Raw genomic sequence first — 55,456 nt, forward strand, 5'->3', positions numbered from 1 at the left:
ATTATTTGATATCAGAAGGACATTCTTCGTATTCAGAATGCGATTCGATATGTCTGATGTGCACTAATGTCCCACAATAAATACTGTCCAAACGTTCATACCCCAGCCCTTAAAGTGTATGTAGCTAGGCGGAAAAGCCCTCCATCATTTGAAAATTTTGAACTTTCGTATTGAAGATATACATTTCCCTCCAAACACCTAAAATATTTAGGACATTCCTCATATTCAGAATGCAATTTGATGTGTCTCATGTGCTCTCATGTCCCACAAAAATAAAGCAAGACATTTGCCACAAAGTCAAAATAGTGATAAGAAATATTTTCAATTCATATCAATATGACATTTTGGAAGTTGTTCTGTGAATGAAATAATACTCTTTGAATCCTAGGGCAAGATATCCTAAACACAACATATGTGACATGATCAAGAGGAATGAGTCGGATGTCGCTAATATTGTTTTTGAGATATTGGCAAAAACAGTGTTCAAATCCTTTTATTTTATATTGTTTTCAGCCATTGATAAATTGCTCATAACTCATTAACCAGATGTCCGATTTTGATCGGGGTTGCAAGGTTTGCATCAAAATGTAGCATTCATAAACTGCCAGAAAATGATGTAAAAAACTTTAAATTGAAAATTGCCGACATGCGACTCATTCCCCTTGATCATGTCACATATGAACCACATACATTATTTAGTTCTGATTGTCCTTTAGTCATATTTGGCACCCATATTTTGTTAGTAATGTATGTTATCCTTAATATCAGAATACCCTTTACACCTGAAATATACAATGACCACTCGGAATACTATATCAGCACATGTGCTAACAAGACAATAACTCATCCCTGATTTAAAGAAACATTGGCCAAATCATTAACAATTAACATTAATTGGGGTCACTGAAGAGGCTGTTTGGTGGTTTCCCAGAAAGTACATTATAAATTCATTTTATGGTGCGTCATGTAAAATCAGCTTGAAACCAGGAACATCAAACACTTATCACTCACTTGATACAAACTTCAGCTCTGTAAAAGTGATCGAGCTTTTAGCTTAAGTTGCATCTGTGTCATTCTATCAGATACCACAGCCAAAAGTTTAATCAGAGGATTGTCAGGAAAAGTATCAGTCTCAAGTTCTAGTTGACACGGCTGGATCTGAAATGTCCAAAGTCACTTCCCAAAGTTTGAAAACAATAATGCGCTTACCATACCTATTTTTTGGTGACTTTTATACATGGCATCATTGGTATCCAAGGAAGATTGGGCTATTCTATTTAAAATCCACACTACCCCTGTGGAAGATTTAGCTCAAGTCTTCTACAGAGGGAGTGCAAGTTTTGAATCAAATAGACAACTGGGTAACTTCCATTTGCAATACTCGCTCCAGTTGCGGAAGATACAGGTAAAGCCATAATACAGGGGGAGTATGGTTTTCAAAATGAATAACTCTGACCAATTGCATTTGAACAACATACTCCCCTGTGGCAGATATTTCCAATATCTTCCACAGGGGTAGTGTGGGTTTTAAATGGAATAGCCCATTGATAGGGATATAAATGTTTTCACCCACAGTAATTTTTACACAACATGTCCTGGTGGGAAACATTGATTGATTTAAGACACTTACAATGAATTATACAGGCATGAAAAAATTTCAGCATTTTAGCCGATTTCAGCGTTTTTTGTTATTGTATTCAGTGTTTTTCAGCCAATTTCTGAATCAAATTCACAGAAAATGGTAAAAAAACCCATGGTTTCCAGAATTAACAAACAGTACCCTTGTCTTGAGTCTTTCATAACATTCTTGCTGACATTATGCATATAGGTAATGTATAAGAAATAAATAATGTGCTAGTGTTAGGCAATGCTTTCCGTGTGTTACCTATCCCAGATATCATCCATACTGTTGACTAAGTCTCCTAGACTGTTCAGTGATTGAAGGCACTCTGTGTAGAACATTACATCTGATGTCACCAAGCTGCAAGAAAATAAGAAGTAAACATTGTATTGGTTAGTAGACGAAACATATGGAGTGGCGGCCATTCACTCCTTGCATTAGCACAAGTGATGAATCAAGTACACTGCAAGATTCCTATTGCAGCCACCTGCACAGGTACTTGGCACTGTGCAGTACCAGGGGAATACCAGTGCAGTACCACTGCTGGTGGGTCCTGTGCAGTAGCAGCATTGGTACTGTGTAGGTACTCAGTGTGTACCAGTCAGATATCTTGGCAACAATGTACCTGTGCAGGCAGCACCAATAGGAATCGTGTAAGTACATGTATCTAAGTATTTACACTGGGTTTCACTTTCAAAGAAGAACGGCAGTCTCTTGCTTAAATTGACGCAAGTGCCCTGTTAATGAGCGACATATGTGGAGCTTTGTGTTCACTTCAAGGGAGCCGATCTGCGCCGACCAACAATTTGATGTACAAACTGCCAATCAGATGTTGCTATAATCGTCAGACAATTGATTCAGCCAATCAGAACCCCACTTTCGTGTTTATGCTCTGTACGCTCTCAAAATGTAAACAAGTGCCGTTCTTCTCCGACAAAAACTGTATCACTTATTTCCAAACAGTTACTGTATAAGCCTCTAAAAACAGGTGTTGGTGTTAAAGTTAACCCCTTACCCATGTTTTGGTCCTCCATCCTTCCGCACATTGAGTTTGACTAGTTGTTCTTTGACATGAGCCTTGAATGATACGTTGAGCTTAAGGAATAGCACTTTGACTTGTTCTGGTGGAAGTGTGTCGGCGATAGCTTCATGGATTTTACGCATACGCTTGCAGATTTCACGGAAGCACAGAGAAGGTACTGGAGCTTTGACCTCCCACTGCAAATGAATAACATTACATTGTGATACATTTTGTTATAATTCAATCAACTGAGATATTGGATACATTCAATACATTGTTTTTTCTTGTTCTTAAAAAAGCCACAGATTACATAGTGCCGCATAGGGCATACAATTCACTTGAGAACAAATATGTGACGTGATCAAAGGGAATGAGTCGGATGTCGCTAATATTGTTTTTGAGATATTGAAGCAGTGTTCAAATTATTTAGTTTTATTTTGTTTTCAACCACTGATAAATAATTTGCTCATAATTTGGTAACCAGATGTCTGTCGATTTTGAAGGGGTTTGCATCAAAATGTAGCATTTGTAAACTGCCATAAAATGGATGTAACAAGCTTCTAATTGAAAATTGTCGACATGCAACTCATTCCCCTTGATCATGTCACGTATGCTTAATACCATTGACAGCAACCTACTTCTAAAGGAAAAACCGCCAATGTACTTGTGGCCCCTGAACATGTTTAAAACAAAACTGCCAACAGGATACATAGGTTTTGCTTTAAACATGTTCAGGGGCCAATGACACATAGAATGTACACTCCCACAGTAAAAGACATACATCTATGTATATACACCCCTCCATACACCCCCCACCCCCACCCACACACACTGCTAAGAGGCAACTTACTGTTGAAAGGCACTGTCTAAATGAGTCGTCCATGATGGCAACCAGCTTATTAGATATTTCTTGTACATGATCATTGTAGTCCTGTAAATATAACAAAATAGCATGTCAATCTCAATGTCAATTGAGTTTTGTTGGTAGTGGTATTGCTCAACATACACACCCTGACCAACACTCAGCACATACATGCACCTTCAAAATAGGTTTTCACTTGAGTAATAAACAGTACAAAGGGAGAGGAATCGAAGTGTGAGGGAATCTAGATAATTGGACGATTTATTTCAATTTTGCATACTATTTTTGGAAGTTGCATCATGAGGATGAATTTTGGTGTGCAAAATGCAATGCAATACTGCTTCATTCCAGATTGACTTCAATTTATTTCTTAATTCTACCATTCTTTAGTTGAAGGGTTTTCAATTTTAAGTTAAGTTCTCAAATTTAAGTTCCACCTGTATCTTTCTAATTTTATTCTTGATTAAAGGGGACATTGGTTAGACAGTCTGAAGAATAAAGTCCACTAGGGTCATGCATGTTAATGTGGCATATCACTTACCACCAATAACAAAATATAAACAATGCCAACACGAATTGACAACTGAAGGATAAAAGTATGAGTTTTGTTGGTAGTGGTATTGCTCAACATACACACCCTGACCAACACTCAGCACATACATGCACCTTCAAAATAGGTTTTCACTTGAGTAATAAACAGTACAAAGGGAGAGGAATCGAAGTGTGAGGGAATCTAGATAATTGGACGATTTATTTCAATTTTGCATACTATTTTGGAAGTTGCATCGCAGAGGATGAATTTTGGTGTGCAAAATGCAATGCAATACTGCTTCATTCCAGATTGACTTCAATTTATTTCTTAATTCTACCATTCTTTAGTTGAAGGGTTTTCAATTTTAAGTTAAGTTCTCAAATTTAAGTTCCACCTGTATCTTTCTAATTTTATTCTTGATTAAAGGGGAAATTGGTTAGACAGTCTGAAGAATAAAGTCCACTAGGGTCATGCATGTTAATGTGGCATATCACTTACCACCAATAACAAAATATAAACAATGCCAACACGAATTGACAACTGAAGGATAAAAGTATAGGGCCTCCATATACACTGGTCTAGTAGTCTTGGTCTTGGGACAAATATGACATACCATAATTACGTACATCTATTAACAGGCAGTAAAATGTTACTCCTGTTGACAGATGTGTCAATTCCCCTTTAAGGCAAGTCTGGCGTCCAAATTCTTGATTAAGGTAAGACTGCAATGAAAGTCCTTTTAAAGCCTCATATTGCCAAGTCCAAAGTTACTGTTCCCAATATTATCTTGATTGATTGTTTGGCGAACATATGACAAAGAAATGTGCTGGGTTGACAGCAAACTAACCTTGAGAATTTTATCAAAGTTCTTGAGCATGACCTGCTGCTTTGGTGGTAGTCTTTGGGCAAAGAATTCCTTCACAATGGGAATGTAGAGCGCTACTAACTGTAGACATCTGGACGTTAGGGCTGAGGAGAAAGAAAGAAATTAAATGCACAATAGTAAAGAGATACCGGTATTTATTTTACTTCAACAATATATTTGTTATCTTGGATTTGATTTTTAATAAAATATATGACCCCAAACTTAAATCTTAAAATCTGCAATAACATTCGACAAAATTTGTTATTTCTTCAAATTAAGGCAAGTTTAGCTGATAAGCTTATTGACAACTTGAGACTTACCTAAGTTTTTGGTAGTTATAGTCTTAAGGCCAACAAGTTGAAGAGCACCAGCTCCTAGAATGAGTTGACATGATCTAGAATTGAAGAGCTGTGAAAGACAAATACGAGAAAAATCTTACTTGATGTAAGTTGGTTAGTTTAGGACATAAATTATGACACAGTTTCAAACCAATAGTGATGTTATGGGGCCATCCTCGTTGAGTTGGGCTTAAGTACACCTATGTTATCACCCCAGGTAAACCCCCATTTGAATCTGTCACTGAAGTGCTTAAATTGCCAATATACCAATACTGATTGAATGAATTAATATCTTCCTCAAGTGAACACTGTTATGATCAGATGAGTCCGCCATTGAGTGGGAAAAGCAAAATCTCTCTGTGTAAGGTCTTCTCTAAATTGTTTATTTGACTATTTACACAATATCTATTCTTATGTTAGGTGCAGCATCACATCTACCTGATCATGAATAATTGACACACATTTTGATGCTAAGCAGAGAATGGTAGAACCAAACACAGGTGTAAGGGATGAAATCAAACTCAACCGGCAGTCGACCGCCAGTTCGAGCCTGTTTCTATTGTTCTAAACAATGGAACGCGGTTAATCCACCGGTCCAACAGCAGTCGAGTTTTGATTTCATCCCCAACACTGCATTTTAGATGCTGGTACTGATGAGATGACTGATCACCAAATCTCAAGCAAGTTTTCAGTGCTTTTATTTGCTACAGCTAATTTGTCTTTTCTTACCTGTAGTATTTCAATCAATCTAGTCAAGATGTCCATGGACACTGTAGGAATGTCTTCTACACATTGGCAATATTCTGCTACCATTTTCAACAGAAGCAATACAGTCCTGTACACAAAATCCACACAAAAAAAAATCATTGATTTAATTGTGTCTTCTATTTTTACATTTTTTTCACCATTATAACACTCATTGTTAAATACTTGAGAAAGTTACTGCAATCTTATTGTTCTTTAGACGTGCGATATGACATGATATAACACGACGCGATACTCTTATGCTGGTTTCATACTTTCCTGCCGCTTGCACGATGATTTTACTTCATTGCGCAGTCGCACCAGAAACACTAGCGGTGACCAGCGGCAAGCCGATATATCGATCACTCCACCGCTTTGCTGCGGCGGCAGCACCGCTGGGAGTTGAATTCAAATCAACTCAGAGCGGTGCCGCTCTGACGTATCAGAACAAAATATGATTTTGGGGCGGTGCTGAGCGGCAAGAGTGGCTTTCAGAGTCATGCCGCTGCCGCTCAGCTTGCAGAAAAGTACAAGCGGCATGATGAAGCGGCAGAAAGTATGAAACCAGCATTATGTGCTATTTGAACCAATCGCAGGTGCATAGTAACAACAGGACTGATCGATTCTAAGCCCTAGGTAATTCCTTGTAAAATGTAGGATTTAATTTGATTAAAATTTGGTATACTTATGATGAATTTTTTTTATTTGAATTGAAGTGTTACAGAATGAGAATAAAGGTAATGTTTTTAGCCACTGTCGTGCATCTATCGTCTCATATAACATGCGGCACCATTTTCTTTTACTTTTACGAGGCTGTCATGTCAATATATTTAAGTTGGTCAAATCAAGATTTATACATGTACACTCTAAATCTAGTATCATGTTTTTTTCTTTCTGCCCTGTTGCAACCATGGTTTGAAGCAATACTGTGCATATTTGTATGTGTATTCATGGATATTTTTTAATGTCCAAGTATAGTGTATGCTTTCTGTTCCTAACTGTTTGCTTTTAAATTGATCAATTAAATTGTATGTGTTTATTCATTTATACATGGTACTGTAGTTGTACTGCATTTTTAACTGAAAGTTTTGTAAAGTGTATTGAGGCATACTAAATGTACCACATAAATCTCTGTGTTATTATTAAGTATCATAACACTTATTATTACTTACCCTACTACTGTGTACTTCTGACCGTTGATTTGTAAACAATCTACTGGCTTGCGTTGGGCATCACCTGAAGACAAAAAGCAACAATGTTTTCCATAAGTGCACAATAAACATATTTGATACAAGTTTTTCTGGTTTATGCCATCATAGTTGCGGTAAAAAAATATTACATTTAGGACCTGCTCCCACCAACCAGAGCAAGTCATCAGTTTTTGAGTTATTCGAAACAAAAAATGAAATTCTTATGGAAAGTTTTAAAAGGGGTTTTCAAAAAAAATCATTGACTCTCCAAAACAGCAGGAAATTTACAATGATTACATTTTCTCTAGAATGTGTATATATATGCTATACTGCTTAAGCCAATAACAAGTAGAAGAAAGACTTCTAGCAGTTCATAACGGAAAAGCAGTGACCGAATCTCTTTTAATAAGAGAAGGCATACATATGTGATATCAAGAGAATTAATATGACAAGACTACTCACCCTTATCCGTCTTTGCCAGCAATGCCAATGATATAACACCTAGATTAAACAAATTGAAAAGACATTTTGTGTCAGGTTTGTCTCAATTATCAATTATTATAGAGTACAATTATTTGATGAGGTATGTTTCTATTCATTATGAACTACACCTGCACCACTATGTGCTTGGGTTTTGTTTTGGCAAGTGGTAGACTGAGGTAGTTTTGGAAAAGCAGTCAACAATTTGACTTGTGCATTGTTAAATTGATGACCAAGTTGGAAGAGAATAAATCACACATCATTTGGTCACTCACAATGGTTCATCATGTAAAAAGAGGCCGTTTTAAAAGTTGCACCAAGTCCAAATGTAAAAAAAAAGTGTTTTCACACAATGAACCATTGTGACCAAACACAATGATGTGTGATACTATAAATTGGTCCAGGTGTGTACAATACATAAGGCTACACATACCATTTTATATTTGCACATTTAGTAAAATATTTGCTCCTCTTATTTCAAAAAGCTTAGGGGACTTATGGAGAAGTTGTGGATGTCCCGAATTCTTTTCACCAGATGGGCATATTTTCGACATTAGCGGGTGAAAAGTAATCTACCCAATTAGTGGCAAGCATGGACAGTGCTTGTGTGTGGCAAGTACATGAGAACCTGTACATGATATATACCCCTTCTTTTCTTTCTTATATAAATAACATAACATAACATGGCTATGTATGATATTCAAGCTGGGACCATCAAAATTTGCTACATAACCATTGGATCAAATTATTAATTGACTGTTTGCTTCAAAGCATATACTTCCTATTGATTGATTGATTCAATCAATCAATCAATTAATCAATCAATTGAATCATCCATACACATACCATCAGCCATTTCTTTGAGTAGATCTTGTAGCTCAGCAGGAACCTCTGATTGCTTCCATCTCTCACTATCAAGAATTAGACTGAAATTATCAAATGAAATATTTTGATTATTTGTATCATTAATACTATTATCTGAAAGATTATTATTAGTAGAGAGAATTTACAAGCTGGTAAAACCATGATTCTAAATATAAGGGTTATCTGATTTTTAAAAAGTTGATGAAGAATGTTCAGAAATTGGTTCACTTTTGCTTAATCAATAGGGAATCAAGGACTTAAACTATGCACACAACAACAGGTGGCAACAATGGGTCAATTTATGCATACTTGAAGATTTTATGGGGGCTCAGACAGGGGCGTAGCTGGAGGGAGCCAGGTGAAAACTGGACAGAAAATTTTCAGGGATAAAATGGGGATGGCAAAGAGTAAAGTGTCCTGAAAATGACTAAAAATGGGACAAACAATTGGTAAATGAGACAGAAATTTGGTTGCCCACTAACATTTAACTCCTGGCTACGCTATTGAGCTCAGCCCAGTGAGGTCCTTCTTTGGTCTATTAGCAACAACTCCTAGGCAATGAATATAATCTTTGAAGACAGAATTACAAAGGTAGAGAGAGATATTTGAAATATTTACCTTAGCTTTGTCTTCCTTTCATCATGGAACCTACTGATAAATTTGTTGGCCTATTAAAGAGAACAAAATAAGAATAAATTAGTCAAGACATCCTTAAATAAAAACAAATTTAAAACCCTGATATGAAAATAATTGCCGCAATATACCACTCTTGCCATCTTGTCTATATTGTTTCTAACAACATCCGCCATCTTACTTCCTTCCTTTCTTCCTGCTTTATCCGTTTCATACTTAATCATACTACACTATTTCGCATCAACATCACTGCGCATAAAGGGCAGCATATCTGGGAGATTACCACACTAAACATACACAAATCATCCATTCAATATTATACAAATATTAACTGTCTATGAGTGTGATGGTTTAAATATAATCACGAGGTGAAAGATGGATTGTTCCATTCCACGAGCCGAACGGCGAGTGGAATGGAACAATACATCTTTCCCAGTGATTATATTTCACCATTACACAAATTTAAGACAGTTAATATTTGTTTTATATCACTCATGCTTAAATTCTATTACTAAAATACTATTTAAGGTAGGAAATACATTTTTTCATCAACATAACACCATGTTTTGCCGTGATATATTTCACATTTTGGGGACCACCCCATAACTAAATCGGCGAGTCCAAGAGTCAGCGCACGGCTTGGCGCAGGCGCACTACGCCAGAGCACATGATGGTAAAGACTATCACACAGAGAGGGTGATAGTAAAAATGGCAAATGGTAATCAACCAATGAACTGTCTAGAATTTATGTATGAGTGATATAATAGTATTTGTTTAATCACATAAATTATGCTTTGTTAGAATGTCTCCAATAATAGTTTTATCCTGCAGGATGAACGTCTTTGAAATAAGGTTAAATAGTTGCGCATCATATACTAGACCACATAAACACATCAGCAATCAATTTGTGACATGATCAAGGGGAATGAGTCATATGTCAGCAATCTTCAATTAGGAGTTTATTTACATCATTTTCTGGCAGTTTACGAATGCTACATTTTCATGCAAACCCCATCAAAATCAGACATCTGGTTACCGAGTTATGAGCAATATATCAATGGCTGAAAACAATATAAAACAAAAGAATTTGAACAAATTTGCCAGTATCTCAAAAACAATATTTGCGACATCTGACTCATTCCCATTGATCATTTTATGATACAAAAGAATTAACTCACCCAATGGGCTATTCCAGTTGAAATCCATACACCATATGAACAAGACTTTAATCCCCCTACACAGGGAGTGTAGATTTCAAATGGATTCACCCATTCAGGTAACCCCATTTGAAATTCTCACTCCCTGTGTGGAACATTAAAAATCATGTCTTCCATAGGGGTATATGAATTTCAAATGTAATAGCCAAATACTTGCCTGATTTTGTAGGCCACCCCTGAGTGATGTACTTCTTCTACCACAGGCTTTCTCGCATTCCCCAATGAATACTCCTATTGCACGTGATAAGTTGACAAACTCACTGGAGCTGAGTCTTTCTAGGAAACCATCCTGGTAGGAAAGTAAATATCATGTACAATTATTAATAATGACGCTTGTGTAGGCATTTCTATAGCGTCCTAGACCCGTAATTAAACATATACCCACCCCACAGCCAACAATAACGACGCCAGTATGAGTAAGCCCTAACAGCTCCCAGTTATACACTTGGGTGGTGTGGGTCAAGCAAGCACACTGACCCTGACAGGGTTCAAACACACAACCTTGTGGCCATGAGTCGAAATGCCCTATTGGACCACTGTGCTGTTGATGATACAGAAAATTTAAATTATAATTTCTCAGACTTGCATCGTTTATTTCCGATCCTCGCATATATTAATTTGTGTCTCGCATTGCCTTACACGCTGCTAGGGTGAAGCATATAGGCTGCCTCCTTCTTCATTATTGATGATACAGAAAGTAGATTAAAAAACAACAAGAAAGTTGATGAATGGACGTTGAGAGAAAGGCGGAGGAAGCTGATGTAATACAATATTGAATAGTTTACTTACTGATACTATTAGTTAGGCATTTTGCTGAATGGAATATTGCACCAGACCTTAGATATTTTCCCGTATTTCGTGAGAACAAACAGGGGGTAACGATTTTATCCTTAGGAGAAAAAGAATTCTATCATCATCCGACTTGTTCGTAAACTTTGCTGAAGGAATTAAGTTTGAAAATCTTACTGAAAAGTAGGCCAGTTTATTCCTTGTCACTGGATTATTATTAAATAGTTTTTAAATGTGATTTGGGGTCACAGTATTCAAAGACAATCTATAAAGCGTGCTGAGGCCTTGCGGTTTTGGTATAGCCCAATATGAACCACTAAGGGTTTTTTTTTTGGTTTCTTACCTTTCCTCTTGCTATGAGTAATTTGAGACATCTATCATGGGCATAGTCACACACAAACACAAGCATTTCTCTGAGACCATTGTGTAGTCTATAATGCTCATTAGGAGCTATGAGAACATCGACATAACATGGAATTCTGTAGGGAAAAAAAGAAAAACAACATATAAATTATATAAAATTTCAAATTTAATTTTGGAAACTATATGTTGGTTCACCTCAAGTTTGGTAGTGACATATGTGCGTATTTCGCTGGCCGAAGCATTGAATCGCACAGGTAAAGTTAATCACGCAAAGTGTGCCCTCACTGGCACAAGAGCGGTTTGTTGGCATTATTGCAGCGCAACCACGAAAAAGCACTGATGTCACTACCGAAAAAGGGACTGCCTTTTGAAAATGAGAAAAGAGCTGTAGAATGCTCTTCTGGTCTCTTCAAGAAGAGCTTTTAGAAGAGTTGTTTGCACCTGTGGCCATTTAAAGCATAAGAATGTAACTAGTCATCTAGAGGAGCTATAAATCGCTCTTGCAACTGCAACTTAAGAAGAGCTGTAGAGGAGTGATTGCTCTCACTCTTCTTAAAAAACAGTCCCTGCCGAACTTGAAGTGAACCAAATTATACAAATGCTAACACTGCAAACAATTGAAATCTGTTGTGCAAATTGGGCTATTCCAGTTGAAATCTATACACCCCTTAAAGAAGACATGATCTTAATCTACCACACAGGTGATGCAGATTTCAAATGGAGTTACCCATTCAGGTAATAACCCTGTCACTTCCCTGTGTGAATGTCTTCCACAGGGGGTGTATGGTTTTCATCTGGAATAACCCATTTTGGAGCAGACGACACTGAATAGGCAATTCCATTTGAAATTCACACTCCCTGTGGGGAAGATTAAGGTAATGTCTTCCATAGGGGGTGTATGGATTTCAACTGGAATAACCCATTTTGGAGCAGACGACACTGAATAGGCAATTCCATTTGAAATTCACACTCCCTGTGGGGAAGATTAAGGTAATGTCTTCCATAGGGGGTGTATGGTTTTCATCTGGAATAACCCATTTTGGAGCAGACGACACTGAATAGGCAATTCCATTTGAAATTCACACTCCCTGTGGGGAAGATTAAGGTAATGTCTTCCATAGGGGGTGTATGGATTTCAACTGGAATAACCCATTTTGGAGCAGACGACACTGAATAGGCAATTCCATTTGAAATTCACACTCCCTGTGGGGAAGATTAAGGTAATGTCTTCCATAGGGGGTGTATGGATTTCAACTAAAATAACCCATTTAAGCTCTATACACTGAATTGTAAAAGCTACACTCTTCATTTAATGAAAATAATTGCAAGTATTTGATCATAATGTTGATAGTGCAAAATTACTTAATTAATAATATGAACACATATGCCTCCACCAACCACCAGCTCTAGTTGGTCAGCACTGGTCTAAAGACCCAACTGTCATGTGTTCCAAGTTCCACAGTCAAAGGATCACCCTTACCTAATTCCAGGGAAATACATGTTACGTTCACACTAAAGATGAGAGCAGAGAGCAACTTACACATTCTGTACAAACTCTTCATCTGCAAGAGCTGCAGCCTGCTCTACATCAACATCTCCATTGACCAGAGCTTCTTCCTCAGCCTCCGAGCAAAAGTCTGCATGGATCCCATTACCGTTGGAAACGTCTCCATTGACATAGGTTTGTTCTGTTGGTGTGTTGCTTGGAGACTCTTGCTCTATTTGTAGTTTGCTACTATCTATGCCTGCTGCTAGATCCACTAATTTCTGCATGATGTCATGAGCAGGCTGCCAAAAACATAAGTAGAGGGAAAAGAGGCAAAATCAGTCAGAAGTCAGATATACTGATTTTCAGATATAGCCAAACAAAACAATAATTTCTTTTGTTGCATATTGTTTTGGAAACACTTCAACTGTTCATATGTGCCCATCCACCACAAACTGGTTGTAAAGTTGGCATTTTCCACTTTGAGATGAATCAAAAACAGTATATGGATTTCTATGTAAAATATATTAGGAATTTGACCTTTGATGAACCATAACTTCACTTTCAGATGTCCAATGAAGCTGGTTGAGGTGTCATTTTAAAGCTGAAAGTGAATTCTTTCAAAATCCGCAATAAACAGAAAATGACCTAGAGCCGACTTTACTACCACTTTGTGGTGGATGGTCACATATCTTTGGAACTAAATGTTCCATTTCAATGCGCTTTTCCACAAAATGTAGCTTTGTAAATGCTTTATACAATCAGCTAAAAAAACTAATTAAAATTAATGTGCCTGACTTCAGACTGATTTTGCTTGATCACACCACATATTATATTTAATTATTCTGATATTTGATACTACAGGAAAGACTTGTTGATGCCAATGCCCTGCTTATCGCGTAAAATAACTGGGTAGGCAAAAATACTATGCGACTTGGTTAAAGAATGAGGTGTTGTTATTTAATAGGTTATCTTAAGGGGGTACTACACCCCTGTGGTAAATTTGTGACTATATTTGCATTTTTTCTCAAAACATAATAACACACTGTAACAAAAGTTATGTATATTATTGGGGCAAGGAATCCAATTACTACACTGAAATTTCAGTGACTCAAGACAAGCGGTTCAGTATATATGATAGGAAATGAGGTACATCCTAACGGTACCTTGTTTCTTAACATAAATAACAAACCGCTTGTCTTGGGTTACTGAAATTCCAGTGTGGTAATTGGATTCTTGCCCCTATAATATACATAACTTTTTTTACCAGTGTGTTATTAGTTTTTGAGAAAAATACAAAAATAGACACAAATTTATTGAGGGGTGTAGTACCCCCTTAACATGATTCAATCTGCCAATTAGAGCCCCACTTCTGTGTTTATGCAGTGTACATACTAATGTGCCAAAAAGGACTGAACTTCAGTTGAGGGGGTGTGTCTGTAGGTGTGAGATATGTGCGCATGTGTGTTTACCAACAAACAAGGCTACACACATGACATTTCACATTTGAACCGTGGATCACTCTGGAAAGGGGGACAGTCCTTGGTTTGGGAGGTCTGCAAACGATCACAATTGCATGTATAATGCATTTGCGAGATACGCCCTCTATTGTGCATTGAATATACCATCCACAATTGCTAGGTAAAATTGCATCGCATACACATACACACACAAAATGGTGAAAAACGTCCACGGTTTGTCGATTGAATGTGATTACAGATGTGTTTGCATAGTCCTATAAAACTGTGTCCATGTTTGGAGGCGAACACCCGTAGGGGTGTGTGTATGTGGTGTACTTACCTTTACCCTGGTATGTATAAGAATACTGAGGTTTTCAAACACTTGTATGAATAGATCCAACCAGAGAGAGAATGTTAGGTTACGCATCTGCTCCGCCAAACTGAAATGAAAAAGGTAAGATATTGGTAGAGGTAAGAATAGTAATAATATCAACTATGATCAAAAGTGAGTGAATGAAGATATAATTGGGAGGGGACCAAATTGAGATACATTATAACTAAAATGACCAATTTACACTATTATCAACCATAATACAGTAAAACATCCTATCCCGTAACCTGAAATGAACCAAGAAAGAATTCCTAACCACAGCTCTGATTACTGGCTCCAACTCATTGCTAAAGAACATAAAATCTTTTTGGTGGTACCTACAAAAGGTAATAAAAGGAATTTTGTTCTAATGACTGAAATGCAATTCAAAATTAACTCTAAAAGGACTCTTAAACAGAAAATAATGTTGGATTTACATTTAATTCTTACACAGTACACATTTCATTGCAGCTCTTAGTAATTTATAAAATGAAACTGAGGTCAAAGGTCAGCAAGATCACTCACCTGCCATTTGTATCAGCATCTGCCAATGTTACAGCTTCTACTACAGTCTGTTTAAAAAAACAAAAATATACAAATACTACAAGTTAATCAGTGATGGAGGTATAAGCAAGGTTAAATAGATTTTGGCCAATCGCAATCTGAACCAATAACTACTCAACTACCGTAAAAACTTGATTGATAGCATATGTGCTTACTATTGAGCGCTTTTAAAAACATTAAATTGTACCAAAGTCTGGTGCTTTACCAACTGATCTGATGGGGTTGAGAGACATATTTGCAGGTTTACTTGTTCATATATAACTATGTGTATCAATGACTTGCTCAAAACCGTTTACACTTTTGTGGATGGGGCTCTTCATGTTTGTATGTTTTAAAAGCGCTCTATAGTAAGCACATATGCTAACTATTGAGTTTTTATGGTACAATGTAGAACAGACCATAAATGTCATGAATAAATGTACAAATGTCATGAACAAATGTACAAATATGTGTTTATTAATTGCCCACTTCCTTTTGACTGAGAAAAATGATGCATCTGCTGTCATAATTAAGCTTCCATTGATTCATCAATATTGGCTGCACACCAAGTTGAGGATAATGGTTGGTGAGCATCAGAGATATGGCATATTGTAATGGTAATGAATGAGCACCTGCTTAAAAAAAAACCCTTTCACTTGATCTTATTATCAATATACTATACTATAATAATATATAATATATAGTTAATCAAAACAGCTGAAGATAGTGCTCGATACTATTAGATAGTAGAGCGTGTAATAAAATACATAAAACAACGTAATTATGTTATAACAGCATGATTTATTACTCGGAGTTTCACGCCTAAAACGGCGATCATCAGATAAATAGCTGAACACTGAACTGTAACTCCAAAACAAAACAAATAAATTTAGGACTTTCAGGTGGAACCTTTAAACAGAGGTTCAACAACCACACCAAATCATTCAAACATGACAAATATGAGAAGGAAACAGAACTCTCAAAATATGTATGGCAACTTAAAAGAAAAGGAAGCAACTACTCTATCTACTGGGAAATCTTGAAAGAATCAAACACACACAGACGTGACTCGGGACAATGCAACCTATGCATTGAAGAGAAATTAGAAATACTGCGTGCGAAAGGGCCTAACACCCTCAATAATAAAACCGCACTCATCTCAAAATGCCGACACGGTCGGAAACCACCAAGCCGCACAAAGAAAAAATAAATTATGCACTTCATTACTTGCGTGAGTTGCTACGCCTACTGCACCTTCCGCATTTTAAAGAAATAATTTGCGCACTTCATTACATGCGTATATGCTGCGCCTATTGCGTTTTTCGCTAAACATGCGTACATTTGTTTTTTCGCATTTCAAAATTGCGTGCGTGCGTGTATGAAAAAGAAATAATTACGCACTTCATTGCATGCGTAGTTGCTGCGCCCATCGCGTTTTTCGCTAAACATACGTGCGTATACTGTGTCATTCGTTTTTAAACATGCGCGAGCTGTCATGCTTTTCTAGTGAAGACGCGTACGCTTTCAACGCTGTGAATTTATTTGTTTTGTTTTGGAGTTACAGTTCAGTGTTCAGCTATTTATCTGATGATCGCCGTTTTAGGCGTGAAACTCCGAGTAATAAATCATGCTGTTATAACATAATTACGTTGTTTTATGTATTTTATTTTACTATACTATAATATATATACTATACTATTCGGCAAGGATCTTCAGACTTTGCCAATTTGGCACTGTTTACAGCGTAAACATGCAAGTGGGGTGCTGATAGGCTAATTGAATCACGTCATCCACACATTGGCATCTTATTCGCCGAACAAGCTGCGATGTATTGTGTGATTAGGTAGAGCAGTGTGAAAGGACCTTGCCTAATAGTATAACTACTCACATGTCATGGAAACACCTGTTATGTTATACTAACCTGTTTAACAATAGCCTTGACAGCATTGGCAGCTTCCTCTCTGTATCTATCAATGAAGTCAAACTTGCGCTGTCTTAACATACCTAGTAAGATTGCTGTAAGCCGCTCCTGAAATACAATGCATTAGATGATACAAGTAAGAATCCCAACTTTCTTTCTTATCACTGACAATTGTCACATTTATTATTCATTATCTATTTCCTTTCCTTTTTTATCATTTTGAAAATCAAATATAGGTTACTAAAACCTATTATATGCCACATACACCTTTGTTTCCAATGGACATTTTATAGTGAAATGTCATTGTACAAGGAATACATAAAAAAAAATTCAACATAGCCCCCGAATGAAAAGTATTTAATTATCTTTGCAATCACTCAAAAAGCATTTGGTGTGAATTTTACATCTGGACTAGAGGCTATTAAATTTTTATGTGCCTTTTTATTTTACATGTAAAGCCTATGGGGGTGACAATTAGAAATGGACGCCAATATTGAAAAACCCTCATTTTGGGCCATTTTAGACACTAAAATGCCCATAAAAAAAGAATAGCCTCTAGTTCGGATGTAAAATTCACACACAATGCTACCTGAGTGAGTACAAACATAATTAAATACATTTCATTCGGGGGCTATATCAAAAACAAAAAATGTCCTATACCCTAATGGTTATGGAACAAAGGTGCATATGCATAGTTGTTGACCTACAATCTCAGACAAAATGTGTTTGACATTTAACTCCCTATGTTCTCTTTACCATTGTGTACATACAATATGAGTAACTGGAAACTAAGAATTATGATAGTGTTGACTCAATGTTCATTTTCCGTATACCCCCTCCCCTTTCTCCACCAATCAATGTTGGGAGAAGATATGGAGAAGATGGGCACATTGTGCATTGCAACATTGCGACCATTTCCAATTTGGCTTTTAAAGCATTCAAATATTTTTTTCTGAGATTGTCCACGAGACTACTTGGTTACTTTGTTAAATTTACACACTGTCTTATCAAGTTCACTATGCATGTAATAGATTTACCTCTTCTGGGGGTGTCCTATCTTCAATGGGCCTATGTAGATCTGCAGCAATAAAACGGCCAAATTCATTTTGTAACATCTTGTCTATCAACTTACCTCTTCTGGGGGTGTCCTATCCTCAATAGGCCTATGTAGATCTGCAGCAATAAAACGGCCAAATTCATCTTGTAGCATCTTGTCTATCAACTTCTCCAACTCAACTAGTTGTGACCCAAGATGCCTAGAAAAAAACCACATGCACACAACACAAAATGTGTCAATTTGAAATATGTGTGGATGCTCTAAAAGCGAAAGGCAATGTTTGGTTTCGCAAACAACTATTTTCATATCAGATCTCATATTTATACCAGTGTATATGAGAGTTAATGCTGTGTCTCAAAATGCTGAGATTGTTATGTAATGAGATCTTACCAAGCAGTTAAGTTAGCTCAATTGATAAAGCGTTCACTATGGTGCAAGAGGTTGCAGGTTCAAACCCTAGCAGTAGTTTGTAGGCTCTTGTGTAAATATTGAGTTAGCTTGAAATTCCCCTGGAGAAGGAACTTACTGCTAATTGTGTCAAAGTAACCTGTACGAAACTGGGGGAGCTGATCCTAGCTGTGAGGGCCAATTGTGGAATGTCTAGGGTCTGCGCTTCTTAGCTGCAAGTCTCTGTATTGTTGGTTTATGGAATGATATGGGGCCATCAGCGACAACCTGTTTAGTGTGCTGAGGCATGCGTTTCATTTTCCTTAGCTTTCCAATAATCAATCAGGTTACAAACAGTTTTGTATCTTCCCACAAAATTAATCTGGTTTTGCACAATAAAGCTCATTAAGGATCGATAATGGGGATACACATGCATAAATTAGTAACAATGAAACAAGGGATACACTATTAAATGGTGGTATCCTCATTTGACAACAGTGCTTAAATGCTCAGAAAGTGACAACAGTGCTTAAATGCTCAGAAAGTATCAAAGGGGGTCTATAGAGAGCGTTAGCAGCTATTATTGGGGAATTTATAGCATAGTATGGAATCACACACATACACAATGTGAATTTTTCCCTTGAAACATGTTTTTTAAATGGTTATTAAAAATTGTTATTTTCATACTTGGTCGTGCATACATGCATATCATTATATCCCCATTCTACATGTAATACATGTGTGCATTAATTTGTGTCTGTAATTGGATGTGTGTGTACCGACAAAATGATGATAAACGGTGCCTAACACGTTTACCACCATTGGGTGTGTAGGGGTGTGTGGGGTCATACTGCTCTATCAAAACTTGAATTGTGTATCACTGAACTCAGCAATTGGATGACTGTGAATAAATTAAGACTCAATCACAGTAAAACTGAATTTTTCATTGCTGGAACCGCCCAAGGACTGAACAAACTCTCTCCTGTTGAACTCAAAGTTGGTAATGAACGGATTATGCCCAGCACTTCGATGCGCGCAATCTGGGGATGATTTTCGACGATCATATGTCCATGACTAAGCACATCAACAGTCTTATTTCTTCTGTCAACTTTCACTTACGGAACATCCGTCGCATCGCTAAATATCTTGATCAGGACACAAAACATCATGTCGTTCGCTGTCTCATTCTCTCACGCCTGGACTATGGCAATGCACTCCTGTATGGAGCCAAATCAAAGGACCTGGACCGTTTACAATCTCTCCTAAACAAAGCCGCTAAACTTATTTTCTGTGCTGACACAGGCGTGATAGCCCATCACCTCTCCTGGACACTCTACACTGGCTGCCCATACGGGAGCGCATCAAATTCAAGATATGCATGTATGTTTTAAATGTCTTCAGGGTAATGCACCAGTTTATCTCACAAACTTTCTCACTCATAAACTCAAACCTGCTACAGGACCTATGACACGTTCTTCTTCTGATACTACTCTTCTCACCGCTCATGTCGGGAAAAATCGCATTGGAGATAAATCATTTTATGTTTCGGCACCCACACTCTGGAACAGCCTCCCAAGAACCATCAGGGAGGCATGCACACTGCCTAGTTTCAAGAAGGTGTTGAAGTCTCATTTTTATCCATCATATTGACTCTGTTTTTGTTATTGCTTTGTTTTTACGGCGCTTTGATCAAGTTGGAAAGGCGCCCTATTAAATGTTGTTTATGTATGTATGTATGTATTGAAAGAGTGAGGGGCTAAATGAGTGAGATAGTGAGTGATTGAATGAGGAAGCCAGGGTGATTGATTAAGTACTTGAGTTAACGTGTGAGTGAGTTTGTTTGCGAGTGACTGAAAGACTGACTGGGTGAATATTTGTGAAGGAAGAATACTTAAAGAGTCTTATTCAGTGATCCCAGCGGAAGTGTGTGTAACTTTTCCCCCAAACTATTTATTGATATTTTTGTATCTGTTAAATACTATTTAAATGAAACCTGTGCTTCCAGAATGCATTTTCCTTCAAGCCAGTGAATCATATCATAATAATGATTTTTTTTGTGTGAAAAACCAAGAGAGCACATCGTGCAAGTTATGTTTTTCCTCACTTCTTTTCCAGACTTTCCAGATTTTTGGTAAATATAAAAGAAACAAAATGACAATCTTCTCAAAATCATCAATATGATTTATACTTGCCTGTTACACAATACAGATATAGCATACCGTAAAAATTTGTTCATAAGCATATGTGCCTATTAACAAGTTGCTCGGACAAGAAATTTTAAGCGTAGTTTGTTAAAGTTTTTCATTTTTTTCTTTTAATTTACAAATACCTGTATTACATATGCTCATTAACAAATTTTTACGGTATTAAAAAGGCTAGTTTGCATTCTTGTTTCAGTTTGCCCACAAATGTTTGGGTTAATAGTAACAAATGTTTTCCCATGTCTTACCTGAAACTCTGAATGCCAGCTAGTTCTTGTGTGAGTACTTCCTGAGTGGTAGAGATGAGGTCCAATGCACCAACAAACTCTGACGTGGACAGTAACAACTGAATGGTGGGTTGTGTTTGGTGGACTGTAGCCATTAGTTTTAACTAAAACACAAAAATACATCAGTGCATAAGTGTGTAGTTAATTTAAGTAAGGCATTTTCCTGTCTGAATTTGTAACATCTTTAACATCCTTGAAAATTAATACTGCATCTTCAGCCAAATGTCATCATGAGGTCAACAATTGGCCATTTTACTACTAAAATATTTTTTCACCCTGATGCGGCAGCGATGTCAATACGTTGAGGCAACTGTTTCGCGCACACATCTATGCAGTGTCTTTAAGCTTGTGCGTGCGTACACCAGTGCTTTGAGCATCCGCTAGCTACTTGATGCTGTGCCTATTGAAATGCGCACTGATGTCACTGCCATATCAGGGTGAAAAACGGTATTGATAGGTTTTTTAAGACAATTCTTTCAACGAACTTGTTAACTTTCAGTGGAAAATGATGAGATTTTGAAAATTTCCAAACAAAACAAAAACGCAACCCAACATTTGCGAGTTTTAGTATCACAACAATGTATTTGGCCTCTGGCTGAAACGTGAAACTGATTTTCTTTTTCATATTTTTCCATCTTTTTTTAAAAGTTTTGAAAATGTGTTTATTCATGTTTTGAATATTATTCTGAACATAGGCCTATGCCTATTATACATATGTGACTCCTCGCCACAACTGAGCCCGGATGTCGCCAGTGCCACTATTGAGATATGCTCCATCGAACTTAACAATAAACAATAGGAAAGAAAGGATTTATTGACTGTTTTATTGATTTTTCACTACTTAAATGTCAAGTACTATAGACATGATATACATCATTTTAAAGCTAATTTCAAGCAGAATATTTTGGTTGAATATCTCAAAAATGATGATTGGCGACATCCGGGCTCAGTTGTGGTGAGGAGTCACATATTGTAAGATACGTTGCTAATCCCTACCCCTTCAAATTTGCTAATTTTGAAAGTTTTTTTCATTTGTTATCCTGTTTTTATTTATCTGTTTCAGACAAATTCTGCATCACCTGAACTAAACTCATATCAGGAAGGAACTGCAGGAATATAAGATTTCCTACTTTGTGTAACCTTCATTTGATCTTTTCATGCATGAACTCTATTGAACTCTGAAGTGAGTCTGTGTTTATCTATATTATAATACGCTATTCTCTGTAGATCTGTCTGTCTGTGACTGCTAATGTGAGGCCGCCGTAGGTCATACGGGGCTCAAACTCGGTGGGTGGGTGCAGCTTGATATCAGAAAGAACGAGTTTATATTTTTAAGGTCAAAGGTCAAGGGCGGGGTCAAGTTCAATTGAAGTCTAATTTCAAACACTTAAATGGCAAATCTAGCCATGCCATTGTGTTGACCTTGGACTATCAAACAAAAGTTTCCACAGTGACCTTTTTCGTCAGACCCTACGGTTAAGAGGTCATAGGTCAAGAAAGGTACAAATTTCAAATTGGCCCTATGGAGCTGAAACTTGGTGGGTGGGTGGACCTTGGACCAACAAATAAAAGTTTCCATGGTGACCTTTTCGTCAGACTTACGGTTAAGAGGTCATAGGTCAAAAAAGGTCAAAATTTCAAATTGCCCCTATGAAGCTCAAACTTGGTGGGTGGGTGGACCTTGGACTAACAAACAAAAGTTTCCACGGTGACCTTTTCGTCATACATACGGTTAAGAGGTCATAGGTCAAGAAAGGTAACAATTTCAAATTGCTCCCATTGAGCTCAAACTTGGTGGGTGGGTGGACCTTGGACTAACAAACAAAAGTTTCCACGGTGATCTTTTCGTCAGACCTATGGTTAAGAGGTCATAGGTCAAGAAATGTCAAAATTTTCAATTGTCCCTATGGATCTCAAGCTTGGTAGGTGGGTGGACCTTGGAGTAACAAACAAAAGTTTCCACGGTGACCTTTTCGTCAGACCTATGGTTAAGAGGTCATAGGTCAAGAAAGGTCAAAATTTCAAATTGCCCCTCTGGAACTCAAACTTGGTGGGTGGGTGGACCTTGGACTAACAAACAAAAGTTTCCACGGTGATCTTTTCTTCAGACCTACGGTTAAGAGGTCAAAAGTCAAAAAGGTCAAATTAAATTTCAAATTGCCTATGGAACTCATACTTGGTGGGTAGGTGGAAATTGGACTAACAAACAAAACTTCCATTGTGACCTTTTTGTCAGACCTACGGTTGAGAGGTCATAGGTCAAAAAACAAAGATTTCAAATTGCTCATGGAGCTCAAACTTGGTCGGTGGGTGTAACTTTGGCCAAGGAAGCCCAGGTTTGCGTTTGTTAGGTCATCCATGGTCAACGATTTTGAGATCTGCAAAAGCCAATAACTATGACAGCCGAGAACCGCGAAATACGGGTAACCGCCTAGTACTTCTATATTTCTTGTGACTACACATACTTTTTTATGATGTACTCCCCATTCCACTTGGCAAAAGTTGAAAATATTTTTTTTTTAATCTCAAAAAATTAGTGCTGTATTTTTCTGGAATGGGGATCTGTGAATAACAGTAACCTACCTTATTATACACTTTGATGTGGTTGACTCTTGCTATTTTCAGCTTGAGAATTTCTAGTGACCCTCTTGCTAAAACATCGTCTATTCTTGTTACTTTGTCCCTGTAAATTGTAAACAGAAACCATTTGGTATATTACAACAATCAGTAGGCATCATACAGTTTATTCAAAGGTGTCCACTGAAAATATATCAAGAGCAGGTTTTCTTCTACATGTAACTGTATGAAATGACTTATTTGATTAAATCAGCCAGTTTATTCGCATTAATTTCATATAGAAAGACAAATAATGATACATGAATAAAGTAAGTATAGCAACAATAAAATATATAATAAAGTAAAACAAACTGGCAGTGAAAATCTAGGACACGGAGATACCCGACCAGCGAGTCTCCGGCAAGAGCAAAACTTTAATGCAATGGAGCTAACCCCCATATCAGGTCAAAGTTATCTTCCTGATTTTTTTTCTGGAAGGCAACTTTTCCCTCTTTTCCCCTCTCAGGGTAAATACATTGACTATAGTCTGTCCACATAGAAGTACAAAGTAAATAGACCTCGGAAAGGTATGAGAATAATTATTTCAGCGCAATGCGTGTGTAAATGCTTCTTTGGCGCGCCAACTGCTGCGCGATTTGTACTTGCCGAGTGCACCACACTCTTTATGCGTCACATTTTTTAACACGCAGTGCGTGTGACGCTAAGCATCAACCCCCGATACCACAGATTTGGTTTGTACTTCTATGTGGATAGATTGTAGTTGCAATGACTTGACCCAAGTAAGACTTGAAACAATTTGGTTAACTATAATTATACAGTGACTTAAAACATATGGCTCACATTGACTTGACTAGTTGACTTGACTTGATTTCTGTTACAACTCTATGACTGACTTGATTTCTTGAAGAGAATGTGTTGGCCCTACTCACACCTGTTATCTTACCTTAATTGTTTGATTGCCTTGCATGTTGATGCTAAGTGTTCTTGTAATGCATCATGTGATGCCATGGCACTGAAGAAAGCATTGGACCTCATAGAGATTTGCTTGGCTATTTGAACTTCTACAATGTCTAGGTAATGACTCAGCTGAAATGAACAACATGATACACAAAGTGAACTAATTTGTAAAATACTATCATCAGTGGAATGCAATAATGTAAGAAGTAAAATAACCAGCATGGAGCACCTATTGCGATGTCCTCTATTGGAGCAAGAATGCAAAGCTGAGAGAACAATGATTATGCTAATGGTTGTGTCCAGCTTTTGGGTAAAACATAATACCTAGCATGTGTTTACACAATAAGAAGAAGAAAAAAGAAGACGACGACCAGCAATTTGATTGGGTAAACTTTTCAAGAGTCAACTCAAAGCTAAAGTGAAGGCTCAAAATCAAGATAGTGAAGTATTACAAGCAACATAACAATGTATTTTCCTTACAATTGATTTTTATTCAGGTGGTCCGTCGGATATCACATTACCGGTGCAGCCGGTCAATGTGTGAAAACTACAGTACTAGTGCAGCCAGTCACTGTGTGAAATTGGTCAAGCTTTTGTCAGAAGTGGCTCTGACTTCATCAGTGTGTCAGTCCTGATGAAGTGACTACAGTGACTGGCTGCACCAGTACTGTAGTTTTCACACATTGACCGGCTGCACCAGTAATGTGATATCCGACGGCGCACCCAAATAAAAATCAATTGTCATGGAATCCTGTCGTGAAACTACTTACTTAAAGCATTTAGACAGTAACTATTTTTGTGGGACATGAGAGCACATCAGACATATCGAATTGCATTCTGAATAAGAAGAATGTCCTTCTGATATCAAATTATTTTAATTTTTTGAAACTTGCGATATAATACACATTTTATGGCAAATGATTAAAAATTGATATTTAACAGTCCTCAAATCTGATGACATGTACTTAAAGTGTATGTAGCTGGGATGAAAAGCCAACAACCAATTGAAAATTGATATATCGCGAATTTCAAAAAATTATGCTATAATTCATAAAGACCTACAGTTTGCCACATGCTAATGGTGGCAAGAATGATCACAAGAATTTATGTGGCAGAATAAACACATTTATACATCATTTTTGATAACAAATTTCAACCAAATTCTTATTTGGATTGGATATTCTTACAGAAGGACTTCTCTTAATTAAACAAGTTTGGCCACAAAAGACATTGGTGAGTAAGTCCCTTGTTGTAAAAAAACCTGCTGTACATGGGAAGTATGATTTTTTATTATTTCATATGGCTTGTTGCTGGTATCATACCGCATGTACCCACCTCTCCGGATCTAATCACATGATCTATCATCCAATATGTCTGATGGAACTTTTACATTCAATCCATATAATTACCTTTTCTTGTAATAACTTAGATGATTGCTGGCTTCCTTTCATATCACTATGACTATGGCCTTTACTCTGAGACCAAGGCAATACAGCTTCAAATGTGTCCGGATTCTCCAGAGCAAAATCATTACGGAAGAATGTCTGTGGCCAAAGAAAGAATACATTTTTAAACTGACTACTTTTCGGATAATTACAATCTACATGCAGAGCTGCCAACATTGGATTATGTAAATGCAGAAGATTTCTGCGAAGTGTAAAAAAAGCTTAGGATGTGGCTCTCTTGCGCCAAGGACAGCGGCCCTTACGTGGGATCAGCCCTCCCGAAAGCTCCTGGATGTTAACTTTTTGTGACCCTTAAAAATGCCTTTCCAAGGCTACCTAACCGTTTTTTTTTGCAAAAGGACAGGACAGTGGCCCTATAATTGATTTTGTTTTTATTTTTTAGCCAGATGGCTGTAAATGCAGAAGATTTAGCCAGATGGCTGCAAATGCAGAAGATTTAATACGTTTTGCAGAAGACAGAAGATTGTCAGCAAATGAGGAAGTCTTCTGTAGGATCAAGAAGGGTTGGCAGCTCTGCTACATGTATTAAATAAATGGGGAGGAGGGTCAATCTTTATATCATGGTAACTTACAATAGATGTTATCCACGTTACTCATGCGTGACTTCTAACAAAAGGCGCTTGTTCCCGTAGTATTCCTCATTCAAACCAATTCAATGCACAACCTCGGAGTTACCTGCATTACTTTGGCGGGCTATTTTGAAACAGCGATGGTTGCACATGTGGGTACTTCTTTTGAAAGTCCCAAACCAGGTATAGCAGTCGCTGATAGGATATGCAGCTTATAGAACACGGATAACCTCTATAGATGCTTCCAAGGCTCTTGGCATTCTATTGACATTTTTTTTTTCAATTTCTTCTATAGGTATTACATTTCTTATAGCAATACAAATCATGCACCACAAATTTTTTTCTCAAATTAAGCAAATTATGCTGCTTTTTATGAAAATTAGTCAAGTCTCATCCAAATTTTAATGACCTATGCAATGTAATTAAAACAATTTCCTGAAACTGTTACATGTTATTAAATAATTTGAAATCCAATTTGTTTTGCAAAATGCATCAAAACATTTTTCTTCCAAGATCATAGGACAAAAGTATGCAACTAATCATACAATACCCGGTACACAGTTCACCCAGTATACAAACCAGTACATACAATGATGATTATCAGGAGCTTTACTAGCATTTCAGCTTTTTAAAATAATTTATTTTAGCCATTTTATGTCTGGTATTATTTGATCAAAAGAAAAATCTCACAATAGTGTTCTACATACCTTAGGAATTTGATCCAACTCCGAGCCATTATCTGTAAACAAACCATGATGAATTGTAACAATGAATTAACAATTAAACAAGCAAGCTGTATATTTCACTCCCAAATTTGCTAAGGAGTTATTTCAATAATGATGTACTATGCAAAGATGTGTTGAGGTCCTCAACATCAGGGACTGCCATTTCAAAATGAGAAAAGAGCTGTAGAATGCTCTTCTGGTCTCTTCAAGAAGAGCTTTAGAAGAGCTGTTTGCACCTGTGGCCATTAAAACATAAAGAATTTAACGAGTCATCTAGAGGAGCTATAAATCGCTCTTGCAAATGCAACTTAAGAAGAGCTGTAGAGGAGTGATTGCTCTAGCTCCTCTCAAACGGCAGTCCCTGCAACATTGTGTTTTCTCCCAGATACATTATACACAGTCATTACAATGTACATCTAATCTAAAGGTGGCAATAACTGCATAATACCATTTGCAACCTGAGTTCAACCCTATCCCTAACCCTAAACCACCCTATTACATATGTGACATGATCTGGTCTATGGAGGCCAAAGGAGGCATTTTTTGAAAATTGAGATACTATAACTATTACTTTAAATACAAACATTAAGTTAACATACTGAAATCACCAAAGGTCTAGCATACCCAGTTCTGAAGTTTTATGATATCTATTTTCTATAAATGTATTTTATTATATTGTATTGTATTTTATTGTTTTTATTGTTTTTTACTACATATATTTGCATTCAAATTTGGCCCCCATGGACCAGATCGTCTCACATATCATAATAACCTTAATAACCCTAACAATTGATTTGAAGTATCTCACTTTAAAAAATATCAATTACAAAGCAGCATTTAATCATACATGAATCTGTAACATATACCATAATAAATTTCATAATTTTTTGAACAAAAACTGTAAATATTCCATGCAAAATGATACTTTAAAAGGACTTGATAGATAGATAGATGTGGTTTCAAGCACACATGTACGTCATCACATTCTGCAAACTCTACCATATTGTTCTCGCTTCTTCCGTCTCTATTTGTAACAGTCACCTCTGAGTACAAAGCCATGTAAATAATACAATTAACTTCTTGTCATCCTGTGTACATGCTATAGATAGAGTTGATAATTGCATCACTAGTGAAGATGGCGTGTAAATTACAATGCCTATGGCATTTCTATTCATCTACACCAGTAATGCCTGCACTAAGATGAAAGCGCATTATTGGGCTACTTCAAGATTTCTTGCCTCAACTCTGGCAACTGTCTCATACATAGTACCTCAGATAAAATTTTGCCTGTTTTTGCAGTGTTCAAATTTAATTTAATTTTAATGTTTAATTTTTATGATAACAATGGAAGGATGTTTATAATATAAATATCTACATTTATTTTATAATTTCTCTTGTTATTTTTTTTATTTATTTTTATTTTGCTTTGCTTTTGTCTACTTTGCTTTTCATGTTTTGTGCCTCCACATATATGTAAATGCACCTTGTTCATCAGAACTATTTTATGGGATTACCTGGAATCAGGAACCTCTTTCCATGGAAATATATTGGTGCTTGGAGGGAAATTTTGCCACTTGGGTGAAATGTTTGCTCTCCCAAATTAAGAAATATATTTAAGAAATTTAACTAGTTTATTTCTACTTTTTTGAAAAAATTAAGTGGTTTATCTTCCAGCAAAACATTTTGTCTGAGCCTTCTTTTGGGTTATATAAGCACAGTGCTTTCTACCTAATTGGGCAATTTCCTAACTTTTCGTTCTGATTATCTAATCATTTCAGTGTTTTTGAATGCCTTATTGTGGGGGTCGACCGGGTTTTAGCCATATCAGAGGTTTCTGAGGCATATAATTGTATGGGTTTTTTCTAAAATTGTTTTTCATTTTTAATGCATGCAACCCCTAAAAAGTTTATAATTAACACTTTCTTAATTTCCCCACTAACACAAATTTTCTTGCTCTTTTTATGATGAAATATCATCATCAAAAATTAAATTTTTTTTAAATTTTTTTTTAGTAGAAACAAAATTGGAAAACCGATTTAAATCGGGGAATAATCAGGCCTGTATTATAAACGCTTTTAAAATTGCGATACTTGAGAGAACAAGTCCCAGTTTGTTTGCCTAATTTATAGCACATTAGCAACACCGATCTCAAGTTCTCAACAAACACAGAATGCTCACAGAGCGACATTTTCTGCACAAGAAACTCTAAAATGTAATTGTACCTGTATCAAGTATCTTCCTTAGTTAACAACTTTCATGCTTACAGAGTTCCAACCAAGTTTTCAATAGTTTATAGAAGGCTTACATGACGCAAAATATTAATAATACTTCAATTGTGTGTATTTGGAGGAATATGGTTTCATATTTCTGCAAAATCCTACAATATAACATACTGTCCCTGAACCAACAATGTGGCAATATTGTACATCACATAAATTCATATTGATGTAAATATTTAATTAAAAATACATCACACCAATTTTAATTCAACTTAATTAAAATACACTACAACAATTGATTATAAAACAAGATTGATATTAGTGGTCACAATCAGAACAAAAGATTTGCAAACATGTCAATACTCTTTGACTACCGTAGATACAAAACAATCAAACTATTTTCTTACAATAAAATGACTAGAAACAATAAATAAATAATTTGGGTTATCCATATGATCCAGATGTATATTATGACGGATGTCTCAATGTCATTATTCAGACCCTTGATATTTTAATGCCAATTTATGACAGATTTTTGTCATTAATATCTACCGATATAGTATATATTTGTTGATATGCACTTTATTACAGACACACTGACCTTCTACAGATGTTGTGGTACACAGTACATGTAACCATCGGATAGTATTTTAAAATAAAACTGTAATATTTTTATGAATCCATTTTATGACTCCATAAACCTATGAATATGCAGCCATATAAATTGTTACAATCTAGGTTTGTTTATTTGTTGTTATTGACTTGGGCACGGTTGAGGGTTGCAAGTTTGAGCGCCAGCGGTGCCATCGTATTGTGCACTTGGACCTGGCTCTTTACCTCACTTGCCTCTCTCTACCCGGGGGTATACCCAGGGGTAAAATGGGGAGCTGTCATGAATATTGTCCATTGAGCGCCGCCTAAAGGTGTGATCATCTCTGGGGCTTATGTATGGCTGATGACATATTCTTAAGACAGCAGAATAAATGTACAGCGCTTTGATACACATGAAAGGCGCTGCATAAATGCCAATATTTATTTATTATTTATTTATTACATTGATGTCAACTAACCTCTTTGTCTTCTGTCTGTAGTAACAGGTTCATCGGCCCCACATGTAGTCCTTCTCCTGGACCTTAGATCCTACAAAAGATAACAATAATAACAACATTATAGACCTAGAAGTACATCACTATTAGGCAAGTGAATATAAAAAGGAAAGTGTGTATAAATAGTCCCACATTTCACAGCAAAAATAAATAAATGCTTATCTTGAAGTTCTTGTTTTATAACAAGAAAGTTCTGTGTATTATTTTTGTGGATTGTACAATGTACATAGTATACATACGGTATCCAGTCATAAGATGAAGGAGGTTGGAAGGGTGGGAGGGTGGCCGTCTTATAAGGTTGGTTTGGGTCCAACGTTTTTTCCCCTTTTCTTACATCTTATTTAACAAAGGTAGATCAATCAGTGTTGACAAGCTGCTCTCCAATGTTGCCCAGGGTCCATAATGGGGTGTACCAACAGCCTGGCGTTACCCTAATTGGAACTGGCTGCGAGGTCTTTGTCATCCACTACATTAGCACTACTTTCAGGCTCTGTTGCTATTAGTATGCTTTCCAGAGAGGACCTTGCATCATCGGTTGAACGTCTTGTGCTTGGCTGCTCACGATATGCACTCACTAAGTCTGTGAGGGCCACAGACTGCAGCTAGCACTGCATCTGCCCTACCGTTCAAATGCAGCAATGGACAGAGGAGATAATTGAATATGGTCATTTTCACAGTAAAGGGTGTAACTTTTGATTTTTAGGGTCAAAATTTCAAACCACTTAAATATGTTTCTGTTTACTGAAATCATGCATAGAAGCAACTTAAATTCCAGTAAAATAATGTTTCAAGGCTTAAACCTTTTGATTTCTAATAAAAATTTGACATTTCCATAACATTTTGGTTAAAATCTAAGAAAAATGTATTTTACATAACCTCAGAAAATTATGACATGAAAGCTGGAATACATGTGAAATCCCATTCCAAAGTAAGTCAACAGATATAAGTTAAATTTTATACCATGTTTTGCTATGTTTGTAATTGCACTTTTGAAAATTTTTAACATCAAGTGTCATTTACAATGGAAATTTCCAAACCTTAAACATACTTTTTAAGTTTTAATTGGGTTCCTAAAATAATTTGAATGTCTAACTTCATGTACAAATACTACTTGATGAAAGGAACCTCCCAGCCAAGTTTCACAGAAATTGGAGTTATTTTTTAGAAATGGCAATTCAAGCGATTTGTGTTTCGGAGGCTTCAGTTAACAACACAGGTGATCATAAAAGTAAAATATTTGGCTAACTACTACAAGTTGACATAAAAAATAGGTAAAAAATATCACAATTATCAATTTTCATGCTTTGCTTCTAAGTATTGAATTTCAGTTGTGACAAAAATTAAATTATCACAGCAAGTCATTTTTTTTGTTTCGGAGGCTTCATGTTAACAATTGTTAAACATTGCAGAAGTAGCTTTTTTGAAAACACCAGTGTTGGGATCATCTAAGCTGTTATTTTCTTGTGTGTATTGAATCAATGATTCTATGCGGCAGATATTGTAGATTTATCACATGTTAATTTTTTCACCCATTTGTTAAGTATGGTGTTTTTTGCATGTGAAGCCTCCGAAACAGGCTTTTTGGGTATCAGTATATTTTTCAAACATTAACCATAATGTCAATTTTTTTTTAATTTATGACATTCTGCACATATCAAGTAATAATTACAATGCAGATATCAGTATGAAACACACCAATTTAGATATGCATAGATGATAATTAATCTTATTGTTGTTTCGGAGGCTTCGTTTGTTCCGGAGGCTTCAATTGTTAACGGAAAGTTTGTATTGGGTCCCATTTTCAAACGGTGATATATATCTCCACGATATAAAAACATGTGACTTAAGGATCTACTTTGCTACATTTTGATAAATAGATTGGATGAGCTCTTTTATTTATATTTGCACAAGCTTGCTGAACAGTTTGTTTCGGAGGCTTCAAAAAAGTTAACGGAAAAACGGCTCTTTGAAGTCAAGATTTTATAAAAATTTTAAAAGCTTGCAAATCGACTAATTTTTGTTACCCATTTCAAGTTAAGATAACAACTGTTATGAATCAAGAAGAAGTGAAGAAATAACCAAGAATTATGAACCAAAGCTACACCCTCAAAGTTTGTTAACAATTGTTAACGGAAAATGAAGCCTCCGAAACAACAAATATCGAAGTCCGGTTCTCAAAAATACAGGGCTGTTCACAATTAAATCTAATGTGGCAGTGTTTACTGAACATATGACTGTACTTTCAGGATAAGAAAAAGTATCCATGAACTAACTGAAGAAAACACAGGGTTTTACAAAAATGTTACTGTTTTTTATAGTTTTTCAAAATGGCAATATTAAGTACATTTAAGCCTGCTAAAACTGAACGCAGTAACTCCCAAAGCTGATTATGCTACCCAAGGTAGCTGCTAACTAGATGACTTATGTGGCCAAAAATCATGGAATTCTGTGGCTTTATTAGAACACTACGGATTAAAATGTTAAAAATCCAAAGTTACACCCTTTACCGTGAAAATGACCATATGGATTTTGCACACACAGGGGATTGAACCTGGGACCTCCTGCACCAAAGTCATAGACACAAACCCCTAGGCCACGCTGCTTTCACTTTAAAAAAATACAATCAAGCTACATATGTAGGTCCCAAAAGTGACCCTGCAATGGACAACATTTTTTTAAACATCTACAAAAAGACCACTTTGCTGCACCCAAAGAAGATCAAAGTGACTCTGATTTCCAACGCTTTGAAGTCTTTTGCAGAAGACCATCATGATTTCTGACACCCTGTTTGGATTTCCAACAGGAGTTTTATCCTTCTATAGACCCCCACCTTTTGATCATCAAATCTGGGGGAAGGAGCATTTCAAAGATTGTTTCACTTAATCAAAATTTTGAGATAACCTCTACAAAATTGATGCACTGCAGCAAAAATAAAACTGACTCTATGGACACGTTCAGTACATAAATTTTGATAATATTATTTGCTAACAGTAACATGTTTCACTTCCCATGTTACAATCAATAATTGATAAATGGCTAATGTCTGATATGTCAGGATAATGTCTGAAATTGAGTTTCCTGTATCTGTGCATCCAACTACATAAACTACCTTGTCTGTTCTCAATTAAATTGAGCACTTTTGAAGTCAAGGAAAAAAACACCTTTTCCCCATTGAAAAACATGTCAAGTCATGCAAAAGTAAACATCTCTTTTTTTAAAGGCCCTTTTTAAAAAACCCTGCCTTCCTTGTTGGCGGGCCTGATATATGTACATACTGTATAAGTATAAGTTTTAATGTGACATGCTGGATTTGATGCTTGGTGAAGTTAATAAATTAAAGAAAAAAACAATGGCAGGATGTTACAAATTCTAATTTCCATTGTTTCCTTAAGGAAGCTGATCTATATAATGCTTAGGCATTGTCTAATATTTGAAACACTCATACATGTACTGTACAGTATAGGAGTTTTGGATCATGATAACTTAAGGGGCTGTGCAATAATTATGAGCCCTGGGGAGGGTAAAATTGGGGGGGGCAAGAAATTTTTGGCAGCGAGCCGAAAAGGGGAGGAAGCAATTTTTGGCAAGCCGAGAGGGGGGGGAAAGTGATTTTTGGCACACATTCTTGGGGCACCTTTTAAATAAAACGCTCTAAAAAGTCTTAGGAAAAACGTACAAAAACGCTTAAATATGCACATTTTCCGGCTCGCTGCGCTCGCAACATGTACACCATTTAAAGTTTGCAAATTGGGATGCCCAAAATTTGGCATGTGCAAGGGGGGGGGGGCAAAGAATTTTTTGGCGGGCCGAGAGTGGGGGAGCAAGCAAGTTTTGGAGGGCTGAGAGGGGGGCGCAAGCATTTTTGGCAAGCCGTTTGGAAATTTCTACGGACCTGAATATCACTGATACTTACACTTGCTATATGCCGCAGATAACGTTGGAAGTAGTGTCTAGTGATGTTGGGTAACACGGTGATGGTGCAATTTCAGATTTTTCAACAAAAGTCTCTCCCCATGTTTTAGTAAAATAGTCTGTTTCTCTTTTTGATTTCCTGGGATCATTCAGCACTGCTGGTAAATTCACAGTTGATGAATACACTGTCCACTTCTCCTCTGGCTGCTGAACTTCAGCTGCTGTTGCTTCTGATGACGATGATGCCGAGTCACTTGTTTCGTTCGCATTCTTTGATTTTGTTGACTTGTTATATCCTATGTAAGATAAACAAAGGTAAAGTAAACATTAGAAGGGATATCTGGAGGTTTCATTCATACAAAATGTATGTACATGCAGTGCATTATTGTTCAAATGAGACAAGATACAGAAATCAAACAAGACTGATCGACAAGTAGGGTTAAGAGACCTACATGTATAATAACACTACGATGTAACATGATGCACAAAAATTATTTTCAATAGCACAATGTACATGTTATTATAAAAATGCACTACATGATTTTGATACACAATTGAAGCAATCTTTCATAATGATAATACATTGGATACATTTTGTAGTGTCTAACAATTAACAAAATTACCAGTGTCACTTTTTATTCTTTTACTTCCAGATATTGAAGAAAATATTCACTCATGTCTAACTTAGACACATTCTGATCCCAATTTGAAACTGGAATTATACAGTCTACGAACCGTTTGCAATTAAGGTGCCCCCCAACACACACACAAAAGTGTGTAAATAACAAAGATTTGCAAATTATGCAAATAATATGCTGTTAAATCCAGGCTGCCCAGACATAAAGTGCCTGAATGGGAAGCCACCCCGGGGAAGCCACATGTACATGTACATCAGTGCCAAAAGCAAAAATGCATCTCCCAGACTGCTCCAACATGCCTCTGTGGCTCAATTGATTAAAACATCAAGTTGGTCTTGATCTGAATATATGATACCAGTTCAAATCCAGTTAGATGCACTGTTATCGCTCTAGCATACACCTACAATTGCAAGCTGAAGGATATGTAGCAGGGCTGCAAGTTTCCCCCTGCAAAAATATCAAGGGATAAATATAGAGAAATTTTGAAAAAAAATGGGCAAAATGTGTAATTACAGGACTTTTCAGCATTTGCAACAGATGTTGTAACAGATGTAAAACAAAATATAGTCATTGATTGATTTGGCAGAATTGATGTAATGTTACCAACCCATGTGCAGAGCAGCCAACATGCAGGGGGCTGCTTTTTAGCCTGCTTAAGGGGGTACTACACCCCTCAATAAATTTGTGTCTATTTTTGCATTTTTCTCAAAAACTAATAATACAGTGGTAACAAAAGTTATGTATATTATAGGGGCAAGGAATCCAATTACTACCCTGGAATTTCAGTGACACAAGACAAGCGGTTTGTTATTTATGATCAGAAATAAGGTACCACTATGATGTACCTCATTTCCTATCATATATACTGAACCGCTTGTCTTGAGTCACTGAAATTTCAGTGTAGTAATTGGATTCCGTGCCCCAATAATATACATAACTTTTGTTACCAGTGTTTAATTATTTTTTGAGAAAAATGCAAAAATAGTCACAAATTTACCACATGGGTGTAGTACCCCCTTAAGGCCTCTGGTTGGAGGCCACATGAAGCCCCAGAAGCTCTGTAAATTTGTTTTTGGATAAAAAAAACAAACATATTTATCCAGTTTTGCAAAATTATACTAATCCTTCACTAAAGTAGTTAGTTCTAGCTGGCAATAAAAGTCAAATTTCAATAGTTTCGGAATATGAGGGAAAATGGACCCTTTTTTTTTGCATGATTTCTTATATTGCAGTAACAACATTCAAAGACTTGGCACAAGTCTAAGCATTCAAAATTTAGGCCAGTGGCGTAGCCAGCTTTCTTGATCGGGGAAGGAGCAAAATACAATTTTGGGGGCAGAGATGGGGAAAAAATTGCAGTTGCATTGAAAAGGCTAAATTGGGACGATGTGGGCAAAAATTTTGTATTTTGCACTATTTTGGCCCATGGATCTGGGTGAATTTTGGTGGAAAAGGGGCTCCTTGCCCCTTTTCTTTGCCCTCCAGATTATCTCCTCCATCAGAGGGGCACCTTTTTCTTTCATTTTTTGTCAGGGAGGCACTTAGAGTACAATTAGTGCCAAAAAGGCATGCTCAATAAAAAAGACATTTCAAAGGCAAACAAATATTTTAAATCTGATTAAAAAAATATAGCGATTATAGGGCTTTTTGAAATTGTATTATATAGGGAAATACAGAAAAATCTTTAAAATATAGGAAATATATAGGGCCTCTTGCAGCTAAGCCTTGAAATAAGCGGACTGGAACCAGGAGCAATTTGTTTTTGAACATTGCTCCTGGTTCACTGGGATTTACAAGAACCAGGAGCAATTTCTGAAGAAACAGGAGCAATTTTCAAATACTCGAATTCTTTTCTGCATAAACAGTACAGCATACAAGCACTACTGCATCAAGTGCAAAACTGGAACCAGGAGCAATTTGTTTTAGAAAATTGCTCCTGGTTCATGTGAATTTTACAAGGACCAGGAGCAATTGGTGGCTTTATGAGAGCAAATTTGCTCCCCGCGCCCGCTTATTTCAAAGATTGCGAGTTGCAGCCAGGCTAGGCATATTCGGTATACCGAATTTCACGGTTTATATCGGTTTGAAATCAATACCGAAACCGATACCGACCGTTTTTTCAAAAACCGAAAAACCGGAAAAAAAAAAAAAACTATAACTATACAAACCCACCCAAGCCCAACTAACCTAACACCCTTGCCCGAATCGGGGAATTAGGGATGAAATTTATTTCACCTAAAAATTGGACCTATATATAATTTATTTACAAATTTTATTTTGTTTAAATGTTTTTCCTAACCTTATAACCCTCTAACCCACCCCAACCTTACGACTACCCCTTCTACCAAACCTTACTATAACTATACAAACCCACCCAAGCCCAACTAACCTTTAACCTAACCCAAAACCCTTGCCCCTTATTAGGGAGAAATTGATTTCACCTTGAAAATCGGACAGGTATTTAATTTTGTATGTTTTAAATGCATGAATGTGTTAATAACGTTTTAATTACTTTATTTTGCCTCATTTCATCGATTTGCTATTTTTATTGCTAAATTATAAAAGAGAAACCTTTAAAAGAATTTTTGAAATTTCAAAAAAAATTATAAAATTCTGAAAATACAAAAAATATACATTCAAGTGCACAAGTTGTTTTCTTTTGGGTAAGAATTTTTATCTTACATGCACCAGTTTCTTTCTTGCAGGTTAGAAATTTGATAAATAGGTCATCATATTCAAAATTCATGCATGGGCCTATTTATCAAATTTCTAACCTGCAAGAAAGAAATTGGTGCATGTAAGATAAAAAATTACCTAGAAGAAAACAACTTGTGCACTCTAATGTATTTTCTTTGTATTTTCAGAATTTTAGATTTTTTTGAAATTTCCAAAAATATGTGAAATGTTTCTCCTTCCTATAATTAGCCATAAAAATGGCCATTTTGATGAGATGATGCTAAATAAAGTAATTGAAACTTATTAATATATATTCATGCATTTACTAAACATGCTAAATATAGGTCCGATTTTGTGGTGAAATCAATTTCACCCCTATTCCATTTTGGGGTTTGGGGCAACAGTGTTAGGCTAGTTAGGCTTGGGTGGGTTTGTATATTATGTAGTACAGTTTGGGGGGAGGGTTAGGGTTTGTTTATGGGTAGGAAAAACATAAAAAACTTGTGAAAAAATTAAAAAAAAAAAAAAAAAAAAAAAAAAAATCGATTTTTTTTTTTTTTTTTTTTCAAAACCGATTTTTCGGTTTATATCGGTTTTACACAGACGGTTTATCGGTTTTCGGTTTTTACAATACCGATTATGCCTAAGCCAGGCTGATGTAGGTTTAATTGCCGATGTTAGTTGAGTTTTCAAGGGGGTCAAATATTAGACTAAAATGCTTTTTTTTTTTGCATAATATTCCAAGCTGCATATGGGTATAATCAGAAATAATGGCACCAAAGTGTGACAAAAGTGTCAAAATTACAAACAGTGTTCAGAGATGTAATTGTTGTCTTATTGTAAGCAAAACATATCTAAATTCAAGAAAAAATAAAAAAATTACTTCAGTAATATTACTAAATATTTTTTTTCAACTGGTTTATTGACAAAAGTAGTCAAAAATCTTCAGAAACATAACACAAAAGACCCATGGCATTCCTTGTTATATTTTGACAAAATTATGCAAATATGTCATTCTTTGAGTTTTAATTAATTACTTAGACACTAAACTAAAATAGTCATGTAGAATTTTTCACATGGAAACAAAGTTTTGGAAAAAAAATTAAAATTTTCATTTAAACACCTAAAAATTCGTGGAAATCAGGAACAAAAGTTTGTGTTTGTCAAAAGAAACATCTTAAATTATTTTCTGTTTGAGTTTATATCATGCAATATGATGTGCAAAAACTGTGTTGAAGTTTTTAGCATCACATTGTTCTTCAAACTGATGTAAGGATCTATCTAAGTAGTGCTTTTGTGTAACACTCCTGACACTGTATAGTACCTGTATGGCCTCAAATATTTTATAAACTACATTTTCTAAAACAGTCTTTGTAATTTTTTGTTGACAACATCTATGGTCCTCTCAAAAAAGGCACAGAATTTAGGTGATTTACGTTCATTTTTGTTTTTCGAGCCCAGCTTGCATGTTTTTGTAACACTCCTGACACTTTGCTACAGTAACTGTATAGCCTCAAATATATAAATTTGCCAATCACATTTTCTAAAGTATTTTTTGTAATTTTTTGGTGACACTATCTATGGCTATCTCAAAGGGCAAAAAATTGAATTACATTAGTTCAATTTCATTGTTGAGCCTATATATTACTTACAATTGATTGTCAGGAGTGTAACATTTTGGTTGAGCCATGAAAACCATGTTTTTATGTACATATTTCTTGAATATGAAGGTCTTTACATCTGCATGATTGCAGCAGTTTGGCTTCAGGAATATATTTTCAGGGCTAAAAGAACACCAACAGACTGGTAATTTCTTCAGAAATTTGAATTATTGCCAATTAATTAATTCTGTGTAACACTCCTGACATTGACTATTTAGATAGCTGTAGCAAACATGTTCAAGCTATGGCAAATATTTTTCTTGTTTTTGAGTTCCTATCCCAATGCACTATTAAATAATATAAAAAGTAATGTATGAATATTGCCAACTTGGTGTATGAAAAAAATCAAGTTGAATTCTGATGTAACACTCCTGACGAGACAGAATTTCTCTTTTCAACCCGCTCTAAAAAGAAAACGGTTTTGATATTATGCAAGTTTTATTTTTTCCAAGTTTGGCCCAAATGTTGCTTTTACTTTAAACAGACTGAAATAGATTATTACTGTCATCATAACCTTACAATGCTACACAATCTGGCGAGAAGTGATTTTTGGAACATATTTTATTTTTCGCACCATGTAGTCTTCACATGTTCCTAGACTATTAAGCGACTAATATGAAAGAATTTGGTACTTAACAATAGCAGACACTTCACACAATGCCATGAAAACCCATGCAACACTTTGCAACTTGTATATTTTTTACAGTGAATGATTAAAAAACAAGTACCTCTTTTCTTGTCACGCTAAAGTGTAACACTCCTGACCATATATGGGGAAGAAAATTGGGCATATTATTTTTTACATGACAGCTACGACACTACAAATTGCTGTGGTTAAAGAGAAAATCATAACACACTTTTTGAAAGATGAATGTCTTTGCTGGTCTTTTTCATTTGCATAGCAGGCATCAAAAACCAAACGGTGCCATTATTTTTGACTTTACCCATATCTGATGGGCCAATTTACTGGGGTACATGAGTTTCTAAATGAGTTTGTCAAACCTGCAGCTATTGAATAGTGAAATGTCATGCCCATATTAGGCCAAGTAAAAAAAGTTATTAGTTTCTCATCCCGCCCGCATTGTTTTTTGCTGCTGCATCAAAGAAGGTTTTTTTTTTACAAAAAACCAATAAAAAGACAAAATTTTGATTGATTTTCGCTGTCAGTACCTTTTCTAGTCTCGTTTGCAGCTAGTTTGTTCCCTACCTACAATACATGTAATTATTTGTGCCTTTTTGCAGGGCACATATGGAACTTATAATGGAAGTCTTGCGAAAAAGACACTAGATCTATTGTTTTGGGGGAAAAACAATGTTGTTTTTGAAAGGGCAAGGAAAAAAAAAGTGCCTTCACCATCCTTTTTGAAAAAAAAAAGGACAAGAAACTAATTATGTTTTGTTACTTTAAAAACTACAACACAATGCCAAATTGCTCCTACAGGAAAACAAAATGGAATATGAAGCTCAAAATTTCATGGCTTTCCTATTTCATCAATTATACATTGTACCACCACACAAGAAAAGGGAAAAAATGAAGAGGTGAAATTGATTAGCATGTCCACTGGGCCATACCATTGGGTCCAATGTTAAATTTTGGGGGGCATTTGGGGCTCAGCATATTTACATATTTTTTTAACCTGGGACTCCTGGGCCCAAAATGTCCTCTGCATATAAAACTACAAGTACAACACAATATCTTGTTTTTATTATTTATGGTTGGCATTATTTATTTGATATATTTTCTAAAGTGGTTTTAAGCAAGTTAAGAGTAAGAGTAAGTGGCATTGAGATCTGTGACTGAATGTGAACGAACTGTGACTCAAAGAGGGACCCCCCCTGTGATTTTTTGTGTCTTCACAGTCTTTTACAATTACAAGATTAGCCATTTGAAACAATCAATCACAATCAATACTTTGCTAGTAATGCAAGTATTGAGAAGACATCTAGACCAAAGAATATGAAAAACACTGAAGTAGGTACCCCGGTAACACTTTTTAAAAGTGCAACCCCCCCAAATCCTTGCAAATGAGATATTTTGAAAAGAAATACGGACCTATGAAGTCTACATGTATGGCACAAGCAAAATTATGATTTTCACACATATGGGTCAAAGTAGTCTCTCCGCAGTCAGTTTGGTTCCACTCTCTCTTCTCCACACAAACAGGTGGATGGATCGGAACTAAACTGGCTGAGCGGTGAAGACTATCCGATCATGTGACCAGTGTTCGAAATAAGCACTTATCCTCTTGTCCTCTTGTCCAAAAATCACTGGGGACAACCAAATTGAGCTATGTACTTATCCCCTGGACAACCATTATATTTTACCTCCAAATATATGACACATTTTGGGGACAACCAAATTGTTTTGAGGACAAGCAGAATTTATGCTTTAGTTGTCCTCGGGACAACCTCCATTTTTTCCCTATTTCGAACACTGCATGTGACCCAAGTCGCTGCCTAGAGCATTAGAAATCATTACGGCTTGTGCTCAAAGCAGCCTCTTGTTTGGAAAACTGAAGCAGCATACAATGTACGACTTCTGAAAGTAGGTTCAATTAGGCATGTAGGTATGTGTATACTCATGAATATATTAATAACATATTGTAAATTGAATCCGTTGAGATATTCGGCTGAAAAGTTTGTTTCAGCCTCCATTGAATTTGTGTAGAACCACATGTACTAGTAACTACAAATTTCAAACGTTTGAGGACTTGTTCTCAACTTTAGTTGTAGCAGGTGCCATAGGGTATGGGTAGGCCTATACGTCGAACAACTGAATACATGCACAACGTACGGACCAATATATTTTTGTAAACATTTTAGGCCTATAACAAAATGTATATTTTCGTACAATTGTACAACTATCGTAATACCCTATGACCTATAAAAGTTACCTGTTATCAAAGTGTCCGCAAAAAACTGGTAATCGCAAGTATCTTTGATGCTGAAAAGTAACGATATTCACGCAGGGACAGGCCGAAAACCTTACCTCGATCGTAAAATCCAGCCCATGCATGTCATAAATAATTCATTATTGCATTGTGTAAATGTCACTGATTGTGTCCACGTATTGTTATTGAACCTGTTAAAGCAGAAGTCATGCTGAATTTATACTCGATCGCTGGATCACCATGTGAATTCGCCTATTAAAAAAAAAACCTCTACGACCAGGTTGTTTTAAGCATCGAGCACGCTGACTGGCTTAGCAATTATCCAAGTAGTTTTGTAAACCAATCAGGTTAGACGTACTTTACTGGCGGGTCACATTAATTCATACCGTAAAAGGCCGTCGCCTTCATTGATTGGCTTACGATTGCGATGAATGGTGTTTGCAACCAATCACAAAACGGGTTACAAATAAATAAGGCGCCAATCGGAAATTTTGTACACGCCCATGATGACGTCATGCCACGAGGTAGCCGGAGGCTTCGCTTTTCTGCTAGCTTTAAAAGCGAGCGAGTGGTATAAAGTCAGTTTCACACCTGTGATTTATGGAGCATATCATAAAATCTCTGAGCACATCCACAGCGGATTTGACAGATAAAAATGACATTTGCAATTCTGAGCAATGGGATTCCATGAAATTGAAGATTAATGTAAGTTATTCTACAGGATCGGTAATAATTAACAGCTGGTCTGCTGTATTTGAAGTGCATATTGAAGTGTAAGTTTGTGACTTCGTACGTTATGTGCAATAGATATTACAGGAAGCTTAAATTGGCACGCTTTCCTGCAATTTGTCTGTCGCTTACGAAAGTTATTGGGAGTTCAGGGCACGTCACACCGAGTGTGACGTGACCTCGCTGGGCATAGGGTATGGGTACATGAGACCAGGTATAATAGGTGTCTTCATTGTTAATTATTTTCATTATAAATGTCTCAATTTATATTAATATTGACAATTAACAACCTGTTTGATGTATATTCATACATTGCTCACCTGTGTTTTCATATCATATTTTGTGGTGAAAAATGATTACAAATGTGTAATTTGCAATCATTTTTGGAGCAACGATTTCTTCGTACTGACGGCTAAGTGTGCATATATAAATGCACACTAAACACATACATGTACAAACACGTACGCAGCACCTGTTGGAACTCCTTGTCGGAGCCGGGAGTTTCAATTATTGGAACTGGTGTAAAACGGCACTCGCTATCGGGGAAATGTACGTAAACATTCCCCACCGCACGAAAGACGACCATACGATAAAACTAAAGGGCGGGAAGGTGTTTGACAAATGGCTATATTCCGAAATGCCACTTTCTTATTCAATGACCATGACATGTCATGATTCAATTCATTAATGTTTATTTTGCCTATAACATAAATTACGGAAACCAGTTTTCCATTTATTTTTAAAAAACATCAACAGTTTACTTACCATCCATGTTTACAGCATGATCTCTGGCAACATGATACTCATAGTCTTGTTCAGTAATACCATCAGATGCTGATGAGCTACACATTCCCTTGTCCCCATATTTACATATAAATAATGCCCTATCTCTTACACAATGACGATTACGAAGATGTTCAATGTATTCACCAGCATTTTTGAATGATACAGAACATATTTTACACAATTTCCAATTGTTCCATGGTCCTAATTCAATTAGTGATGTCTCTACCTGATTGGCAACATTTGAATGTGTATTATTGTCTGCCTTTCTGTAGTTTGAGGCACCAGTACTTCGGATTGTGTGACTAGTTCTTGCTGAGCCTGCAGAAACTTGCTGCTGCTGTGAGTGTGAGTGCACTGAAGTGTCATTGCCGGCAGCGATACGACTTTGACCTACGGAAGTGTGGATACTACTGGATAAATAACGATGTTTGTGTGTTCTATCTTTGGCACTCATTGCAAGTATAATATGGTACACATGAAGTTACAATACCAAGACATTCAGTACATTAAAAAGTTTACTTTCTCCGATTAATTGTACATTCCACGTACAGCGAATCTGACAACAATATCCACCATATTGAGATCTTGAAAACAACATGTAACGTGCTGTTATTAGTAATTTGTTATTGATACATAGCTTGTAACATATTCAAACTGCTAATATCTTGTTCTTTTATGGTTATTTTGATAAAATTTGTCCTAGTGCAGGTTTGATTATAAGCTAGTTTGAACGTTAAAGCATTTTGATATTTTCCTGTGAGCAGCGAGAAATATTATTTTTTATCTTCAACTGAACGTTAGATTATTCCATTACGAGACAGGCGATTTAAATTTAAAGTGAATACAGTTACAGGTGATCCAATAAACTTACCTCTTTATTTTTTAAGCATTCCGCCTATTCTCATGTCATTTTGATAATACAGTTAAAGAATACAATATTATTGACGTTATTGCAGCATTTGGAATTCATCAATGTAATTTTAAGTTCATTTAATTACTTAAACTTTACACTATATCCTATCTAGTTGGATACTTGCAGACGGGGTCGGTCGTGACACATGCTCGCTCCTCAAAGTACATGCATGAGAATTATTATTGTCAGTTGTCACAGGGAATAAATAAACAAATAAATAACCTTTTTGTCTGTTTGTTTTATGGGTTCTTTTTAGCCAAGAAACCTGGATCGGTTGGAAATGAGGTTGCTCATTGATAAAAATAAACAGTAACAAAAAACTTCATCTAAACTAAGTTTCGCGATTGAGAAACCACTTAGGGGTGGTGCAATAATTATGTGTACCCCGGGGTGAATTATAGGGGGGCAAAGATTTTTGGCAGGCCAAAGGGGGGCAAGCATTTTTGGCAGGTCGAAAGGGGGGGGGTCAAGCGATTTTTGGCAGGTCGAAAGGGGGGCAAGCAATTTTTGGCACAGATATTTTGGGCACCGTTTCTATATTACGCCCTAAAAGGCGTAGGAAAATGTTACGAACACGTTCAAATATGCAAAATTTCCTGCTCGCTGCGCTAGCATTATATGTTAAGACAATTTAAGGTTTTAAATTCGGGTTCCCCAAAATCTTGCATGTGTAAGGGGGGGCAAAGATTTTTGGCACGTCAAAGGGGGGCAAAGGTTTTTGGCACGTCGAAAGGGGGGGCAAAGGTTTTTGGCACGGCCAAAGGGGGGGCAAGCGATTTTGGCAGACCATTTTGAGAATTCACCCCCAGGGGTACACATAATTATTGCACCACCCCTTAGCCTATATAGGCCTCAGGCCTATCGAAATCGAAATCGAAACGCTTAGGCCCATGATCTTTCTAAGGCAAGTTTTTGAAAAGAATAAAACGGCAGAAGAACGTATCAAGACAAAAGAATCATGTTTTTCTGTCGCGAAAAAAAAGAACCTTTTGAAGAAAAGATCATAGGCCTACCAAGACGGTCAGTGAAGCCACTGGTGTTTCACTCTCTTTTATATTATATAGGCCTAAAAGGAGGATTTCGTGATCCCAGCATCCTCTTTTTATGACATTTTTCAGTAGATATCCACGAAAAAAGCTTATTTCCAAAATTTCAGTTGATTCCGATTTTGCGTTTGCGAGTTAGGCTATGTGTATTACACTGCTCAATAGACAATAGGCCTATGTTGTAATTTTGTTCTGGTGCACCAGAACGAAATTCAAATTTGGCGATATTTTTGCTAAACGAATTAATCTGCAAGAAATATTTGGTACATAAACATTATGTAGCCAGAGGTATCCAGTGGTGTAAAAATCTCAACTTTTTTGGGAAAAGTGGGGGATGAGGCTGTGGATCACGAAATGCCCCTTTAAGAGAGTATAGGGCAAAATGAAAATTGCTACTGTGATTATGTTGATGGTCTCAAATAATTTCCCTTGCTATAAGAAACCAAAAAGAATAGTGTGTCCTTCATGCAAGATGATGTTTCATTTACACCTATATACCTTGAAACAACTTAGTAATACCCATTTCCTTTTGAATCGAGTCTCTTTGACCTTGACAATTGTTTCAATATCTGGATATTGAAAGCTCCCTTTCAATACCGATATCTTGCAAAAAGACGGATTTCAGACCATTTTCAATCAAATTAGAGCAATTTTAGCTCATTTTTGAAGCCCTGCGGGGCTTTATAGGACAATGGCATTTATGTCATATAGATGGGTCAAAGTTTACGGTACTATCTGAAACCTCATGGCTAAAGAATCACGATGCATGGTGTGGTTTGAGTAACTTTGAATTTGACCTTCTGTGCCGACCAATTTAATACTCAGTATTTTCTTCTACTATGCTATGGGGTTGATATTGAAGGCTCCAGTCTAGGTCTATAGATATTTTCCAACAGAAAAGGAGATATAGCTTCCAGCTCCAAAATAACAATTTGAAACATTTTACTTTTTAGCACCATAACCTTAATCTGCACCCGGAACCTGCACACGCTGCACTTACCATGCATGAGGTGCTGTTCGCACATAAAAATATATTTGGTGACAGCGATTGCTAAGATAATACGCACCTAAGTTGCCCATTCATTTAAAAATCATTTTCACCCAAAGGTGAAGTCATTTTTGTCAATATACCGGGCCTTGTCTTTTGAAATTTCCAGGAGTGCTATGAATCAGAGCGCTATATGAATCGCACCCTCAAGACATTCGGAGGCATGTAGAGGTTTAGGGGTGCTAAAAAGGTATAATCGGTATTGCAAAATCGAAAACCAATTAACGGCCTTTATAAAACGGATATAAACCGGAAAATCGGTTGTTGGGTCTTGAAATTAGAAATTTGAAGTCCATGCATGAATTTATCAAATGTCTAACCTACAAGAAAAACTGTTGCACGCAAGAAAAATTCTTACCCGAAAGAAAAAAACTGGTTTTTTTAAACTTTAGAATTAGTTTTTAAATTTCTAAATTATGTGAAAGCTTTCGCCTTCAAATAGGTATTATGATGAACCGAGGTTAAATAAAAGTAATTAGCACATTCATGCATTTAATAACACTGAATATTATAGGTCCGAGTTTTCGAGGTTTAGGTGAAATAATTTCACCCCATTCCTTTTTGGTGATTCGGGCAATGGTTTCAGGTCAGTTGGGCTTTTTTACTTGGGTGAGATTGTATACCGGAGTTATATTAAGTTTGAGAGATGAGTTGTATGAGTGCAAAGAATACAGAAAACCCGAATTTGAGTCATTGAGGTTCCTTCTCATGGTAAAATTATAAATATCAATATAAAGTCAGGCCTCCCCCCTCCCAAAAAACAACAACCAAACAGCAACCCAAATATCTCTCTCTTTAACTATTTACAAACAAACAAAATAATTACAAACAAACTAAGGCAAAACATTGAGAAATGATCAGAACCAATGTCCTTTTTAATCTGTTTTCAAACTTTGGCTGCTCAGTGAGTGTCAGAAGTGGGCAAGTGCTATATTGCCATGTGTAGATGTTCACAGGGCAGCTATTGCACTTACCCATTTCTGGCACTGAGCAGACGACTTTGGCCCTTGTAATAATGCCATGTATTTAACCTACCATTATATCAAACCCACCAATTCACTAGAGTACAATATACAGGTAAAATGATCTCAATATAAAGGGAGTCCCATGCCAGTTTTGACATTATACACTTTCGTCAGTACAACTAATAGCATCTTGAAATGATAACCTTACATTCAACATTTTCAAACAAGAAGCATTTAGCTACAGCATATGAGAAACCAATGCAGTGTGCAAGATAAAGCAATAATGTATGATTTCGGTCAAATTTTAATTTTTTTTTATTGCGAATTTCAAAAAATCCAAATTATTTGATATTAGAAGGACATTCTTCTTTGTATTCAGAATGCAATTTGATATATCTGATGTGCTCTGATTCAACATTTTCAAACAAGAAGCATTTAGCTACAGCATATGAGAAACCAATGCAGTGTGCAAGATAAAGCAATAATGTATGATTTCGGTCAAATTTTAATTTTTTTTTATTGCGAATTTCAAAAAATCCAAATTATTTGATATTAGAAGGACATTCTTCTTTGTATTCAGAATGCAATTTGATATATCTGATGTGCTCTCTCATGTCCCACAAAAAAAAACTGCCCAAACGCTCATACCAGAGCCCTAGGTGTGCATATTTCTATTCCAAACAAAACAAAATGAGCATTTAATACTGTATTTAATCTTATTAGTGTGCCCCTTTGTAATCAACCATTATCTTATCAGATAAATAACAATATTGATAGCAACACTACACGAGGCAGCCTTTTGGCACATAGCATCTGAACTATTAATTCATACGTCCAGTAATGTTGCAACACATATCTGTAACTGTAGATCACCTCCCATAAATGAGCAAGTCGTAATATATTATGTAACAAATTGATACTGACAAAGTGCCTCTCATACTCTGCTCAACTTATGACATTAAAAATTATTCAGTTTTGTTACTGTACCGATAAGTTCAATAAAGTCTCAATTTACATTGGCGTAAGATTCAAGTAAGCACAATTTAGTCATGCATTATACAACTAGCATTGGTGCTGTGCCCACCTGCATGCACGCCATTCTATATCAATCCAAAATGTTACAAAACTTACGAGTCTTGGCATTTCTAAGTTGAACAGAGTATAAACATGCGCTTCTGTGAGATTTTGGCCCCAAATTATGCTCCAGGAGCAGCTGCTCCGGGAGCATATGTTCCTGGAGCATGAATAATCTCCAGGAGCATGTGTTGAATGCACAATGCTCCAGGAGCATATAACAAACATGCTCCTAGAGCAGTGTATATTCAAAGCATAATCCTGGAGCATGTTAGACTTATAATATTACTCCAGATTATTTATGCTCCAGGAGCATGCTCCTGGAGCATAATTTCGGGCCAAAATCTCACAGAAGCTAAACATGCAGTGTAAAATTCACAGAATTTTATACCGCATCTAAAATGCCAAATTGTGTCATGGCAGCTCTTGTTTAGTTGATATGATCCTTAGAATAAATGTGTTTCTTGTCAAACAATTTCAGGAACCATTGACTTAAACTCATTACACACCACAACAGTTCTTCTAGCAAATATAGGAGTCCAACATACAAATTGGGCTATTCAATTTAAAATCCACACTCCCCCCGTGGAAGATTTTGGAACTATCTTCCACAGGGGAGTGTGAATTTCAGATGGAATGAACACATTAGGAAGCTTTATTTGAAACTTGACCTCCATCAGTGGAAGATTCAGGTTGAATGAATCTTTCTCAGAGGGTGTATAAAATTCAAATGGAACTTCCTAATGTGTTCATTCCATTTGAAACTCATCCTCCCCCTGTGGAAGATATTTCCAAAATCTTCCAAAGGGGTAGTGTAGATTTTAAATGGAATAACCCAACACCCATTATGAATATGAAGTAATTGCACTTGAAGGATAAATATCCTGTACAATAATGCCCAAATATTTCACTTGATTTGTAATAGATCAACCAGTGGAAGAGCCTTAACCAGCGGTGCCTATTTCGTGTGAGTCAGTCTTGGCTTCATGTAGGTAATAGTAAGACTCTTGGAAAAGGTGAGATGTACTTTAATCAAAAGCCTTTTCAAAAAGATTTAAAAAAACATTTGTAAATGGAAGATTGGACGAAAACACTGTTTACCAGCTGTTTAAAAATCTTGATGCAAATATTTAATATAAATTATTATTTGGAAGGAAAATGTTCACAAGAAATCCAGCAAAATTCATGCCTAAGAAGTAATGCCCATTTTGGAGCTTCAAAACTGGGATAAAAGTCCTGAATAGGCCTGAAAAACAGCATGAAAATTACCAGAATAGCCCTAAAATGGGCTGAAAATGAAAGAAGTCTGGACTACAAAAAAGCCTGAATTCAGGCAAAAGCCTGCAAACTTACATCCCTGTTGAAATCACAGCTCAATAATTATGTGGATAGGATCATTAAAATGTTATACAAACTTCCTTTTACAAATTAAGCTCACTGCTAACCGTCCAGAACATATTGTGCCGAAGGTCCTATGTACACGCTTGATGGCATGCGTGTACGCGAGGACTGCCGCTTAAAAAGCACTTTGAAAAACATTACATAAAGCTTGTAACACAATTGTTGGTACCCAGCAGTTTCAAACATTTGACTTCCAAAATTGGATCCACCTGTACTTAAAACACCTTCTTTGTGTGATGAGCTTGATAAACAAAATTCACAAAAATATAGCAGCAATAACAAAGCAATAACTAAAAAAAAGCCAAAATGGATGATTGAAATAGCTCTTAACGTAACATCTTTGGTTCATTATGTTGAGTTGCAATGCCAGGTACCTGTAATGATCTTGTTTGGTACAAATTGTGATAGGTAAGAACACCGAGGTCTTGGAAGCCTAAGATATTACTCTTTGGGCTATTCCATTTAAAATCAACATTACCCCTGTGGAAGATTTAGCTAAAGTCTTCCACAGAGGGAGTATGAGTTTTGAATACAATAGACAACTGGGTAACTTCCATTTGAAATACTCACACCAGTCGTGGATGATATAGGTAAAGCCATAATACAGGGGGAGTATGGGTTTCAAAAATGATTAACCCTGACCTATTACATTTGAAAAACATACTCCATCTGTGGAAGATATTTCCAAAATCTTCCACAGGGGTAGTGTGGATTTTAAATGGAATAGCCCAAATTAACTGGCTTCTGCATTTTGACATAATTTCCTACCCAAACCATCAAATGCTGATATTTATAGAAAACATCCCAATTAATCTGGACACATGCATTGTAATCTTTAATAATATGTGACACGATCTGCTTGCTCCATGGGGGCCAAATGAAGCATTTTTGAAAATTGAGTTACTATAATTATTACCCTGTAGTAACATTAGGCTATCATATAGACGAATCCAACTAGCCAAGTCATGGTCAGGATTTGGTCGGACATCTTTGGGTAGCCGTTAGCACCAACCTGGTGTTTTGAGCATCCAATTGTGCAAATAAAAGCCGCCTAACACCTAGAGAAGATGCAAGGACGAGGAGGGTTAATAGAATAATATAATAGAGATAATTCCGCAGGTAATCCCATCGCATCTATTCATACATAGTCCTTTTGTTAGCAAGTACATCAATGCATAGATACCGCGTGTAGTTAATCCGATTATTATGTATTAAGGTGTAAACGGGTGATGGAATGCAGTTTAAAATTTCCGCCAAGGCGAATCATTTCACATTTTGAGTGCATTGTAGCCGACGGCTACCCAACTAAAGGCTGCTAGTCAGGTGTAGGAATGCGTGAATTTAGATTCGTCTATACTGAAAACACCAAAAGTCTAGCATACTTGGTTCTAAAATTATGAGGTTTTGTGATGTAAATTTTCTTTTGTATTTTATTTTTTACCCCATATTTTTGCCTTTATCTCAGTTTCAAATTTGCCGCCTTTGGCCCCCATGGATCAGATCGTGTCACATATTACAATAAGGTCTCCTATTGACCATGTGTAGTCTATTACCAACCACTCTAAAGCAAAAAAATCCAAAAATTTTAAGTAATTATTTTATCATATCGGGTCATAAATATTAATCAAAATCTCCAAAAATATACACTTCATTTCAGTATTCTCAACAGCACATGATCAGTAACAATTACATACAGTGGAATTTGGTAACACACAATTCCTGATATCACAAAATGTAAATCGGAGGCCCTGACAATTTTCTTAATGAGGTTCCATTGGACATATCAAAAGTTGAGATTTTATAACATTGGATTTCAATGACAAACTTTCCTAATATTATCATGATAAACTTTCCTAATATTATCATGTATTTCTCGAGTCATGTAATCATATTCAAAGTAACAAAACTTAATCACAATACTGGATTCGCTGATACAAAAAACAAGATGTAATGTATAGCACTGCAGATATTTTGTGTCATTTGCACCATTCCAATTGAAATCCATACACCCCCATGGAAGACATGACCTTAATCTTCCCCACAGGGGGTGCTGATTTCAAATGGAGTCGCCCTTTCAGATAACCTCATTTGACATTCACACTCTGTGTGTGGAAGATTAAGATATTGTCTTCTATAGGGGGTGTTTGGATTTCAACTGGAATAGCCCATTTTGGAGCAGACAACACTGAATGGGTGGCTCCATTTGAAATTCACACTCCCTGTGTGTAGATACAGGTCTTGTCTTCTATAGGGGGTGTATTGATTTCAACTGTAATAGCCCATTTTGGAGCAGACTACACTGAATGGGTGACTCCATTTGAAATTCACACTCCCTATGTGGAAGATAAAGGTCATGTCTACCATACGGGGTGTATGGATTTCAACTGGAATATCCCATTTTGGAGCAGACAACACTGAATGGGTGACTCCATTTGACAATCACACTCCCTGTGAGGAAGATTAAAGTCAGTGTCTTCTATACGGGGTGTATGGATTTCAACTGGAATAACCCATTTTGGAGCAGACTGAAATAGCCCATAATTTTGTGCGGCACACATAAATCATTACTGTCTATATCAAACAATGACAAATTAGGGAAACTACTTTCAGTAGATATAATCAATACCAAAATTTTACAAAATAATACTTTATGGTTAATAGGGAAATAGACCAAGTTATTTTTGTGCAGAAAAAAATTGTTGTTAGCATATCATCTTCTTTTGTGATATTATTGTTAATGATTTTCCGCCACTGGGGATCAAATCAAGCACCTCGTATCAAAATCAAAAGTTCTAAACAAATCTCTCTGACTAAACTAGAATGGTGAGGGGAAAACAGTGTGCTCAACATAAACCATGTTTCATTACATCATTTGCATATTCATAAGATGTGGGTCAAGGTGCACTGACCAATCAATAAGAACCATTAGTTAATGAATATGCAAAAGGTGTAATAAATAATAAAACCCATAAATCTGGATGTTGAGTTTATAGGTCAACATGAACATAACATCATGACATAATCTCAAGTTTATCGCATAGATGGCAACATCTTGATCTGAAGTACAGAGATTTTGTCACAATGACTGATCAGTGCCAGAGGTGGGTAAGTGCAATAGCTGCCATATGTAGCTGCCATGTGTAAATAGTACAATATACTGTGTGTGAATTGCCAAATGTTTAAATGGCAGCTATTGCACTTTACCCACTTATGCTACTGAGCAGACACAATATCAAGAATGTTTGATGCTTGAGGTTTATCAGGCGACAGTTTTACAAAGACTTGCAATGATCTTACATTTGATTTATTCCATATATTTACCATTTGGTTAAATCAAACATAAGATCAATCATAAGCTTTTGTAAATTAAGACTTCAGGACTGATGATTGATCACTATTTTCATTTATTGTTTAAAAGCCTGAAGAAAGAAACATGTTTTTTTCTGCCAACAGTTAATATGTATCACCACCTGGCCAATGCAACATTTCTGGAAAGATAACACACAGGAATCAATTTGCATTCCAAAGAGAAGAAATCAAAATGAACAGGGATGAGGGCACATATTTTCTTTGTCACATATATGTCCTTCTGCAGAAGAGCACATGTGGAGATAGGATATCAACTCATGAACACCCAATTGGTTCGATAATTTTATACCATATGATAGCAAGGGCTTGTACACTGTACATAAGAGTCCTTTATTTATTTCAGAGTAGCGAAATTATATTAAGTTGTCAATTTAATCTGCTAAAGGGGAATTTATTCTCACTTGATCACTTTGCAGAAGGGTACATGTGGAGATAGGATATCAACTCATGAACACCCAATTGGTTCGGTAATTTTATACTATTTGATAGCAAGGGCTTGTACACTGTTCATAAGAGTCCATTGTTTATTTCAGAATAACCAAATTATATGAAGTTGTCAATTTAATCTACTAGAGGTGAATTTATTCTCACTTGATCACTTTGCAGAAAGGTGATTTTTTTGTGCATGCTCTTTACACAGCATCTCATCAAGAAGATTTTGTAAAAATGATGTCATTAATCCAGGTTGAAACATTTCAACTCCCCATCAACATAGCTTCAATTTTTCAATGATTCAAAACACTAGAAACCAACACTGACATATGTTAATAAAACTTTTATTTATATCACATTTGCACAGTGCTGATGTCTGTTGCATTGGTAAATGTGATGATCTGAACTTCGTCAACTTTTGAAAAGAGATCTGCTGCAATTAATAAGGATTGAACAAATTGCCACCACACCTCAATCAAGTGTAAATTCAACTTCAGGATTTACCATAAATACTTTCAAGAATGCCATTAGGCCTATTCCTTCTCAAACACACACAAACACACATATCCACCTTGACTCTCCATACTCGGGTACACATTGCTAATATACACGCAGTAGACATAATAACAGGCCTACCAAAAGGGTGACAAACAAACATCACTGTACAAATAGCAAATTGCGCTATTCCAGTTAAAATCCTTACACCCCCTATGGAAGACATGATCTTAATCTTCACCAAAAGGGGTGGGGGCATCAAATGGAATCGCCCATTCAGTTAACCGCATTTGAAATTCACACTCCCTGTGTTGGGAAATTAAGATATGTCTTCCAGTGTATGGATTTCAACTGGTTTAACCCATTTTTGAGCAGACGACACTGAATGGGTGATTCCATTTGAAATTCACACTCCCTGTGTGGGAAATTAAGATCATGTCTTCCAGTGTATGGATTTCAACTGGTTTAACCCATTTTTGAGCAGATGACACTGAATGGGTGACTCCATTTGAAATTCACACTCCCTGTGTGAAAATTAAGATCATGTCTTCCATAGGGGGTGTATGGATT

General features: G+C 36.3%; 1 protein-coding gene across 1 annotated transcript; it reads right to left on the bottom strand.

The window, feature by feature from the left end:
• Positions 1-578: 578 nt before the first annotated feature.
• Positions 579-44,719, bottom strand: LOC140153587 (vacuolar protein sorting-associated protein 54-like). Its single transcript, XM_072176367.1, is given in 26 exon segments — positions 579-1,981; positions 2,637-2,839; positions 3,493-3,573; positions 4,884-5,005; positions 5,222-5,309; positions 5,969-6,074; positions 7,156-7,219; positions 7,636-7,674; positions 8,500-8,579; positions 9,136-9,185; positions 10,525-10,656; positions 11,500-11,635; positions 13,060-13,307; positions 14,806-14,905; positions 15,361-15,407; positions 17,300-17,407; positions 18,432-18,555; positions 21,193-21,335; positions 23,815-23,914; positions 24,752-24,894; positions 26,175-26,309; positions 27,508-27,539; positions 30,815-30,884; positions 34,764-34,819; positions 34,822-35,058; positions 44,123-44,719. Coding segments are annotated over 26 exon segments (3,219 nt in total). The 5' UTR covers positions 44,598-44,719; the 3' UTR covers positions 579-1,881.
• Positions 44,720-55,456: the final 10,737 nt, after the last annotated feature.

Source organism: Amphiura filiformis, chromosome 5 (assembly GCF_039555335.1).
Source record: "Amphiura filiformis chromosome 5, Afil_fr2py, whole genome shotgun sequence".
In the NCBI taxonomy this organism is placed as follows: Eukaryota; Metazoa; Echinodermata; class Ophiuroidea; order Amphilepidida; family Amphiuridae; genus Amphiura; species Amphiura filiformis.